Source organism: Mustela putorius, unplaced genomic scaffold, assembly GCF_011764305.1.
Source record: "Mustela putorius furo isolate JIRA1106 unplaced genomic scaffold, ASM1176430v1.1 tig00000508_pilon_pilon_pilon, whole genome shotgun sequence".
NCBI classification, from domain to species: Eukaryota; Metazoa; Chordata; class Mammalia; order Carnivora; family Mustelidae; genus Mustela; species Mustela putorius.
The window spans coordinates 17947908-18014865 of record NW_025421402.1 but is presented as its reverse complement, the minus strand read 5'-3'; the positions used below and the strand labels follow the sequence as shown (position 1 = coordinate 18014865).

Below are 66958 nucleotides of genomic sequence, written 5' to 3'. Positions count from 1 at the left end.
ATATTTTTGGTTTAGATTTCTGGACCACTTCCAACCTGACAATGGTGTGCCTTTTATCACAAAACAAGTCAACAATGGGCTGAAAGGTAAGTAGTTGATGGACTTTTCACATTCCCTGCAATTCACTGGGATCTGGTCTTCCTGAGCATTGGGACCTTCTCAAGAACTGACTCAAAAATGTCTGGCTCTACTTCTGTCACTTTCGTCCAGTCCACACACCTTAGTAAGGCAGTTTGGTCGATGAATGCAACAGTCCTCAAAAAGGGATAATCTCTTCTCTGCTGTCTTCTGAATTAGAGTAAAATGAAAGTGTTGGGAGATTGTATAGAACAGTTTTGAAAATTCAGGATTCCTCCTGATCATTCCCGAGTATGATTCATTCTTCTTCTTTTCCCTAAAGACAACCTGAGGTTGACTTGTTTGGTCCAGTCTCTGGGAGGCTGCTTAAACAAAAGGAGGCAAGGGATTCAAATGGATTTTGGCTCACAGGAATTTATTTGTTGCATTGATATGGTCTTAGATCAAAAAGATAATCACTAACTCTTTGAGTACAAGGGCTGACCAAGCCTTGCTACAGTGGTCCATGTGGGGCCAAATTGGGGGTCTCTGTAAGTTTTATAAAAACGCCCTTGTCCTTTTTGTACCCAGCTCTTCCAGATGAAAGATCTGGGTATAAGGAGGGAACAACTGGCAAGTAGTGGAATTACAGCTACTGGAATAGGACATAGTTACATGTAAATGGAGGGAAAACAGCAATTCTGGAAACTGGTAATACCTGACTCCAGAAGCTTCTGGGGCAAAAACGATTTTGAGCACTGTCCTTCAGAACGGCTGGAGCTTTCCTGAAGATGGAGAACAAACTGTTACAAGCACCTTAAAATTTAACTGACTGCTGGGCCTGCCATTTCTCAACAGAGGACTCAAAATTTGATTGCCATTCTTCTTAACATTACTAAGACGACTCTGGAAACAGTAAAGGATGGCCTGGGTTCTAAATCTTTCCCTTACAAAAAAAAAGAAACCTCTATCAACACACCTTTCTTATTTCCCACACCCATTCCCATAGCTGTCTATGGTGTGGACAAATGCCACCAAGCTGGTGAGGTGCACAAACAGCACAGAGTGACTGCCCCCTGGGCATGCTCTATAAAGGCAAAAACTAGACTCAGTTATTGAACAGAACTTGAAACTGTAAGGCTAGACAGCTAGACAGGAATTCACATTGGAGACACTGTCGCCTGTGCCCTTGACTGATGGAGGTCCCATTTTAGGAGGGCTAACAATTGTAAAGGAGGTGTTAACTCTTCTCTCTGGAACACATAAGTGACTTTCATCCATGTAAGACATTTTCAAGTGTTTTCATGAGTAGCTCATACAGATCCCACATGACTGTAGAGATTGCTCCAAAATGAAGTTACCCCTGTTATTCGTGAAAGCTTTCTAGAGAGGATAACCAAGTTTCTATTTATGTATAGCCTAAGGGATCTAATCTCTACAATGGGATCTACTCATCTAATTAAAAAATTTGGCAAGAAATTTGTTCCTGTCTTTAGCTACAATGCTCAAACATTGTTTCGGGAAACATTCAACGCCAATTCAAATCATGGCTATGGGGTTGTAGAGGACACGCTGTCCTAGATGATCTCCTTGTAGACCAAGATGGAGTCCGTGTAATTTTGCTCCTATATCCTGTGACGCCTGGATTAATGCTAATGACAAGTGGGAAGGGCAATATAGAAACTTAAGGAGAAGGACAGCTGGCCTCCCAAGTAAAACTCTAAATGGTCATGAGATTTGTTCAATTGGATGAGACCAGAACCTGGTGGGCACAGCTGAGGTCAGTGCTACAGGGGGGCCTCATTCAAGTTTGTAGAGTCCTGTTCATAGCAGTCTTAATTCAGTGTTGTACGGAACAAATTTGGTTACAGCCAAATGGCAGAATTTAACAAATATGACAAGAGACAGCTCATGCATGTTACCCTCAGTGTAGGAATATGCTAAGCTTACTTCAGAAGAGTTTACACACGTACACCCACAGAAACCTATTTTAAAGGAGCAAACTGGGACGGAAAATTAAAATATGTATGACAGCACATTTCTTCGCTGTAAATACAGTTCTAACTTTTCATGTGTTGAAATTACTCCAAGTCAGTCTTAGGAACTAACTGACTTTATGTACCATATAATCTGAATTTTCTTGAAATATCTGCATGCTTTTGGTATTGAAATGTTTGCATGGCTTTGGTAATTCAGTCCTCCTATCAAGAAATCCCTTTTATATGATAAAGACTTTTTGCCTAAATACATTCTGGCTAAACGATATCTGGACATTCTTTTTTACGTATCAAAGTACCACACATTATCCACAGCCAAACTGTCATTCTGCTTTATATTTTGCTCTCAGTTCATTTTTTTATACTTCAATTGAAATACTCAACTTCCTATAAAAAATACATTTAAGCTCCTTACCCCTGATGATGATCTTTCTTATTCCAATTTCAGTTGAGAAAAAATACTACCAATAAACATTCGGCTTCACTTACAGATCATAAAAGTAATAAAGCACACTACAAAAATTCAAACAGAAGAAAGAGTAAAAAGTGCACGCTTCCCTTCACTCGTATCCTAGCTTTCTCTCTCCTTCCTTGCAAAATTCCAGTCTCCCCAACATGAAGGTCTATGATTTAATGTGACGCTGATTTACATTTTCTTCTTCTGGCCATTTTTCTTCTCCCATCTAAGAAAGGACCACAGCTATTTCAATTCCTTTGTGGGTAACACAACAGCAAGGTTTGGGAGGGGACAGGAAAGGAATGACTGAGTGGTTTCTTTAGGAGGACACCGTAAACCCTGGTGTTTCCAGCCTTAGCGTATTTTTCTCAGGCTCAAAAACCGGGCTTTAAGAGACCACTTGGATATGGACAACAGGGATCTCAAGATTAGTGAGTGAGAACTGGAGCCTGGAGGACCTCCCCTGAACATACTGCTCAGGATAACACAATGGGTATCTTACTGGCCCAATGGGGAGGGGGCCAGAATTGGACTGAAAGTTATAGCCACATAAAATTTTAGGTATATCCTCCATGCATGGATCTATTTGTGGAGCTGCATTTATAACCATACTAACCAGTACTAGTAATGCCTTGAATTTAATATATATTATATTTAATATATATTTAATATAATTTATATAACATATAAATTATATATATATATGTGTGTGTATATATATATATACACACACACATATATATATATATAAAATATCATTTAGCCAGAATGTGTTTAGGCAAAAAGTCTTTATCATATAAAAGGGATTTCTTGATATGAGGACAGAATTACCAAAGTCATGTAAACATTTCAATTCCAAAAGCATGCAGGTATTTCAATAAAAAAAAATATAGCATAAAATATATTATATTTAATATAATATAATTTAATATATATGTACATAATATATATATAATTTTATTTATTTTAATCTTATTTAATTTATTATAATTTTATTTATTTGACAGAAAGAGACCCAGCAAGAGAGAGTACACAAACAGTGGGAGAGGGAGGGGGGAAAAGCAGGCTTTCCAATGAGCAGGACCCTGCGATCATGACCTGAGCTGAAGGCACACACTTAACCGACTGAGCCACCCAGGCACCTCTGTTTAACTTATATTAAAGACTTTTACATAGACTATATAGCTTGATCTTCAGGCAATAATCTCAAAGAAGAGTATATTGTGGCAGAGGCTGAGGTTTATGCCAGAGTACATGATTAGTAAGTAACAGTCTAAGTATTTTAAAAAAAAAAGAAAATCTGGATTTCTTTCCTTGCACTCTATCTGGGATGTATACACTTGACACCTTTCTTTATGCCAGGTGTATGTGGTACTCCCATGGTAAACGCAGCCATAAGGGGTTTATGTGTGAGTCATACTGTGTATATTCAAGCTGAGGCATTTAGAAGTTCAAGGAGTGAAGGTCATTAAAAGCATGGGATAATTAAAAGCCTGCACAGTCTTCTGTAAAGGGAGTTTGGATTTTATTAAATTTTATCAGTCTCTTTCTCTCGCCCACCCTCCCTCTTCACATTTAGAGTTGATAACTTTAACACAAGAGGAGTAAAGGGACTTTCTGCTTATGACCAAGCTGGAGATATACAAGGACCAGATTTATTCTTCAACCTGAAACAGCTCAACAGCTAAACCACGTGTAGGCTTCCAGATCCCGGACACTGGCAGCACAGGACGGTTCTCAGGAAGCACAGGTGAGGTGAGGTCTACAGATGCTCAGCTTACTGTGCGCAGGGAGCTTCTGGGCTGCAGTGGGAGGAGGGAGACCCGGAGGGAGCCAGGAGAGCCCGGAGCTTAGAGTTCACAGAGCAGAGTGTGAGAGAGCCACAGATCTGCAGAGGTTCAGCCCAACTCCAGCACTAACCATCAGAGAGAGAGGTGTGGGAGGGGAGGGCGACCCACTGGGAACACAGGAAACAAGCCCTGGGGCTCAGGAGGCCTGGGACATGTGTGTTCTACGAACCACGCTGTGAAACCTCACAGTCCAGCAAGGGTCAGCTGGAGTACCCACAATGCACTGCTTGAAGAGTGGGGCAAAGTGGGTCCTGGAAAAACAGGGCTCTGGAACCTTCTAAGAAAGCTTGAAGCCTGAAAGGATAAAACTGTTTCTAAGTACTTCCCAGGTAATTTAATTGCACTTAGTGACAATGCTCCTATTTATAGAAATGCAAATAGCCCACTGCTTAATGAGGCAGAACTTACAATGCTTGGGATCTAATAAAAAATCATGAGGCCTAGGAAGGAGGCAAGAAAATATCATCCTTAGTGGAAAAAGACATCAATCAATAGAAACAAACTAACAAATGACTGAGATGACAGACTCAATAAAGAATAGAACCATTGCTATTTATATCCCATATATTCTAGGAGAATAAAGATATTAAATAGAAAATGCAACAAATTAAACACAGAATTTCTCTTTTTTTTAAATCTCAGATGCACAGCACCTTGGATAAAAAATAAAGTAGGTAGCATTAATGATAAATTAAACATTGCAGAAGATCAATGAACTTGCTACACAGTGATAGAAACTATCCAAAATGAAATGCAGAGTGGAAGACCAAAAAAAAAAAAAAAAAACCCAAGGAAAAAGGGGGGGGGGGGAGGAATAAGTACCAAAGCCTGAAATCCCCTAAAAAAAAGAGAAGAGGAAGAGGCAGACAAATATTAGAAAATGCAGTGGCCAAAATGTCTCTAAATTTGATGAAAACTATAAATCCAAATTTCAAAAGCAGAAACTCAACAAACACCTGGCACAAAAAAAAAAAAAAAAGAAGGAGAAAACAAGACCAAAGCATATCATAACCAAATTGCTTAAAACTAAAGACAGAAAAAATTGTAAATAGTCATAGAAGGAAAAAAAAAACAGAAAATTGCAAACTAGAAGATGATAATGTAAGATCTTTATAGTAATGAAAGGAAAAAATACCCTGTGAACCTAGAATTCTATATATCGTTAAAAAATGAAGGCAAAATAAGACTTTTTCAGACATACAAAAGTTGAAAGAATTTAATAGCTGCGGACCTGCATTATCATAAATGTTAAAGTATTTCAGGCAGAAGGAAAATGGTATCATATGGAAATCTGGCACTACCTTAAGGAATGAAGAGCCCTGGAAAAAGCAGATATAAAATAATGTTAAAATATTAAACTTTAAAGGATAATTTAGTGTCGCTTCCAGCCATTGATGTAACATAGGAAATGAATCTATTCTTTCATCCGAAAGAACAACAACAAAAAAAGGCAAAATACTGAAAACAAAGTTTTTCAAAGTCCTGGACATCGGCCAGTGAAGGACAGTGGTCTCTGATGGAAGGAGCAGGGAACAAGGCGAGGCCTCTGCCCCAGCTTACTGCCTTCAGAGACCTCCTCGGCCACAGAGCGGAGAGAAAACACTTCATGCAGAGCTCGGAGGACCATATTTATTACTCAGAAGGTCTCCAATCGGAGGGGGAGATGGACCTTGAGAGACTGTGGACTCTGAGGAACTAACTGAGGGTTTTGGAGGGGTGGCCGTGGGGCATGGAGCACTGGGTGTGGTGCATAAACAATGAACTCTGGAACACTGAAAAGAAATCAAAAAAATAAATAAAAATTTTTTTTAAAAGTCTCCAATTATTTACAAATGTATCTGAAAAACAATCCACAGATGTTTGTCTAAATTAATGTTTGCCATTGATAAGATGATGCTACTCTCTGTAGCTAAGCATTTCAGTGACTAGTAAATAAATCAGTACACGTGATATTTATTAATACTTTAATTATCATTTATCAAACTGTAATTTGGCAGTAAAAACCACTCTTCATGGAGACATGACATGTAGATGAGCAAATCTCTCCTGACTCATTCACTTTGCCTTTCCACTTCTCCCGGAAGCTTTGTAAGAATCCATGACTTCAGTTTCTCGAGCTCGGCTCTGCTTAGCTCATGGTAAACACCCGGGAAACTGTGAAACTTCGCGTTCACTCCGAGGGACCTTAACATCGAGTTTGTCTCCTCACCCCAAGAATGAAGAACTAACTCGTCTGCGGCCCCGTGGCACTGAAATAATTCAGGGGGCACACCGTCGCTGTCCCGAAGAGCCTGAGAGCGGATACGGAAACGGAAATGTTGAAGAAATTCCCTAAAGGACATGATTCTGCGAAATCAGACGAGCAGACAAAGGGCCGCTCTACCCAAGCTTCACTATTCCAAGGGAGAAAAGAGGCGGGCGTGGTGCCGTCTGGGGCATCCAGCTGGCCGCAGGTACCACGGGAGCTACCGGTAGTCTGATGTGACCAGCAGTGACCCCACAGAGGACTGTCTCAAACGTGGGCAGAGTATTTCCTGAAGAAACCGTGGGACTCGAGCAGACACACAGGGTGGCAGGACGGAGGAAGACAGGGACAATTAAGGGAAAAACTACATTGTAGGTTTCATTCCTGTATCCTACCTGTTTCTAGAGTAGGTATGAAGTTACAGCGCTATGTACTGCATTCCTGCATTAGCCTGTTGCTATGAAACCGGCATCGGGAATGTGAGAGATTCTGTTTTGATTACATTCATGACCTAAACAAACCTCGCTATAATCACCCATATTTTTATCATGGTGTAAGGGATACATAGGTATCATACCTACGTACAGATTCTTTTTATTCTTTCGCCTTTGACGCTGAGCTTAACAATAGTCTTTCTATGGCATTTCCTGAACATTAATGACCAGCTGGAATTACTATTTAATATAACTATATTAAATAATATAATCGGGGATGGAGTCCCAACAGTGCTTTGTGCACTGATGGTTACTGCCTAATTATCAATTTCGTTTTAGTTTCAACATGTGAATATTTCATGCTTGTTTGTTTTTTTTTTGTTTTTAAAATCTGGAACTTACCTGGTAAACAGCAGATGTTTTATTCAGAAAACTAGAAAGAGCAAATACTCCTGCCACATCTTGATGATTTCTATATGCTAAGTGCATTGCCATGCACCCTCCCATAGAAAATCCTCCTAAAGGAAGCAAAAAATTCACTTATCAGAAGAAGTTGAATAAATGCGACAATAATTTAAAACAAGATACATCTGTGTCAGGCTTCCATGCATATTGTAAAATATTTGGAGACCTTTACAGAGATACAGTGCTAAAAAGAAGTATAGTCTACTTTCGAGCTCATTAAAAAAATACTTATAATGAGTAACACTGGTTCATCTAGGTCATCACTGGTAAAGAGACTTGTTAAAAGAGTTGGGGGGCACCTGGATGGCTCAGTGAGTTAAAGCCTCTGCCTTTGGCTCAGATCATGATCTCAGGGTCCTGGGATCGAGCCCCGCATAGGGCTCTCTGCTCAGCGGGGAGCCTGCTTCCTTTCCTCTCTCTCTACCCACCTCTCTGCCTACTTGTGATCTCTGTCTGTCAAATAAATAAATAAAATCTTAAAAAAGAAAGAGTTGGAATTAAACAAAGAGATCATGCTCATTGACTGAACAATTTATCATAATTCAAAATACGAGTCAGCACAAGTGTTAAACTTCTAATGTCCACTTACGTTTTGCTTATACTTGTATTATAGGAGTCCTCCCACTGCCACCAGAATTAATAACATGCACCTCTCTTACTTGCCAAGCTCCAAGCACCATGAAGAGTTACATTTCTCGTGCCTGCCTTATAAGAGATGTTTAGGTATCTTTTAGGGAAGATAATCAAAAATTTGGTGAGGGGTGCCTCACATATTATTTTGGACCCAGGATACAACGTATGAATGAAGATTACTAAGGCTTGTGAAGTTTGGATTTTTAAGAAGTATATAATATGTAAATAATGACAATGTACGATAAATATTACATCTGTGGTTTTCAACATACCAGAAAGAAAGAATAGGGCCTCAACAGCGGAAGTTCACCATGGATGAGAACCACCTGAAAGGCTCAGTGTGTTAAAGCCTCTGCCTTTGGCTTGGGTCATGATCCCAGGGTCCTGGGATCAAGCTATGCCTCGGGCTCTCTGCTCAGCACAGAGCCTGCCTCCCCCTCTCTCTCTGCCTTATGATCTCTGTCTAAAAAATAAATAAAGTCTTAAAAAAAAATTCGGTGAGCTAGTTAAAATATCTCTGATTTACAATATTGTTTTGGAAACTGACTTATGATGGTATAATTAAAACATGTACCTATACAAACTTTTTCAAAAGATTAAAAAAAATTATTCATTTAACAAACTGTTATTGTCTTTCATGTGTCTGAACACTGTGCTAGCCACCGAAGACAGGCAGACTAAAATACACAGTCCCGTGCTCCCCTCGGCAGCACACGTACTAAATACACAGACCCTTGTCCTCGCTGAGGCACCAGGGACATCACAGAATACGGAGGTAAGTGTAAGATGTGGGGGCCCAACTTCAGGCTCGAGACCTGGAATGCTACTCCCCTGCTCGAGTGAGAGCTAAAAGATGTCTTATTTACATTTTGTGAGAAATAAATATAGTAAGTAAATCACACAGCCACACACTTACGGAAATATAAAAATATACACTGGTGTGGAATCCAGATCTCCTCATTTCCAGCCTCCTGCTTTATTTCACTTAACAAAGGGTAAAGCTGAATGCTTAGAGAGACTATAAATTTAAATTTACTACAATCTCTTTTTACGGACGAAGTGAACCGAGGCCCAAGATTGGGCGACATGTTTAAGGATGGCGTCCCTAATTCTGGCTGTTAAGCTAGGACTTTTGGAATCCAGATTGTTTGTAAGAGACCTTAATGTACTCTCCACTGTCCTCTAGTATTTACTCAAATAGAACTGCTTTTAAATTTTGTTTTTATATTTTATTTATTTAATAACGTCTAATAATATTATCGGGCAGGGCAATAATATTATTTTGGACCCAGGATACAACGTATGAGTGAAGATTACTAAGGCTTGTGAAGTTTGGATTTTTAAGAAGTATATCATATGTAAATAATGACAATGTACGATAAATATTACATCTGTGGTTTTCAACATACCAGAAAGAAAGAATAGGGCCTCAACAGCAGAAGTTCACCATGATGAGAACCACCTGAAAGGCTCTTTCAAAATAACCCCCCACTCCAGCCACAGATGCAGATACGCCTGAGAGATCATGATGGGCTTGGCAGGGGACAAGGCAGCACACACACCTTAGAATTGAGTGTGAAAGTTGCATATATGCATCAGATTCCCAAAAAGGTTAAAAACCACTGGACTGCATTACCTGTGCATGTATTTATTTGAGAGAGAGAGAGAGAGAGAGAGAATGAAAGAACAAGAGAGAGCAACAGCGAGCACAATTTGGGGGGGAGGGAGAGGCAGAGGGAGAAGCAGACACCCCACTGCGCAGAGAGCCTGATGCGGGGCTCAATCCAAGGACCCTGGGATCATGACCTGAGCCGAAGGCAGAGGCTTAACCCACTGAGCCACCCAGGGGCCCCAGGGTTTCCACAAAGTTTTTTAAACCTATTATATACAAATGCTTAACAATCACTTGTCAACGTCAAACAGCAAGGACTTTCAAAGTTTAGAGCTATTGCAAAGATAGAAGTCTACTTTCAGTTTAAGGTGAAGAATCCGTATCTCCCAGGATATGGCCGCCGACTGCCCTCAAGCTCACAGAACCAATCCTAGCAAACGATTACCTCCTTCATCGCTTCAGATCTCCCCTCTTTTTCCAAGTTACTTACACAATGAATTCCAGGTTGCTTATAAGCAAACACACTGTTCACAATAAAACTACAGCTTTAACACGAGGGGGAAAATGGGAGGGAGGGAGAGATGGGGTTCCTGGTAGAATGAGAGGTAAAGACCGAAGGAGAGAGAGACATAACATGGAGAGGCAGCAGCGATGATGGGTGCTTCTGGTCTTCCAACTGCTTCCTTGGAGCAAGGCCACATGCTTTAACAGAAGGAATCATGCCAAATCCTACTAGAAACTTCTACTGGCATTGAATTCCTGGGTGGAATTTATCAAGGAGATCTTTATTAAACATCAAACTCAAAATCAGACATCGTACAGACCGCCTCTTCTGCTCCGGACTTTTATGTAAGTCTGGGACATAAAGCCTTAGCATTTAGTAGTCTACAAGGTTCATGGGAAGAGGGATTTTTGTCTTAGTCACTGATGTCCCCTCCCTATGCTTAGAACAAGTGCCTGGCACATAGCAGGCATCTAGTAAGTATCTCATCAAATAAATGAATAAATATAAGTTGTGGTTCTATAAAATTATATCTAAAAGGGGGCAAATTTGTATCATCAGGGAATGTGGCTCTTTGGCGATCTGACTGGCAAAAAAGTAAAGCTTAGAAAAAAGCAGGAGTGAATGGTTATTGTCCCCCAGCCCGATTTCTAAATCTGGCTCCTTAAAATTAAAGGTTCTTAGACTCAGCGCCAGACCCTCTAACACAATCTCAAAGTACAAAAGCTCTTCTACCTACACATCAAACGTAGGAGAATCAGAGTCTTAGAAAAATACCAATGGCTGCAAGGCAGACGATTCAGGATTAGGTATAATGGGGAAGAACAGAAAGTGAAAATATGGTCAAGATTTAAAAGAAACCATATGTTATAGATTCTAAGGCTATAGGAACCAAGGTTTTATTTTTTGGAGAAATTCAAGAGCTTGAATTATATTTTTGCCAAATGTACCTAAGGAATATATTAACTATGACCAGTGTGACTAAGGAACTACATGTTTAATTTTATTTAATTTCAGTGAGTTCAAATTTAAGCCTAAATAGTCACATGTGCTAAGGACTATCATAGCGGACGATGAAGTTTCAGGTAATCTAAGCTGCATCAATGATTGAAAAAAACTTCACAAATCATAATTGGAGCAAAAAGAAAACATTTCATAAAGAGATGTTGAGAGTAGGATCATTAAATGTGATCTTTTAATATGACAGATATTTAAAAATCATAAGATAAAAGGTGTATGAAACAGATGAGTAAGCAAAAACAACTTACAGTTATTTTAAAATCATCCATACTGGGAAAATTTTACAGATTAAATTTCCCCCTCCACCATTTCATTCTTACTGACCAGGGTAACCTAATCACTTTGTGTGGTTTCAGAGCCCCTTGAATGAAACCAGTCTAACAAGAACAAGACCAAAGGTAAGAAAACATTTCCCACATTTGAGACGTCATTATGAACAGATATGAGTGCGTCCTGCAGATACTGAACCTCAGGTTCGATACTCATAATTCACAGTGAAAATAAATGTACTCACTAAATCTTATTATTTAAAGATTTACTCTAAGCCCCTTATCCAATTATAATCTTGTGAGGTAATCTGCTATTTCTCACCAGTCATCTTTGACAATTCAATCACCTTTAGCATCACAACTTATTATGAAAAGGGACTTTGTGTATTTTTTTCTAATAGAAGGAAATTTAACACAAAAGACTAGTTATTTGAATTCAATTTCCATCTAAATGTCTAAAATGCAATATAAAATATACTGTTCAATAAGTAAATACCAAATAGTAAACTCATTGTAGGTAATGGTTACAATGTATATTTATAGTTGCTGGCAAAGTATTAAAACGTCAAGAGTTAACATTTCAACATACATTTAAGATTAACAAGCTGAATAAAACATGTTAAAAAATAATAAACCTAGTTTTTATGAACTCTTTAAATAAAATAAAACAGAAACAATGTATTTAAAAAAAAAAAAAACTATCCTGGGAAAACTAATCTATCTGAAAACAAAATCCAGAGGAAAAAAAATACTTACAAATTCAAGTTTACCATCAATTAAACAGAACTTTTAGCATGTAATAAAATCTACCCTCCCTTCAAATTTCAACAATTCTTCCATTTAACTTATATATTATAGTTATTCAGACTAAACTGTGTGAAAGTCTCAAAAGGTTTGGGAATATCTATTTGTCTATTTTCTCTGCTATTTACAGGGTAAACAAAATACTTATCATCTTCCAAAAAAAGCTGTTGAAACAGGACTTCCAAGACCTTAAAGTTCTAATTGTTGTTAAAGAAACACAAGTTGTTTAATGAAGATATATATACATATATATATATATGAAAAGAAAGTAGGAGTCTGCTATCATTTCTCAAGTTTTAGCTCAAGAAAGAGCTAAAAGTTTCAAAAGAAACTTGTGTAAGGTCAGGACGAAGGGAGACGGGAAATTTTGGTGCTCATCTTCATCTTGGTCATTGCAATTGTCCCTTCATCTTTATTTTAAATATTATAAAATTAATACACTGATATATATCCAGTGTATAAAGTGTTTACACCATACAGGCAGAAATAAATGAGTCATCCAAAATTGCACTACTCATACATAATTCTGACATATTTTTAAAGTTAATTTTAATAGTTAAACACTCAATATATAATTTTTATACCTTACTTTTTCTTTCATATTATACTGACTTAAGTCTTTCAACAGAATTAAAAAAAAAACATAACTTTATTCCTTGAACACACACTCATAATGTTCATTCTATGTGTACATAAGGTATTTAATAATTACATAATATTCAATTGTATTAATAGACCATAATTCCCTTAACCATTTCTCTCATGATGGGTATTTAGAACATCCACATAAATTACTCAGGTGTTAATTCCAGGATTACTTGATTCTCCCTGCTTCAAAATTCTGACAGTATGTTCATATTATCAAAATTCTTGTAATCTGGTTATTTCATTAGTCAGATTCCAGATGTCCTAGATCAAAGTTAAACCCTAAATTTTATCAGCTTTGTCTTAACAAATTGTCACCACCTAGTGGCCAAAAAGGGAATCCCATCCTGGTACAAGGGTGATGAAGTCAAAGGATCTGGGTTCTAGTCCCAACTAGATTTTATGTTAGCTAGAATCTCTTTGGATTTTAGGTTTTTTTTTGTTGTTGTTGTTTTGTTTTGTTTTTAAATATCAGAAATGAGAATAATAATTTCCTGTTTTACCTGTCACAAGGCTCAAAAGAGATACTGTGCATGAAAACAACCTTATAATTTAAACACTATCTGAAAATAAAACAATGTGTATAATAATGGCAAATTAAAAACTGTCAAGTGTAAAATAAATGTGAACTATTTTAGTACTATTACTACTATATGTACTTTTAAAGCACAGCAGTACACATGGGAAAAATTATACACCTTTCTTCATTTTGATTTCTCACATTATACAGAAACATCCAAGAAGGAAAGGAGTTTCAGCGCTGATATTAACGGAGAGGCAGAATGTAGTACCATGAATTTGCTTACATTCTGCACAATGGACACTCCCCACGTTAATAAAACAAGAAGACAGAATAAAATAACATTATTAATAATTTTCTCAGGCTACAAGATTTGAACCAACTGATTTATTATAATAACTATATTAGCAACAATCAGAAACCGATTTAAAGGCACTATTTTACTGCTCATTTCCCCTAACTTTTATCACATCCTCTGTAGAATCATGAGTGGTACAAATACATAAAATTAAATCAATAAGCTTTCTTATGCCCGATAGTCTTAATGTACAGAGTGAGGATTCACTAATGTCTCCAAGAACACATTGGTGTTCCTGGACCATCTCCTCTCTCTGACCCCAGCACTAGGACAGTTAGTAAACTTTTTGTCTAGTTCTTCCTATTTAGCCAAAGTTAATTTATTTTTTCCATTAAGAAAGCAATAGAGTTCCACTGATGACTAGAAAATCAATATTTGTTCTCACAGGTAATGCCTGCAGTGGACTATCCTGTCCTTCAGTAAAAACCTTATTCTTCTTTGTGTTCCCTAAATCTGCAAACAGTGGGTGTGTTAATCACTGTCATTCTCTTGGACCTACTGCATTTGCCTCCTAGCTATGCTCCAGGCTTCAGACCGGCCTGCCCACCACCACACCACCACGTTGCCAGCATAAGCTTTCTGAAATGCACATTCCATCACAGCGTTCTCTGCATCTAATTCAATAATCCTTGGGGACTGGAGTGCATACTAAACTAGTATATCCTGAGAGATTCTAACATGCCCGTGCCCTTCCTTTCTTCCATGAATGTGCTTCCCTCTTTGTTTACCAGTCGTATTCTTATGCATTCTTTAAAACTCAGCTCTTGAGTCCTCTCTTCTAAGAAACAGTCCCTAACTCTCCCAAAGATCATCTGTTTTTCCTGACTGCTCACAATGCACCTTGTAACACACTTTCACAATACATCGCATTAGAACACTTTACTTCTGCATCTCCCTCATTAGGGCTGTACAATTTTTGAAGTTTTCTTGGTATTCCAAGACTTAACATTTTTATTAACAATTTGGAGATCAAATTTAGTATGAGAAGTACCATCTTTGACCTGATCAAGCCAGGTACACTATCCAAAAGCAGTTTGGCAAACATAAATTATTAAAACAACTGTTTTTAAAACTAAGTTTTAAAATAAAAAGAAAAAAACACTCATCAAAATAAAACCACAGACAATGGATAGGCTCCCACCTACTCAAATATAGAGAATAGTGTTGCTTTACAAAGCTACATCGGTTGCAGATATAATCTTAAAGTTAAGGGTTCCATGAGCATATACTGTATGATATTAAACCAGAAATTTTATCCCATAGTAAACAAAATCAATAAGGATAACAATTTTTGTACCTATTATCTCCATGTTTTTCCTTTCTGATCCTAAAATTCTCTAGTTTTTCCTTTTACAATTTTTTTTAAAATTTTATTTATATATTTGACAAAGATCACAAGTAGGCAGAGAGGCAGGCAGAGAGAGAGGAGGAAGCAGGGTCCTTACTGAGCAGAGAGCCCGATGCGGGACTTGATCCCAAGACCCCGGGATCATGACCTGAGCCGAAGGCAGAGGCTTTAACCCACTGAGCCACCCAGGCGCCCCTCCTTTTACAATTTTTTAAAAAACCCAACATTACTGTGGTGCATATGTGTGTGTGTAATAAAAATTGTTCAGAATCTCAAGCGCATTTTTCTTTGACTTCCCATTGAATCCCTCCTTCATTAACATGTCACGAATAGCACTTAAATCTTACTTCACTTAAAATGTACCATAATAGACACATAAAAGTATAAAAACCAGTAGAAAAATATTAAGCAGTAACTTCTGTTTAAGTAATCTATGAAAAAGAAAGGGAAACACAGCATGTCCACCACTGAGCAAAATGAAGACAGCTGGTGAGGAAGGAGCAGTGAGCTCCCTGAGTCTCCCGGGGGCAGACCTAACCCAGTAGGGCCTTTCCGCTGTTTGGAGTGACCCTGGCATAAGGGTAAAAAGATTATTTAATTACAGCAAGAAACGTGTCTCAACATTATGTGCCAGACACGTTTCTAAGATGGTAGGAGTTGACTAGTTCAATCATCACAACTCTGTAAGAGAACTACTATTATTGTCATCCAAGCACAGAGGCTAAGGGGATTCTGTACCTACAAAGTCCTGAGTCTAGGGTTGCAAACCTGCAGGCCGAGTCCAGAGCCCAAGCTCTTGCTCGTGGTATACCGCCATCAGCGGCAATTATGATTCACACAACGCGGGGATGCACATACACACACTTGGACACAGCAGTGACACCGCTTCTTGTGCCCCATTTTCAAATAGATGGGTAGTTCGGTTAGGTCCATAAGACAAGCAAATAACAACCACAGCAAAAAGATCTCCATAGGATTAGAATGGTACTTCCTCTCTGCATTAAGAGTTAACCCACGTGGGGCGCCTGGGTGGCTCAATGGTTTAAAGCCTCTGCCTTCGGCTCAGGTCAGGATCCCAGGGTCCTGGGATCAAGCCCCGCATCGGGCTCTCTGCTCAGCAGGGAGCCTGCTTCCCCCCCACCCAATCCCTGCCTCTCTGCCTACTTGTGATCTCTGTCTGTCAAATAAGTAAATAAAATCTTAAAAAAAAAAAGAGTTAACACACATAAAGAATCCTAGACACAAAAAATGAGTTAATAACCAATATAAACATGTTATATATATATATATATATATATAGTTATGATAATATATGATAATATACCATAAGTTTTATATAGATAACTATATGTGATATATAGTTATATTAATAACTAATATAAACATAACTAATGTTTTGTCATAGTGTAAGAGGTCAAGGGTCATGTGAATTTGGGGGACGTGTTTAATGCTATGCAACCATTCCTGAAGATTTATGTTGACTAGTGAAATGACGAACAATACAGGGAACAAGAACAAACTGTCTTGCATCTGCACATTTGTGTCTCTTTCACATCTCAAAGTAGGAAAGAGGCTTTTTTATAAAAGGTAATCAGCTCAACTCACAAATTAAAAAAAAATAAAATATCTTTTTTTCTTTCCCAGCTTTTTATAAAATAAAAATAAAATGTGTAATATTCACAAAATAATGTGTAAATATTTCAATATGGCTTTACCATAAATTTCAAGTTTTATCATTTTATAATGTAATCATCTACAAAGCTTTCAAAAATAAATATTGTTGTTATAAAGTCAATGGAGTTCTGAGAAAATACTGACTATATTACTGATCGCTTTATAAACAAGACTATTTTCTAATAAAGTTCTCTTGGTACTTGAGAAAATAACTAATAGTTCCATGACATGGTAAAAAGAAAGCAAAATAAATTCCAGATGAATCAAAGAATTACATGTACAAAAAAATCACATTATAGAAAACCAGGAGAAAATTTGAGTATTTACCAAGTTCTAGAGATTTTCTTAAACTGAGACCTTACTTGGAAAAGAAAAATCTTAAGAGCAAAGAATAACAGACAACTAAGAAAAACTTTCCTGTGTAAAAATATAACAAACAAAATTAGAAGGAAAATAACAAAGTAATCACAAATTAATTGCCTTATTTTTAGCAAATTTTTTTTCAAGACAATATTATCAATGAGGATATAATAAGACGGACATTCTAATAGGGGTGGGAGAAGTATCAATACGTACAATTTTTTCGTGAAAGGAATTTGACAACATGTATTAGAAGTTTTATACTGCCTCTCAACTCAATGACTAGTTTAGTACTTCAGTAATTTACAAAGGAAGTTTAATAATTTACCCAAATCTTGTCTATACAGGATCCCAATGTGCTTTTAATGTTATTTAGAATATGACAGAGATAGCTAATTTGCTTTATATTTTCATCACTAAATACAACTTGCTATAAATTGAATAGTTATATTTGAAAATAAAACTCCTTCATCAAAATATGTCCTGTACCATCTACATCCTATCCAACTAATCTCATTTTCCTATGTATTACAGAAATAGAGATTTAAATAGCTTAAGTATTTAGTATTTTATTTTATATTTGTATTTATTATAAAATATTTGTATTTTAATATTTCTTTTACCGAAAAAGTAAAGGGCATTAAGTAGAATAAACAATTTATGTAAAGGTACTTTATATCTCCTTGGAAACAGAAATTGCTGAAGGTATTGTTTTGTTTTGTTTTGTTTTTAAAGATTTTATTTTTTTATTTATTTGACAGACAGAGATCACAAGTAGGCAGAGAGGCAGGCAGAGAGAGAGGAAAGGAAGCAGGCTCCCTACTGAGCAGAGAGCCCGATGCGATGCCAGGCTGGATCCCAGGACCCTGGGATCATGACCAGAGCGGAAGGCAGAGGCTTAAACCCACTGAGCCACCCGGGCGCCCCTGCAGGTATGTTTAACAGGAATTTACAAACACCCTACTCCTCTGATACTAACCCTGAAGAGTTTACTTTTCATGAATTTGATATTTTGACAGCATATGCTACCTTAATCATGGCAATAGTTTAAACATATTTATAAAACTTAAGCTAACTAAAATATTTTGAAAACCAAAATGAATAATCTCTTAATTGAAAATTAAGCATGGAATTCTCAAATTATGCTATTATCAGAAAGAAAATAAAGTTTCATGAGCTGTCGTTTAATATTTTTGAAACCCTTACTATGTAAACTCTATTTGAAACTATAAACAGGTCAAATGATATACAAGTGTCTCTAAATAATATTTCAAGTAAAGTTTAATGTATAAGAATAGAGCAAATTGAAAGAAATTTAAATCACCAACATTTAGCGGTCTTACCTACTAATATTCTACTCTTCTTGATGCCACTTTTTACTTCATCATCGATCAAATCTGTAAGCACTTGACACATTACATTGATTGACTCAAGGTGTTCTGGGCAGTCATTAGATATTTTAAATCTGTCAAACCATACATTGGAGATTCCTCCTTTCATAGGAGTATATGGCCTGTTTAAAACCAAAACGAACAAAATAAAAAAAGGAGAAGAAAATGAAGGGAAAGGGGATGTTATTAAAATGAATGTTTCAATTTCTAAAACACTGATGCGTTGAATAATTTCAATCTCCTCCAAGTTCTATCAGTTAAAGAGTTCATACTGAAAGCAGCCTCTTGCACACTGAATTAACTTGCCTGTACTTACACAGATCCCATTACCATTTCCTACTGCCGACTCAGAATCCTTCCCTATTCACCCCATCTTTTCGGATTCATAAATTCTCCAGAGAATTTCCACGAAAAAAGGAATTATAGATGTAACATATAATTATAATTATATAATTAATATATATAGGGTGCATGTGTTTTATTTATTTTTTTTTTCCTGCTCGATTTGATCAGGTCTACCTTTTTTTTTTTTTTAAATTTGTTTTGATTTTTTTAGCCCCTTCACCCTCTTTAATGTAAGATCAATATTTTAGTATTCATAACTAACTGAATAATGTTTAATATCTCAAGAGTGGGAAAAAATGATTCACCACGATGTTTTTAAAAGGTGGTTAATTTGTAGCACTTAAGTATGGAAATATGAGTTGATAATTTAAGAGCTTTCTTAATCACATCCAGATCATCCTTAGAATGAGGCCTCAATTTTTTTTCTTAAGAACTTTTTTTTTTTTTTTTTTTTGGTCTTCTTAGGAACCTTCCAATTTTAGCATATGTGCTGCCGAAGCGAGCACTCTTCTTAGGAACCTTCAAATGAGAATTTAATGGGGTACAAATAATCTTTGGAAGCACTCATCAAACAGCTCTTCCATACTGTTTGCATCACTGGGGTCTCAAACTGGGTGCCTTATTAGACTTAGATTTTATGTGATCAGATGCTCTGAACTGGGTGCTCTGTTGAACAAGACTGATCTTACAAGATGCTTTATATCTACGTATGAGGTGAAATGGTTATAGTATCAGTGACTCTTAACCCATTCGTTGCCTGTTCCTACTCTGGAAAGCTCTGATAGTAAGTATGTGTCTGTGGCAAGGTATTCAAAATGTTCTGTTTTAACCAATTATAATGGGCTTAAGCGTTCCTGTGTTTATACCCTATGTCAGTAAAGGTAAATGAAGGGGAACAAAAACAATCTTAGACTTTCCCATAAGCAAACACAGAAGTACAGCAAGACACAGAAGATAAACATGGAGAACAAAGGTTTTCCAAAGATGAGGGAGAGGAGGGTTCAATCAAAGAAACTGTTTTCCACGTGGCAAAGTGTGTTTTCCCCTTATGTGACAGTGAAAACAGGATTACGTCCAATGCAAAAAAGACCTAGAAAACACAACCAGTGCTAAAAGCACCTATCATAATTTCAAAGAAATCTAAACCAATGATGACCACAGATGCAGAATACCTCCTGTATTTCCTACTCTGACCAAATCAGAGCTGGATGTATTCTCTCACCATCCAAAGTCAGTGAAATAGGAGTACGAAATGTACAGATAGAAGGGGGAAAAAAGGGCTGAAAAACATCAAGTGAGATCTCAGAGTGCCTCCCTATACATGCTCTAGTGAGAAACATGTTTCCTGGGGAAAGACTAAGTGGAACTTCTGCAAACCCAAAGAGCTAGAAGTAGTCAATTCCTACTTTCTCAACCACTGTTATCAAAGGGGACTCCACATTCTGTGCAGATCTGCCCTTGAGCAGCATCCACTCTAGGGGACCAAATGGGTAGTACAGGAGAGAGCGGAACTAATTTTTCCGTATTGATCATACCACTCCAAAATAAATGGACTTTTTGTGCCTGGAAATCAACAGGATTATATTTGGACAGTTTCTTGGAGAAACTGAAAGCAGAGCTCATGTACAGAGGATCTTGTTTATTTACTAAAATAGAAGAATGTTATCAATATTAATTTGCAGCACCTTTCTAAAATTGGAATGCATATTTGAATAGCCCCTATAAAATAGCACATAAAAACAAATTTTCTTCTGGCTTATGAAGATCTATGGTATTTCGCAAAGACGGGACATTCTATGTGTGTGCTGTCGTGATGTTTTCCGGGGAATGTGATTCTGCGCACCACTCCTCTCCATTGCTCCTCTCTTCTCCTACTGCTCCCCCCATCCTGCCTTTCACACTAGGTAAACCATGTTTACCATCTGGAATATATCCTTGCATTTTTTTTTTTGCATATACATTAGAACATGCATCTTTATAGGATTTTTTTTTTTTTTAGAGCACTATTTCCTTTTCAAAAATGAGATCGCCTATTTGCTTCCCCTTTGTGCATCATGCTTTTCCCCCTTCATGCTAACTTATGGGTGTCCTTCCTGATAGTTTGAACCCATCCTTTTAAATGACTATATAATACCATAAGATAAATATGTTCCACAGTTTCATCAGCCATTCCCCAAATAATGGGCATTTATTTGGTACACAGGTTTGAACCACTAAGAACAGTTCTGCGTTAAACATATTTGCATACATGTTTTTATGTACTGGGACTTTGAGTCCTATGAACAGTCCAAGAAACAGGACTACTGGATTGAAAGATATTAATTTTTATCTTAGCAGATGTGTTAAAGTTGTTACCATTAAGATTATAAAAAAATCACTTTTGTGCAAGAAAAGAGAACATCCTTTTGTCCACAGCCCTTAGAGCAATAGGTGCTAACATCCCTTAAAATACTAGCATTTAGGGGTAGCTGGGTGGCTCAGTGGGTTAAAGCCTCTGCCTTTGGCTCGGGTCATGATCCCAGGGTCCTGGGATCGAGCCCCACATCAGGTTCTATGCTCAATGGGGAGCCTGCTTCCTCCTCTCTCTGCCGGCCTCTCTGCCTACTTGTGATCTCTGTCTATCAAATAAATAAATAAAATCTTAAAAAAAAATACTAGCATTTCAGGGTATCAACTATAGTTTTAAGTCAACTTTCTGGAAGTATAATTTACACACATAAAAGTAAACACTTAACTATATCAGTCCAAGATCTGACAATATAATCATCTCCACAATGATACGGAATATTACCTTTACTTCACAAAATTCCATCCTGCCCCTTTGCCAGCAATTCCCATGTACTGCCCCAGGCAACCATAGAGTGATTCCTATCACTCCAGATGAGTGTTTCCTGTTCTAGAACTCTACATAAATGGAATTACCTATTTGTATCATTTGTTATTTTTGTCTATTGTGGTTTTGCTTTTCCTATTAGTTTAGGAGAGCTCTTGGTCTATAACTGACACTTAAATAGTTGTCATTTGTATTTCAAGTATTTTTTAACATCATTTTTACATACTGACATTACATATTTACGGTGTCTTTTGAAAAAAAAAAACAGATTAAAGACACCGCATTTGATAGAATCTTTCCTTAAAAAGCAACTAAAATTTCTAGGTCTCCTGATTTAAGAGGCTCTTCCTAATCCATTCATTTTCACACATGGAGCTCAAAAATTTCTAAGATTTTTGTTTTCATTTTTAGATTAAAGTTGTGAAATTCCCTGGAATTTATTCCATACATGAAGTGTCATAGGGTTCAACTTTTTTCTCCCATATGGATATTCAATTGTGTCCATACTATTACTACTAAAAGGAAAAAAAAATATTCCACATAGGTGAAATTCCATCTTTGCCGTATATTTAATTTCATAGTTCTGAATTATCTAGTTTCTCTCAACCTAGATTCTGTGAAATAATGAAGCCCTGATGCCCAACACATACACTACTTACAATAAATGCACTTCTTTCCAGTGCCTCTAGAATGGTACTCATTCTATGTTATCCTTGTGGAAATCAAGAAAACAGTAAGTGAAATCACATCCTGAGCTGTGCTTCATTTTCAGGTGAAGAACTCTGGTTGAGAAAGGTTCTATTTTGTTCTACTGAAGTATTTCTCTATCCTTGTGTTAGGATCATACAGACTGTATTGAAGTAGCTTCAGAGTGTACTGTTAGGTTGAGTAATGTTAGTTTCTTTCTCCCGACCGTCATCAAGACCAGTGTCTTTTTTTGACTCGTCCTGCCTATTCTTAAGCATCCACTCATTTTTATCTAAGAAATTAACTGCATATTTAAAAATAATTTCGAAAAATTCTCCTTATAAGTCCTTGTGGAGTTTTAACTAATATTGACTAATTTAACTAATAAATAATTAAGAAATTAAATAAATAATAATTTAAATAATAATTAACTAATAAATAATTGTCTGGAAATTAACATTTTATGACAAAAAATTGTAAGGAGGAGAGATTTTTGCAGACTGAGCTCTTCCTAAGATCTGTCACATTATCTTTTGGGGCTTCTCTTGTATTATTTTCCAGGCTTTCAAGGAGTGCAGAGATGATAAAATTCTGCATCAGATTTCTACCAGGACTCCACAGAACCCACTTTCTCCCTCATTCCTGCAGGCCTTCTGACCTCAGAAGCTGCTTGGCTCAAGAGAGGTAAATAAATTGGAATCAGAAGGGGAGAGAACACAGAGAGCATTCAAGCCACCCATCTCCCAGAATCCCTTTCTCAGGATTAACTTTCTTAAAGTACTCTGAAAATGAAAGCAGGTGCTTTCCACTAGTATTAATGTCAGTGTCAGACAAAATGAAATCCGAAAGTACATTCAATTGGTCATTGGAATCACAATGTTCTGAATGAAAACTGCATATATAACACTCACTTTAAAGCCTGAATTAGACTGTTACTTTTTTTAATTATTTCTACTTTCCTCTTGATTTTATTTTGCTATTTCTCTAAGTATTTATTTGTCTGTCTAAACACTTAAGTAAGGATGATATCATAGGCTAAAATCTGAATCATTCTGGGAACTCAGCCATTAATAGAAAAAAATGACACTCACTTAACTTTTTGTCTTTGACAGTGCCTTACTTAATCAGACACTTACGCTCTGATGCACTCCCGATGTAAATTTCACGAATATGAGTTTTTTGTTCTCTCAATCTTCTAAGAGAATTACATTTTGTTCAAAAGAGATAGTTGGGAAAATTTAATAAGACAAAGAAAATTAGAACTTTTGTGTTAAGAAAATATAATCAAGAATGCAGAATTCTCTTAATACGTTAGAATAACCTTTAAAGAAGGCATAAAAATAAGGCTGTTTTTTAAAACAGCTAAACAAACTGGCCCATATGTTATACTCATTCACCTTTTCCCTCAAATAAATCACTTTATTAGCTAGTATAAAACAGCTCAGACATTACCACAATAAATAAATATGCTTGGCAAAGAACATCTGTGTGGCTCCTAAGTCAATCAATCAATCAAACACACTGGTAAAATATTAAGCTGGAATAAAATGTCCGAAGCTAAAAAACAAAAAAAAAGAGTTGACATTCAGTTTGATACCAAGTTCTGTTTTGATCTGTGTTCTTTAAAAGTTGTAAAATCAAAAGGTCATTCATAACCTTTACGATAGCATCACATGGCTTCAATCTTCCTCTGTGTCACTTCATAGAACTTCCCCAGCAATCACCAGGTCCAGGCACATTTCCCTCTTGTTTTCCTTCAAACAGGATGGTCTCATTATTGATCTAGGGGGTTTGCATCTGATACCCTCTCTATCTGGAATGCTCTGTGCCACACTTCTGCATGGTAGGGCTTGCACGGATCATTTAGGTCTCAGCTCAAATAGGGTAACAGAATATCCTATTTAAGTGTGTGTGTGTGTGTGTGTGTGTGTGGAGGGGAAATACACTTTAAATTGTTGGTTCAAAGAAGTGTATTCCATTATCCTATTTACCTGCTGTAACAATTTATTACTATTTGAAATGAATATATTAGTTGCTCTTATATTTTCCACTTATCTTTTCCACAGCAATACACTCAGTGCCAAGAGAAAGTATTTGTTGAATGATCAATGTCAATAATCATTTGTGTCACTGGGAGTAATTTGGGTCAGCTGGAAATTAGAGAATATCTAATATTGGTCTATTTTGCTCTGATTATCTTTTGACTTTGTATAAAATCCATATTGTGATTTCTAGGAAAAGGTCAAATTTTTCTTTTGTTGCTTAAAAAAATATATTTATAAGTTCTTACACACTAATAGGCATTTAAGTGTGCTCTTTAAAATAAATACCAAAGAAGTAAAACTATTTCTTCAAAAGAGCTGTTTCTAATAGATTCCTTACCAGTGAAGTGTACTTAAAATACAGATCTACTGGTATCAGGAAAGCGATCTCCCAATATTGTGCTTCAGATAGAACTCAAATTTCAAGTGACAGAGCAAAAATGAATCCATTATTATCTGCACCTAAATCAAAAATACCTAACCCTGTTCTGGAATACATTTAATAAAAAATATAAACATACACTTCACTGGAAAAATAGTAATAAAAAAGTAGAGGAACTATGCAAATCTTATTACTGTTAAATCTTTCAAAACACCAAGAGCAATTTATATCATCATATAAGTTATTAATTGGCTTGTTAAAAAATTGCTATTATTTTTAAAATGGAAATTCTAATAGTAAGTCCAAACCAAGAAAACCTCTAATTACAAATACAACTAAAGTATGCTTTAGAAACAGAAATTTTTATTGAGCACTTCAATTAAATAGTCCAAATTAACAATGAAAAAAATGAGGCAATATTTTCCATTTAAATCAACACGGCAAGTTTATTGCTGACTTTTACTTAATATGCCCCAACTTAGCTGATTAAAAACATCTATTAAATAGGGTTGAGGAAAAGGAATACCTTATAGTCAAATGGCAATTTACAATTTAATCAAAACATACTGACATGCTGTAATAGACCACAACTTGGTAAATATAATAGACTACTGTTCTCCTTTTAAGTTCTTTAAAATATGTATGACTACTGAAAACAAAAATCATAACTGTGTCTTGATAGAGTTTTCAATGTATGTAAATGAAATACATATGACAAGCATAATGGATTGGGGAGGAGATAAAGGAACCTATATGGTTGTATGTTTCCTACATTTCATGTCAAGTAAAAATCTAACTAGGTGAAAGGTTTGATATGGATCTTGTAATCCCTAGAACTAGAAGAAAAAAAAATAGATAGGTGAATGGAATATTAACAAAATCCAAATTATCCATAAAGAAGATGGCACAGGGAGAAAGAGGAACAAAAAGCTGTAGACTTAAAGTTAAACAACATCACTAATTACATTAAATGTAAATGGTCTAAACAAAACACTTAAAAGAAACTAACACATCAGTTAAAGTGAAAAAAACAAAGCTCAGATACATGATGTCTGTAAGAAACCCACTTTAAATATGACATAGATTGGCTAAAAGTAAAAAGATAAAAAAAAGACATACTATACTACTATTTGTTGTATGTAAGAATGCATTTAATTTTAGTATCTTGTTCTTGCATTCTGCTATCTTCCTAAAGTCACTTATTTCTAGTAGTTATTTAGTAGATTCCTTATTTTCTTTGTGTAAACAGTCATATCATCTGGGACTAATGGCACTGTTACTTTCTCCTCTTCAACGTTATTCTCTTTATTTCATTGTCTAGCCTTATTGCACTTGTCTGAACTTCCATACATTGTTGAACAGAATCAAGGACCTCTTTCTGCCCCAGGATATGGGCTCCCTGCTCAGCAGGGAGTCTGGTTCTCTCTTTGACCCTCACCCCACTTGAGCTGTCTCTCAAATTAAAAAAAAAAAAACCCACAAAAAAAGTTTTTTTTATTTTTTAAAAGATCTCCTTCTGTGTAATCTTTGAGGGGAAGCATTGAATATTTCACCATTAAATATGGTGTTAGTTACAAGTTTCTAGCTATGCACCTTTTATTATGTTGAAGAAATATCACACTTTACCTAATTAGCTGAGTTTGATGAACTAGTTAAATGCTTTTTCTGTATCCTTTGAAATAAACATATTTTTTAATCTTTTGTTTTGTTAACACAGTGATTACACTGATGGACTTTCAAATGTTAAGCTAACTTTTCATTCCTGGAATAAACCCATCTGGTCATAATGTATTATCCATTTTATATGTAGCTGGATTTGATTTGCTAGTGTTTTGTTAAGGAATTTACATATATGGTCATGAGGGTATTGATTTGTAATTTTCTTGAATGTATTCGAAATTTGTCATTATCAGGGTTATACTGGTCTCTTAATATGTGTTAGAAAATACTCCTGTTTCCGGAATTGTGTTAATCCTTACTTCCATGTTCAGTAAAATTTACTAGTGGAATTGGCTGGACATGAAAGTTTCTTGTGTGAAGGTTCTGATAATGAATTCAATTTCTTTCATAATAATGTAGGTATTCTGATTTTTATTTTACTTTTATGTCAGTTTTGTCATTTGTGTTTCTCACGGAATTTGTATCTTTTCTCTAATTGTTCAACTTTATTAGCATAGGCTGTTCATGCGCATGCGAGTTCCCTTTATTGCCTTTAGGATTTGTGTTGATATCCTTTATTTAATTTCATATTTAGAAATATGTTGTTAATTTCCAAATATTTGGGAGCATTCCAGATATCTTATTGCTGTTGATTTCCAATTTCATTCCATTCTTGTCACAGAAAATATTCTGTACAATCTCAGTCTTCTGCTACTCATTGGTACTTATATTACAGTCTTCCTTCGATATACTCTCTTGGTGACTGTCCTACAAGCTTTTTCAGTAGAGTTCTATAAATGATAATGTTCAAGGTAGTTTTAGTACAATTACTTATCAAATTTTATATCTGCCTAGCTATTCTTTTTCTAAATTGTTCTATTAGATCCTGAAGAATGAGTATTAAAAGCTTCAATTATGATTGTATATTAGTCCACTTCTCTCTTTAGTTCTGACAGTTTTCTTTGCATGTGTTTATAAGCAATATAATTAAGTACATGCCTATGAAGGATTATTGTCTTCCTCCTTAATATTTACTTTTAGCTTACAAATGTTCACTTTTATCTCTGGTAAGACCTTGAAGTATACCTTATTTAATAAAAATACAGTAGGTCAGCTATCCTATGTTTACTGTTTATACAGCATATCTTTTCCTTTCCTTTTGCTTTGTTTTGATTAGTCTTTTTCCAAACTTAAAATTAGTATCTCAAATAATCTCAAGAATTTAATAATAAAGACATTTAGAAAGTTGTTTCCAATAATACATTATATATTAACTGAATTTAAATAAAAGCAAATTTAAAAAATAAAAAGTTTCTCTCGCAAAAATGTTTTTTAAAATTCTACTTTAAATTAACCTTAATTTTCCAAAGTAAGAGCTCTCAAATTTTGATGCAGAGTAACTACACAGGTAGGCAGATGACATCCAAACCTGCTTCAGTTTTCAGAGGTAGGAAGGAAATTCTGTAATTTTTAAAATATAACTATGCTGGTATACTTGAGTACAAAAGGTTGGTAGACACTATAATCTACTTACATTAGAGGTGGTGCTCCTTAAATTGCAAATTATGAGCTCCATCTCATACCTGGTCAGTCAGAATCTAGGAGATTGTAACCTAAAAAATCCAGATTTTAATAATATCCCAGATAATTTTTTCTGGGAACAGTATATTTTAAAAACAATTATCTTCCAGTTTAAAATTTCAATTTCCCATTAACTGTAAAGCTTAAAAAAAAAAAAATCCTTCCAATTGGGTACTGACTCATGAACACTGGGGCCAGTATGCTAAGTTTAAAATGCCCCAAATAAAACACATAGCATGTTCAATATTCTCATAGATTCCTACCTTAACATCACACCGCCTTCTCCTTTTCCCAGATTTTCCATTTTTCCCAGCCTATGCTGTGTGAATCTCTCTTGAATTGAATGCTTGTGTTACATTTCCACCACAGTGACCTAGTTCAGACTTTAATGATTGCTACAGCAGTGGATCTCACCTCTGGCTGCATACAAGAATCAGAAATGAAGCTTTTAAAAATCTTTCTGCCTTGGCTACATCTCAAGCCAATTAAATCAAACTCTCTGGGGGTAACAACCAGATGGAATCGCAGATAAAATACAGGACACCAGTTAAATTTTAATTTCAGATAAACAATAAATACTTTTTATTTTATAAAAAATATACTATTTTTAATATTTATATTTTATATTTATATTTATACTATTATAGTAAGTATGTCCAGATATTATTTATTTGCTAAATAAAGCTGGCAACCCTATACTCTAGCATCTGTAATACTTCAATCACTGAAATGTATGTACATGATCAGCAACCCATATATATATAACCCATTGTGAGTTGTAGTTTAACAATTCTGAAAGCTACTGCCTTAGAAGGGTCAGCAAACTTTTCCTGGAAAAGCCAGAGTAAATATTTTAGGCTCTGTGAACCATACAGTCTCTTCGGTGACTACCGAAATCCCTTTTGTAGCACAAAAGCAACCACAGATAATATGCGAATGAGAGAGTGTGGTTGTATTCCAGTAAAACTTTATTTATAAGAATAGGTGATTGGCCATATTTAACCCACAGGCTGTAGTTTGCTGACCCTATTCTAGACTATCAGATCATTTCAGATTTCCATTTTGTTATTTAATATATTCATTATTTTTCTCAGCTTTACAACTGCTAGACCAAATATTCCTTGAAAATACAACCCACACACATAGGCTTGGAAAATTTCTTCAAGGATTATCAGCAATTAATTCTTTGGATAATATTTCTACATCCTGTCCACAAGGATATCACAGATTACTATTAATAACTAACATTTATTTGATACTTATTTTATGTCAGACATCATGCTAAGGATTTACACATATATTCAGTAACATCACATATTCTCAGGACAACTCTTTGAGGTGGATACAATTATTAGTTCCATTTTGCACTTCAAGAAAATGGGACACCAATAAGGGTAAAATACCTTGTTCTCAGGATCTTATAGCACTTGAGAGAAATCCAGATGGAAGCCAGAGCCTGCTTAATCCAATCATATTTTTAACCACTGTACCATGATAATTCTATGTATCTTCAACAGTCTACTGAACGATATTATATCTCGAATATTTCCCTTACCTATTGGTCTAACACTGTGGCAAAAATGAGGAGTATTACAGTACTGGTTCTTACTTACAGTGCATAAAATCTGAAGGGACCTAAAATTCAAAAAGTTAATGACTAAAGGATTTTGGATATCTAGTCCAAATTGTTCATTTTAGACATGTGAAAATTAAGATCCAGAACTGATAAATTTTTCATTAACAGCCTTCACAATTTTATTTAAAGTAAGAATTAGATGACATATTTCTAAAAGTCTTCACTTTTCCTCCTTAACTGAAGTACTCTCCAAGACTCGACATTGTATAGCATGTATCAGATTGCTGATTCAAAGTAATAAGAAGAATCACAAGTGATTCATTGCTCATATCAACTATATTGTCACTCTGGATATGTATCACATAACTTTTGCTAATATATAAAAAATATATATTTTATATATAGAATTTTATCTATATATAAATATATAAAATACTTAAATATAAATGGATATAAATATATAAAATACTTAAATATAAATAGAATGAAATGAATAAAATATAAATGTAACTATACATATTTATAAACCTTATATCCATTCACTAAGCTTAGAAATAATCAACAAATTAGTACTCTGTTCCTGTTTTAATACTTCTATGTATTTTTCTTCTCAGTCTGTTATATCTTAGAGGTTGTCAAATTATAAAGTAGATATCATTGTAAAAGCAGCAATTTTGTGATTAAGAAAAAATACTTAAAATATTTTGAGTGTACAAAGAAAAAAATCACATATCTATCTATATATATTTTTACCTAAATACATCAGAAACTGCTAAGCTGAATTAGTGATACTGAAAGCAGTTTATTTGATAACTAATAGATAACCCTTAGAAAGCCTCAGCAATAAAATTAGAAACTGTTTTTAAAATAAATTAATGCTACTAAGTGTTTGGTGAAATGGGTATCCTGATACACTACTGGTAATAATGCAAACTGTCTGTTCTTGGAAAACAATTTAGAAGAGTTAATCCCCTGGAAAAAAAGAAACTGACTGTAAGTCCTCTGAGTACTTTCTAGGAATTTTTCCTGAAGGAAAATCAGAAATAGGATAAACAGACATACATAGTGGTAAACTGAGGATAAAAACTAAAACAGTCTACAACAGAATAAATTTTAAAGAATATTCTGTAGCTATTAAACAGTTTTCTGTATTTCAATACAAAATCATCATAGGAAGAAATCATCAAATACAGCATTAGGTGAAAAAAAGGAAGAATTTATAATTGTATGTTTAGTATGAACTCACATTTGCAAAACTAAATAAGCCAGACATTACAGATATTAAAGAGAGGATGAGAGTCTTAACAGTAGCCATGTACTTTTTATAATACTTGTAGTTTACTCAAGTTTTTACTTTTAGTTAGGAAAATGTAAAAGGTTTCCAAAATGTTGTTCCTCTAGGATAAATTTTTATTAACTATATTTATATAAAATCACCACTAACAGTTCTAAAACCTGAGGGCATTAGGGCTGGACTGATTGAATAGCCTGGAAAAGGAATACCGAAAAGAGGCCAGATGGTGAACAAGAGTCATAATACCTACCCACCAAACATAATTTAATGGGAAAAAAAAACTAAGAAACGACCATCTGTGGGACAGAAAATTAGGCCTAAAAATATGAAAACCCTTAAAATGTATGACATTTAATTCACAATGAAATTATGGAAACATCGTCACCAATTTCAATAGGACAAGAGAATAAAACATTATTGAACGGTAAACACTATCTAGTGTCTTTACTCCTTCAAGGCTGCTAACGCTCCTGTATTTAAGTAAAAAATAATCTGGAAATACATTAAAACAGCAAGGAAATAGCATATGCCAAAAGTACAATGAGATGTAAGATGAACTAAAACTGAAAAATCCTCAGTCACCAAAGATATGGTTCAAATTTGAAAATGAAAATAGTTCAAATCTTGTAATTTTAAATTACATATTAAATACAGTTTCTAATTGCTCTGAGAGTCTGAAACATCTGGAAGCAAGACTTGCTGATTTCTGCACTATTCATAGGACAAAAGAAAAATGATTTCACAGTAATGTTGAATTAGATTTTCTAATATAATAAAATACTGAACCAGTTCTTGCTTGTTATACTTGCCTGTTGTAAGATCCCTCCTGACATTTGGAAGATCATAAAATCGAAAGGTCTAGAGCCATTGGTAATCCTTGATCAGTACCATTTGATTTCCAATGTGTGAAAGGACCAAAGAAATACAGCAGAGCTACAGAATGTACAATTTACTAAATATCTGACACAAAATAACTTTGCCAGGTCGATTGAGGGTTCTGGTATTTACGTTTGAAAACAATAAACATTTACAAACTCACTTGATTTGTATATTGACAGCAAATTAACTGGCATTACTACCCTTATTCACATGTGTTTCATTAGGGGCCCCTGGGTGGCTCAGTGGGTTAAGTCTCTGCCTTCGGCTCAGGCCCTGATCTCAGGGTCCTGGGATCGAGCCCCGTATCGGGCTCTCTGCTCAGCTGGGAGCCTGCTTCCCCCTCTCTCTCTGCCTGCCTCTCTGCCTCCTTGTGATCTCTGTCAAATAAATAAATAAAAATCTTTAAAATTAAAAAAAAAAGTCATATGTGTTCCATTTCACTCTCTTATTTGATGCCTCTAATCAAGGATAGAGGTCTGAGATGTAATATTCCATGATGCAGATCTTACTTATAGTAAAAACATATATATACACTCTTTCTGAAAATTTTTGAAAAGTTCTTGAATTCCTGAATGGGAAACTGCAAAGTTTATTCAATTGTGAGGTTTTTATTTCTTCATTTTAGGAATCTTAGAGCCAGTGAAAACAGGGAAGCAAAGCTTCACAATCCCATGCTCTCAAGAGTAAATTCTGAAGGCAAGTGGAATTTTGTATTTAATGTTTCTGACCTCAAGTAATTAAATCTAAAAATAAAGAAAGCCTAGTACATAAAGACCTGTTCTTTGGTGCAATCTCAACTTCTTTTTGTATTGATTCGAAGACAATGATGCCATTCATACTTTAATTACCTCAGATATTTGTTTTTCTAAAATATAAACAGCTGACCACACTGCAACCTCCCCCCAACATCCGCCCCTAATGGAGAACCAAGATACTAATCACCTGGTATGTGCAGGAATAGATGTGTAATTTATTTATTTTTTATTTTTTAAGGTTTACTTATTTATTTGACAGACAGAGATTACAAGTAGGCAGAGAGAGAGGGGGAAGCAGGCTCCCCGCCGAGCAGAGACCCTGATGCAGGGCTCGATCCCAGGACCCTGGGATCATGACCCGAGCTGAAGGCAGAGGCTTCAACCCACTGAGCCACCGAGGTGCCCCTAGATGTGTAATTTAAAGCAGGGTTTCTCAGCCTGGGCACCACTGTGATTTGGGGCTGGAGAACTGTCTGTTGTGGGGGCTGTCCCATGCGGTATAGGACATTTAGCGTCATTTAGCCGGTAGATGCCCGGAGCCTGTCAGGCTGCCTCTCCTGCCAGCCGTGACAACCAAAATGTCTCTGAAACACAGCAGATGTGCAAATGTTCTGAGGGAGAATCATCCTTGCTTGAAAACTACAATTTAAATCATCTCATCATTTAAAAAAAAGGAAATCTTACAAGTTCAAGCACTATTTGATCTAGGAGAGTCTCCCTCACACATTATAAATGTATGGGACCTCCTTTTTTTAAAAGTCTGAAATTACATTGCCCAAAATGGTAACTCCTAGTCACATGGAGCTATAAAGCATTGCAACCTGTAGCTAGTTTAACCAGTTACTGAACTTTTACTTTTATATTATGTAATTTTTTAATTGAAGTATAAGTAACATAGAGTGTTCTATTAGTTTCAGGTATACAACATGCTTCAACAATTCTATACATTACTCAGAGCTCACCCGATATATGTAGTCGCCACCTGTCAAATGTTATCACATTACTGACTATATTCCTTATTCATCTCTGTGACTTATTTATTTTATAATTGGAAATTTGTACCTCTTAATCCCATTTACCTGCTTCACCTATCCCCCACCCACTTCCCCTCTGGCAACCATCAGTTTGTTCTCTGTATTTAATAATCTGTTTTGGGGGGTGCCTGGGTGGCTCAGTCATTTGGGTGTCTGCCTTTGGCTTAGGCCATGATCCTGGGATGGAGCCCTGCTGCGGGCTCCCTGCTCAGCGGGGAGCCTGCTTCTCCCTTCCTCCCCACTTGTGCTCTCTCTCGCTATCTCTGTCTCTCTCTCTCAAATAAGTTAAAAAAATCTTAAAAAAAAAAAAAAAAAAAAGAATGTTTTTTGGTTTGTTTCTTTGTTTGCTGGTTTTATTATATTCCATATATAAGTGAGATCACGTGGTATTTGTCTTTCTCTGACTTATTTCACTTAGCATAATACCTCTAGTTCCATCCATCTTGTTGCAAATGGCAAGATTTCATTCTTTTTTATGGCCGAGTAATATTCCAGTGTGTGCGAGTATACACACATACACGCACCACATCTTTATCTGTTCATTTATTGATGGCACGTGGGTTGCTTCCATATCTTGGCTACTGTAAATAATGCTGCAATAATAAACACAGGAGTGCATCTATCTTTTCAAATTAAGAGTTTCTGCTTTCTTTAAGAAGTAATTATTTATTTAATATAAATTTAATTGCTCGACCAGCATCCAAATGGAGAAGTGTTGCAAAGGTAAAATATATACCAGATTTCAAAGATTTAGAATGAATAAAAGAATGTAATTTATCACTTTAATAATTTTATATTGACTACATGTTGAAATGAAAATATTTGGGATATAATTGGTTAAGTAACACATATTTTAAAATGAATTTACTTGTTAGTTTTTCCTTTTTTTAATGCAGTGTCAGAACACTTAACTTTACATGTTAGCTCATATTACATTGCATTGGTACGCATGGTCCAAAATGTTTCATGGTCTGTTCAAATACATACTGATGATGAAAATATATAATACCCCAAAGTTACCATGAATTCAGTAAAATATTTCAGTGTTTTTATATTTTACTTAAACACAACAGCACCCATAGATGATACTGAGTATCCATGGAGATTTTTGGATTCTCAGAAATATTTTGGACCTAAAGTTTGAAATCCACTGGTCTGGAACACATATCAATACTGCTGATAATATAAAATTCATAAGCTGAAAGCATTAATTCTAGAATCTGTTTCCAATGATCTTCCATTCAATTTAGACAATTATGTTTATATTCAGGCTGAAATGAACTTCTCTCTCCCATCTCCATAGGAATACCACTGTCCTTCTCCTTCCAAACTTCACTAAAATGAATAGCAAATGACAAGCTCTTTTGACATTTCAAAGGCATTCAACTGAAACAATACCCCTTGGTCAGTAGGTCTTTTATTTGCACCACCAAACTACTAAACTCCTTTAAAATTATATTAACTTTTTTTAAAATCTTAAATTTTATGACATTATTTTATTTATTGTTCTACCTCTTTCAATTCTATCAACTAAGTAAGTAAAATCTTAATTGCACATTAAAAAGGTCCTTGAAGGGGCGCCTGGGTGGCTCAGTGGGTTAAAGCCTCTGCCTTTAGCTCAGGTCATGATCCCAGGGTCCTGGGATTGATCCTCGCATCGGGCTCTCTGCTCAGCAGGGAGCCTGCTTCCTCCTTTCTCTCTGCTTACTTGTGATCTCTGTCTGTCAAATAAATAAATAAAATCTTTAAAAAAAAAAAAAAAAAGGTCCTTGAAGTTCTGGTTCTGATTCTCCTTAACACTAAGTTAACAGAAAAATAAGAACAAAATGCTTGTGTATAAGCACACAGAATAATTAATAAGGATAAATCAAGAACAGATAATGGGAAATCAGAGGGGGATGCAGAACTCAGTATATAATTTTGGTTACCCAAAAAAGGATTTGCAAACCCCAGTTTAAAGTATATGCTCAGGATAAAAGCCTATGCAGATGCTAACTTAATAACTATAAAAAACAGTATGACTTCAAAACTATACCAATCTCATGACTGTGCATTTTATTAAACACATTTATGGGTTATATAATCTAAATATTTATTAAGCAGTCAATTCCATATTCCTATTATGGCTTACAGATTCAAAAAACTTAACATTGTTTTTAAATCTTTTTAAGTGTAGAAAGAATGCCCCAAAACCCTTTGCCTGAAATTATGAACTCTGGCATAACTAAATTATTAGAAAGCTTATACTTGTTGGGAGCTATTAGTTTCTTTTTGGGGTAAACAAAGGGAAAAAAAGAGAATTTGAAAGATGAGCAATGTGCAGGGCCAGAGTGCTTAGGACAAAGTTTCAGAGCTTCAGGGAATGTTTTACAAAGAGGAAAGAAATGACTTGTCTCACAAAACTTGGCCCCACTGTGGAACTGGGGAGAAAAAAAAAAGTTCTAGAAAAAAAGGTACCGCAATTCAAAATACTTTAAATACAGAATGAAGTCTCAAGAACATTTAGCTGTTGTATCTGTTTATATACATTCTATGCCACAGTTATGCTGAGCAGTGAGAGAAATTACTACATACCTGGGAGGGGCTGTTGGATAAATAATTTTTATGTGTTGGAATGTTAACTCTTGATTTAAAACCTGCTGGATCCATTTTCTCAATCTTTGTCCAGAATCACCTGATGGATCACAAAATATCGATTAAGACAAAACATTTTGACAACACAGTGTATTTAAAAGCATTCTATAACTTTCATATCACACAGAGGCTGGAACACGGAATACAAAAAAATCTCCATATGTAAAAATAACTCCACAGAAGCCAGTTTATCAACATGAATTAATTGATCAGGCATTAATAACCAAAATTATTTAGAAAGTTTTACTCCTAACTTCACCACTGATCACTTTAAAGACCTTGTTCAAGTTTGAGTTTCAAGTTTCCTTGTTTGTTTAAATGGTAAAACAGGCACAAATATGAAGTAAATTATTTTCCTAAAAAAATTCTGTGTCTGATTTTAAACACTGTCATTTCTTATCTTACCTGTAAAAATAGTAAATTTCTGAAGCAAATATAAACTTTTGTAGATGGAAAGATCTAAAACAATTTTCCTGGTTAAAATAACAAGATCTTTCAAAAGGGGTATTTAGCAAACTTTATTTTTAACTTGAAGAAATCTAAATTTAATTTTGATAACACATTTATGTGATGTAAAATAACAATTATACATCCCAAGGCTAAAAAATAACCAAAATCCATGCAAGAATTAATGTCTGGATATTTCCATTAAAAAATGGAAGGAAATTAGGTCCATGTTATATAGTCCTGAAGAGAAAATTTTAAAGGTAACAACTTTTCATTTTTTTGGATCAGCTCATTAGACATCAACTCAGAGTCTATCTACTGAATACCTGTCACTGAGTCAGGCACTGTGCTCACTGTTAGAGAGGCGGTGATGGCAAGGAAGAAAGAGTCCCTCCTCTCACGGAGGACACAGTTTACTGTGAGAAACACACACAAGTCAAACAATCACACATGAACATGAGAGACAAACAGAACCACTGCGAAGATGAGACACTGGGTGCTGCCACGTTTTACTACATTCAGAACTGACCCAGCTAAGGAGTTCGGGGATAACATCAGAAGATCAGCTCTGCAAAGCAAAGTTCAGTTTGTATTTTAGCCACTGAGCTAGTTGTTTATTTAATGCGTAGATCACACATGACACAAACTGACCCAGTTTTCAAGACCTACCGGATGGTGAAAAGTTGAGGCGAACGAGAAAAGACCATTTTGGACAGAATATGGCAAACGCTAAGATCCTTTCCAGGATGGAGGAGGAGGACATCTAAGACTGAGGGCAAGAGCAGTGAGCACAAGACGAGGCTGGAGAAACAGTAGGGAAGTGGCAAATCCTAACAGCAGGAAGTTCCTTTTTGGCAGAAAGGTGGCTGTCTTCTAGGGGTCACTCTGGCAACTGTGTGATGACAGAAGGGACAAGAGGAGGTGTGGGGAGATCAGTTAGGAGGTGACTGTCCAGAGGACATGCTTCAGTTAGGGGTCTAGCAATGGCATGCACGGGAATAGGTGCGAGGATCCTTAGGGGAGAAAATAAATAGGTATTGGTAATAGATTGGTTATAAGGGCAATAGTGGATGACAGCGAGGTGTCTGGCCAGGATAACTGAATGAACAATGCAACTACACACGGAGACAGGAAACACATGGATCAGCAGGTCTACACTCGCTACCCTGCCTACAAGGTCCTCTACCTGGGGTTGAGCAAACTATAGCCAGCTGGAAGGCAAAAGCCCAAAGCCGTACGCTATGAATGGTGTTTACATTTTTAAACAGTTGCTAAAAAAATAAAGAAAAAGGAAAAAAAGGAAGGGAGGCAGAAAAGAAAAAGGTGGAAGAAACCATATCTGGTTCGCAACATCTGAAACGGTTGCTACCTGACCCTTTACAGGAAGTTTGCTGACCCCTGCCTCCTATCACCTCCGCCAGGATCCTCTGGATATCCTGGCCTACTCCTCTCCCACCAGGGAAAACGCCTGAATTGTTGTTCCCGTGAAGGTCAGGGAACCTGCCTCAGGGCCTCCGTCCTGCCTTCTCCCTTGTCTGCAACAGTCTAACCCAACACCCACATGATTCACTCACGCAGGTCTAGCTGCTGAAGTACCACCTTCAGAGTGAGGCCTACTCTGACCACCTTAGCTAAACTATCACCCCCAATACCTCCCCTCCTCCATCCCCCTTGTCTTGCTTTCTCTTTTTTCCACAGAACTCACTACTATCCACTATACAGTATTTCCTCCAATGGAATGTAAGGTCCACAAGAGCCAGAACTTTTCGTTTGTTTCGTTCATTAATATATGCCTGGAGTCTGGAACAGTGAGTCACTGCACAGTGGCCATATAATAGATATTTCCGGAATGAATGGATTAATAAATGAACGACTATGAGGCAGTTGGATAAACATGTCCAGAACTCAAAGGAAAATTAAAATGGAGACACAAATGTATGTTACTATATAGAGGAAAACATAGAATCCTAGGCCATACGTGCACATTAGCCTGCAGAGAAAAATGCAAAATGAAAAGAGACCACAGAACCAAATTCTGAGAAGCCCCAACATTAACAGACAGAACAGGATGAGACTGGAAAATCAATTATATGGAGAAAACAGGTTAGTAAGTACCAAGAAAGTCTTTCAAGAACATCGAATGTTGGACAGAATATGGCAAACGCTAAGATCCTTTCCAGGATGCCATATTCTGTCCAACAGAATGTTGCAGATGGTTCAAATAAGAAGATGACTGAAAAATGTTCCCCACATTTAGCAACACAGCGGTTACTAGTAAAGTTACTAGTAACTTCACTAAGCGCCAACTCAGTTCGCTTTGATTTACTGCATGAGGAAAAAGCAAGATATGCATAATTTGGGTCTGTGTGAACCTTATAGCGAAGTTTGGGAATTAAGAATTAATTCTGGGAATTACAAATAATGGATACCATTAAAAGAAGTGCCGTAATGTTCCAAAGGAACATACAACAGAGTGAATTAATCTAAGCTGGGAAGCTGAACGAAGCTAATTAAACTATTACTTGCTTTTATCATTCTGAAAGAAGGTACCTGTTTGGTATTTTAGGTGTAGGAATGGCTCAAATTAAGTTGGCTATGTATTACTCACATTCCCATACCTTCTTCTATGACTATCATAGCCTAGGAGAGAACTTCAGCCTTTTAGGATGAAAAAACAACAAAAAAAGCAACAAAAAAAACCTGCCTCTGAATATACTTTTCCAACCTTGAAAAGCAAAACTTAATGCTACAAAGTAACACCCACTCATCCATTCATAAGGCCCACTTTTTAAAAAAGCCTGCACTTTATTCTAAGAGCATGTAACAACTATTAAAACGGGTTGCCTGTATTTAGATTAAGCAGAACCCAAACACCTATAATATAACCACATATAGTAAGTCTAACGTAAAATTATACTCCTCGTACAGATTTTAATTTACTACAATGGAGCTCTAACTATGTGGAAATTGCATTTTATTTGCATAATTAGCAGAAGAATTCTTTGGATAAACTCTGTTCCAAAGTATAAAAGGAAAAATATATATTTAGGGTTTACAATTTATAAAAATGTAAGTAATTTGAAATTGAAGAGTAAAGATGGTACTTGAAGCAAAGTGGCCCACGGGAAAAAAGAAAAGTCTAGGAGTATTTCCTAACAATATTACAAAACACTTATTTATTACAAAGGCTACAGTATCTGGGAATTTCTGGATGCTTATAAATGAACCCCCATGGAGCCCCAAATAGTACCAGGAACAGTCTCTTAGTTGTAAGGCTTTGGTGTCCTCCTAGACACCTCACTTCACCACTCTAAATATATTTCATTAGCGAAGTCCTTCCCGTTAAACATCTTTGACCCATTTCTTGCCTATTTCCAAAATGAAACAGCCTAGCTCAGAGTTTTTCCACCTTACCCTTCCGGAGTCAGGGAGATCTGGGTGCGAATCCTAACTCCACTACCACTCACGGCAACAGCCAAGTGACCTTGAGCAAGCTGTTCAACTTATCAGGGCTAACTGCCCATTTCCAGGTCTCCACCTTGTACCTTTCCAATCTCCTCCACTACCCAACTACAAGTCTCAGCTCAAAGTCCATGTTCTTAAGTCAAATCGGTAAAATCTCAGCTCTTCATCTTCCAAATGCCTTAATATGCCTAACCACAGTTTTTTTCCTTACAATTCTCTTGGCAGTAAATCATGTACCATCTTGTGATCTCCCATCCACTGCTGACTCAAACTAATTGAATTGTTTTTGTTTTTAACTTTAGGTAGGCGCTCTGAGGACACCGGCTGCATCTCATTTCTTTAAAAAAATATTTCCCAAGAACTTACCCTAGGCCAAGCACTAGGGATGCAGAGATTAAAATAAGGGTCCTTCCTCTTGAGGAAGGGAAAGTGAAGGGGGAAAGACAGGCTTAAGTCATCACAGAGGAGTGTAAGGAAAGCTATACAGAATGCAGCACACACACCACTAAGGGCGGGCAGGGGAAGGAAGGTGTCTGCCCTGGGGACTGAGAGTGGACTCTGTGCTAGTATCTCGGGGGCTTCAGGACAGGAACGGGAAAGAGAAAGAAGAAGGAAGGAGTAGCAAGAAAGAGAGGAAAGGGAGACAGTACTCCAGGCCTGGCACAGCGCCTCGCGGAAAGGACATAAATATTAAGTTAACTGTCTCAACTGTCCACAGTGGTACGAGAGACTGGAAAAATAAAGTGGCAAATTATCTAAGGCGGTTGAAAATCCCGATCACTAACAGCTGACGCTGGAAAGTACTAAATCCTTGGTGTCTAGTAGACAACTTACCTTACTAACTTACTTCTTAAACTCGAGGGAGAACAGGGAGGGGGAGGGGCGGTAGCAAGGGTTGCAAATGGAGAGTGTTGCGGATGGAGGGATGGCCCAGTGGTGGGACGCAAGGGCCATCAGGGAGCACGATGGGCCCATGATCGAAAAAGGGAATACACGGTGAAGGCCCGGTGTCCGCAGCCGCGGGGTGAGCGAGGCGAGGGTCGCCCTCCCCGAGTCCACGGAGCCCTATCGAGGCCCAGCGACTCCTCCACTAGGGCAACACTAGGGGACCCCAGGGGAGGACGATTCCCAAGCAGAAAACTAGGATGTAAAACTGTAATCCACCTGAGCCGTGCAGGAAGATCAGAGAGGCGCTGTGCCTCCCAGCCGGCGACACGATGCAACGCTGCAACCGCACTGAGCCCGACACAGACGCCATCGCGGCGGCCCGAGGAGTTTCGTGGGCCCCGCCCCTCCGCCGCCCCGCGGGCCCCGCCCCTCCGCCGCCCCGCGGGCCCCGCCCCTCCGCCGCCCCGCGGGCCCGCGCACGTCGGCACGCAGGGGGCGCGCCTGGAGACGCGCATGCGCGACGGGGCTGGTACGGTCCTGCCTTTGGGTCAGGTCTGAGCTATTTCTTGCTTCCCTGAGAGTCTGGTTTTGCAGAGGGTTGTTTTGTGCAGGTGACAGCTTCGATAAGGCTAGTGGGTACATTTATTTGCTGCAGGATTTTTAACTGCCACCGTGAAATTCAGGATTGCCTTTTTATTTGGAGAAATATTGGTGTTATGTTCACAGGTTAACAGATAAAATCCTTCCACTTCGGGCCTTGAACAGGATGTTTGTAGCTTTTTATATGCAAAATAAGACTATATAATATAACTATATTATGTGACTATATAATAACTGTAGTTTTAGAAAATAGTTTACACAGCAGATCTAAGGAGGTACCGTTTCACACCCATTAAGTTGATTGTTATTACAAAAACAAAATAAATGTTGGTGATGATGTGGAGAAATTGGAACCCCTGTGCATTGCTGATGGGAATGAAAAATAGGGCAGCAGCTGTGGAAACAGCTTAGTTGTTCCTCAGAAAGTCAGATGATTACCATATGATTTAGCAGTTCTACTTTCAGTTATGTATGAAGAAATGAAAGCAGGAACTCGGACAGACATTTGTACGGCAGTGTTCACTATTCACAAGAGCCAAAAGGTAGAAGCAGCCCAACCAGCCACCAATGGATGGATGGAAAACAAATGTAAACACGTACAATGGAGTATTATTCAGCCTCAAAAAGGAATGAAATGCTGATACATTTCATACACAGATGAACCTTGAAAACAGTATGCCAAGTGGAATAAACCAGACACAGAAGGATAGATATTGTATGATTCCACTTACATGAGATACCTAGGATAGACATATTCCTAAAGACGGAGAGTAAAGTTAGCAATTATCAAAAGTAAACGAAGGGGAAATGAGGAGATGTTTCGCGGGCATAGGGTTTCTGTTTGGGGTAACAAAAAATTTCTGGAAATAGTGATGATGATTGTACAACATTGCGAATGTACTTAGTGTTACTGAACTCTACACTAGAAACTTGTTAAAATGGTACATTTTATGTTATGCAAAATTTATCACAATTTTTAAACTACCAAAAATGAATGGAATTACCTTCTACATAAAGACCTCACCATAGACATCTTTTAATGGGAAGGACTGTAGACCCAGGAGATGGCTCTTTCCTCATGTAAAATTTATCAGACAACCAAGGAGAACTTTAAGTGCCATTAAACACCAGTCTTCTGTTCATTGTAGTATGCATCATGTTTAAGCAATTCCAACTTATCTTTTCTTTGTTGATGGTACTCACCCTACTCCCAAGTGACTAAGTTGCTTAACATCATGGCTCAGTTGCCAAGATAAGGTCTATTCTATCACAGTGTTGGACCAATGCTGTCTATGGGAATGGTCCTACACCCTGTTAGTTCACCAGATCCAAAAAGAGCTCTGAGTCATTTCACTAAAGCCTCTAGATCTTCAGCTGAGAGTGCTGACAATGAAGTCATTCTAGAGGACAGACTGGGGAGGACTGACCTCTGATAAGCAATTCTTTAAAAATACTTCTATCTGTAGGCCTGTCTTCCACACATGAATTCTGGATCACTTATAAGAGCCAGGTGAGAAGAGGGCAGTGTCATACTAGGAGAAACCACTTGGAGCTATGCCAGGTAAGGCTTGAAGTTCTGCTCTTAGAACTCCATTACTGCCAGAGAACCTGGCAGCGCATCATCTCATGCTTTGAAAAACAGCAGAAAATCAGATACATAACTATTTGCTAATATACTATACCTAATACATACTGTTAATACTGATACTACATAGCTGAAAATCATTGGGACTTAATAAGTGCCAAGTGTTGTCATAAGTAAGTTTCCATAAAATTCTGTACTATCGGTTTCTGTTCTTGCCAGTGAAGCTCAAAAGGGTAAGGAACTTGGCCCAAGAGCATCCTGCCAGTCATTTGTGGAACCTGGGCTCACATATTAGGCCTGACTCCGAAGTCCAGGTCCCTAACTGTTACACATTTACATGTGAGCTCACAAAAATAAGACAGGGCGTGCCCCAACTATTTCATTTCAAAAGCAAAACAACAACAACAATAAAACCCAAACCCCCAAATACTTCTGGGATTTGGACTGTAGCCCTTTAGAGTCTCTACTGATTAGGAGTTCTTACGTTACTTGAGATATCCCCCAAGTCTCCTGGTATTAGTTCCTGGTTTATTTCTCTACCTGAATGAAAACCATTTTGGGCAGACAGAAGAGCAGTCCTGGAAGTCTGGGATTCTGAGTTTCACCTAGAACTTGAGTCTTCCCAGATTCAGGATCCTTATTAGTATAAACCAGATTTTCCCAAACCTAATCAAAGTGCTCTTTTATTTCCAGTGATTTAAATGCTTAGCTATTATTGCTGTTCCTTTCATCTTTATTTATAGAACAAACAGAAGGTTTTAGATTACTATATTTAGAAGTGCCATCTGGTAGGCAAACTATTGAACAAAAATGTTTTGTTCCTTTCATGTAACTACATTACTTTGAAATGTAATTAAGTTTCAGAATGGTTGTTTGCTTCTTTTATAGTGGATCTTTTGCCCTATTGAAATGGGGGAAATTCTTCCTGGTAGATTTTTATTCATGCATTCTTTTACTCTTTGTGTATCTCTTAATATTTTTGTTGTTACTCATTTGCTTTTTAGACAGTCATTTGCCCATCATTGATGTACTCCACTTTTGGTAACTTCAGTGCCTAAGAAAAGCTAGCAAACAAAAGAAAAGTTTAAAAAAACCTCCCATTTTGTAGGGTTTTAATATCTACTGGAATCTAAAGATACAAAGACAAGATCAGAATCTAGTTTGCTCTTCCACTCTGTGTTTAGAAACTCTTTAGGGCACACTTGTTGACTTAAAAAAAAAAAAAAAAAGATTGAAAGACCAGTCATTGACAATAGTAGTATGTTTGGTACTTTCAAATGATTTCAGTTAAGTGAAGTTTCATTTATCATACAGACAATGCACAGTTACGCATCTTGTTTTCCTGGTTCTTGAGCGTCAAACAGTATCCTTTCCATTGGTTGGTTTTTATCTGTTGAATTACTTAAAAATACAGAGAAACACATGGATAGAAATAACAGGTGCACGTTAGACACAATGTCTCAGCATTAGATAATTTAAAAAAATTTTATAAATTAACAAAGAAAGGTCCTTTGTATCTTCCCTTTACCCATTTATGAAAGAAAAACTAGGAAAAAACTGAAAAGGTCCTGAATTCTTACAAAACAGTAAAACTCAACTCTTTAGAAAGGAACAGTTGTATGAGTTTATAAACTTTAATATAGCCATTGCTTAAACTTGTATTTGTTATTCTAGGCACAGCCCTTCTAGGTACAGATAAGAGGAGTCCCCCTACTTCTACTAGATATTCAAGGCATAGTTGGGGTCTTTTTAGAGCAGATAGGTTACCTGGGACATTGTGAGCTGGACTAAGGCAGCACTGGGGAGGTGGGCACTCGAGACTCAGATAATGACCACATACAGTTTTGGAGCCTGGGTATTTATCATTCCTGCTGCACTGTTAACAAAGGGATTCACACCAGTACAGTGTGCAGGCCCTGGATGAAGACTGCAGAAGTTCCTTCTTTGAGCATAGGCTGGGTGGTCAGCATCAATACGGGGACGCCTGCCTGTGCTCTCCACATTGTCACATGACTTTTCTATAGGAAAAGGATTGTCTCCCTATTGAGCATTTCCCATGACCAGTTCTTATATCCCCAAGCTACTCTTTTATTCTCTTTTCTCTAAGTCCTTGTAGTCATCTTGGGGTCCATCTAGAGACCTTAATATTGCCTGGGTACTCTACAATCCATTCCTTGCTCTTCTACCCTAGGCCTTGTTGGAGTGCTCTTCAAAGTCTCGCAGCAACTATTGGCAACTCCTACCCAGATCCTGTTTCCTTGAGGGCAGTGAAGGTGACATCTTCAAATCCTCCCATTTGCTGAGGGGACTCTGTTGCATTCCATACATCTGTTACAAAGAAAAGGAAGAAAAGCAAAAAGAGTAATTTCCCTATCAATATAGTCTGAGCATCTATATCTTGCTACGTGCAGTGAAGAGGAGATGAAATATATACTTTATCATAATAGTATGTAATAAGAAGAATTTTGAAATGATACTAGGGAGTTCCTGTTCCAACTTCAGGAATTAGAGGCTGGCGTTAGACCGGCCATTGGTCTCTTGAATGTGTTTCTTCAACTGTGAAATAAGGGGGTAGGGCTTGATAAGCTTACAGGTTCCAGGTCTGATGATTCTAGGATCCACGAAAGTCTAAATATGGAAACTTGGTATTTTTGTAAATGTACCTCTGATATTTAACTTTCCTCATAAAATTATGGCTCAGCACTGTTAATTGTTCTTCACAAACTCCATTTGGTAGTCCAGCAAGAGCAGCCGGTGTGACTGTGCTCCTTCCTTGTGTGACCGCCTCCAGCATGCTCACTCTCTCTTCTCACTCTTTCCCGGTCGTTGAGTCAAAGCCAGTGGCTGCAAAAGAGTTGAAAAGGCTCTTTAAAAAGATAACTAGATAATAGAAATCAGTCTCTGCAATTTAAAAAGTAAGTGTAATTTATTCCAAAGTGGATTCTTTGTACGTGTAAACACAAGTGTGTATATCTGTCTGTCTCTTTATCTATATCATTGACCAACAGTGGATTTTCTATTGTCATATCTGTACTTTATTAAGAAAATAAAAGAGCTTTGTAAAATTCTCCTTAATTTACATTCTAAAAGCAAATAGCATTCCTTTGTATTATTATACTTTCTGAGAATTTACTTTCTTATAAAATGCTGGCAAAATGTCAGGTTTTAAGAGCAAATTTTCATTATATAGGTTAAAAATAGATGCAAGTGTATATATACAAAATAATTGAAAGCAGGGTCTTGAAGAGAGATTTGTACATCCCTGTTTATAGTAGTGTTATTTACAATAGCCAAGTGATAGAAGCAACCCAAATTCCATCAAGAGATGAGTGGACAGATAGACAAAGTATGGTATATACATACAATGGAATATTATCCAGCTTTAAAAAGCGGGGAGGGGCGCCTGGGTGGCTCAATGGGCTAAAGCCTCTGCCTTCTCCTCAGGTCATGATCCCAGGGTCCTGGGATCGAGCCCTGCATTGAGTTCTCTGCTCAGCAGGGAGCCTGCCTCCCCACCCCCCCACCTGCTTCTCTGCCTACTTGTGATCTCTGTCAAATAAATAAAATCTTAAAAAAAAAAAAAAAAAAGGCAGGGAAATTTAGTCACATGCTAGAACATGAATGAACCTTGAGACCATTATGCCAAGTAAAATAAGCCAGTCATAAAAGGACAGATACTGTATGATATATCTACAGTATGATATATCTACAGTAGTCAAGTTTATAGAAAGAGAAAGCAGAAGAGTGGTTACCAGGGGAAAGGGGAGGAATTATTTAATGGGTGCAGGGTTTCAGATAGAGTTTCATATTTAAGAGATGAAAAGGTTCTGTTTTACAACAACCGGACTATACTTAACCCTGGAATGGTACACTCATGATGGATGGTAAATTCTGTTGTTAAATGCTTTCTATCCCAGCAGATAAATGGATGAAAGTGACAAAATAAGAGTTTCAAACAGTCGATTACTCAGAACGTTAATTTAGTGTTCTTTGTACATTTTCATTTGTATACATTTGTTTCATTTGCCTTTACAGAGGTAAAAGAGTAAAGGAATGTGAGTGAGAATAAGGATATTTATTAAACTGTGTTGAAAGCCTGAAATCCCACAAACAATACTGAACTAATTATAGACAAAATGGTCAGTGTTCTGGGAGGACAGGTGCAGTGGATTGGAGACAGGGAACCTAAGTGTGAATCCTTATTCTGCTGGTCCTGTGATCTCATAAGTTGCACTTTCTTAAGGGCAAGAACTATTTTATTTATCTCTGTAATCTCTTGAAATACCTACAACAGAATTATAACCATTACTTGTTGGAAATTAAAGTATGCTTTTAATTAGTTATATCTTGAAGAAAGAGAGTGTATGAAGAGTGAAACTCTGCACTCTTTCAGGCACCTGCTTGTTATTGGCTATATTGGCAGGAGCTAGAGGTAGGCAGGCCGAGACTCGGAGAAAACCAGACAGGGCCAGGGTCAGGATCACAGTATTGGGACTAGATGCCATCTTTATTTGGGAAGCAGAATTCTTTGTAAAACACAGAGCCCATTATCAAGAAATCTTGTGGTGGGAATCAGACAAAACTAGGACATGATGCTGAGTGAAAAGAACTAGGTCAAAAAGGACAAGGAAAAGAAAGAGCCTTAATCCAGGAAGATCAGTTGCTTAAAATGTGACGTGTGTGATGGGAGCACTGAAGTCAAGCAGCCCATGAGGAGAGGCTGTTGTTCTATAGCAAGTCTATTGATTTGACGGTAGTGAGGGTGGTGAGGGCATGTTTGTGGTGCGCTTTAAGATTCAGCTTAAAGTTATGGACCACCTTAAAAGAAAGGGACAGATATCAGCACATAGACACACACACACACACACACACACACACACACACACACACACAAGCGCACTTTAAAGGTATCCTGAACCCACCAAAGGACTCTCTGGAAATGTGTAAATCTCAGGCATGACCCTGCTTCAGGCTTCTATATTTTTGAAACCAACAACACATACAGTTACTGGCACAGGTTCATTCCAATTCCCAACAAGCAAGGCTTTTAAAGGCCCCTTGTCTTAAACCCTCAACCAAACCAAAGCAAGGCCATTTAGCTGGTTTAGCTACTATGTGTCATCCCATTTAGCTGGTAGAAGAAAAATAATTAACTTCTGTAGCGATTGTCTCCAAAATTTTTCCACTAGATGCCTCATCTGTCAAACATTTCTACCAGATTTCTTATATGTGCCTATTTATTTGTTTGTAAGTTTTATGAATGTCCTATTTAGTGATATATTCTGTACATACAAAACAAATAAAAGTAGAAGTTTAAAAGCATGGGATAAAAATAAGATAACAACAAGTTTTAATATTTTCTTTCCACATTCCAGAGGATTGTCTTATCTTACACACTCTTGAGGTAAAGTTAACCTATTTAGAAAACACTGTTCTTTAGTTTTAGTTCTTTAGTTTTGTTCTTGCAAATCCACACATGGGAACAAGGAGCAAATGGGATTATTTTTATAGTAGTGCCTCATTTTAAGAAAGTATGATATACATGTCAAAATCTAAATTTACAAGATCAACTAAATATGATATAATTTCTATTTCACCGAGTGTCTATTTCTTTGAACTTCTTGAAGGCTAACTGGATTTTTTTCATCTTTATATTCCCTGTACCTAGACTATATAAAAGGATTCTTCACAGAGTTGGTTTTTTTTTAAAGATTTTTTTGTAATCAAAGGCTTGATCTTACAAAACTAGTTTAAAAAAAAAAAAAAAAAAAAAAACTCTTAAGTTTCCTATTTCCAGAGACAGCCAGTCTCCTATTCTGTTCTCTTTTTGGGGGCGGAAGGGGGCTTTAAAAACATTTTTTTTAATTGAAGTATAATAAACATATAGTGTTATATTAGTTTTAGGTATATGATATAATGATTCAACAATTCTAGACTTTTTCAGTGTTCATCAAGACAGGGCATTCTCAATCCCCTGTCTCTCTTTCACCCATTGCCCCCTGGCAACCACGAGCCTGTTTTTCTGTATTTAAGAGTCTGGTTTTTAAGGTTTGTTTCTGTGTTTGTTTGTTTGTTAGTCCTATTCTATTCTTTCATCATGTTGAACTTGAAGGATTCTTCAGATCAGTGGTGCTGCCTCTTGCCCCTGTGCCTTTGGCCATTCTGATCTCTTGGCAAGGAGCAGCTCTCCCGTGTGCTTTTTCTTGGCTACTTGTCTTTCAAAACTGAAGGCCAAGTAGCCAAGTTACCACTATCTTCACTTCCTTTGACTGTCTTCATTGAACGCAAGTGCCCTTTATCCCAGCTCCTAGAGTAAGCTCAGCCACCACTAACCCAGCATTTGCACATATGACCCTTTTCTTTTCTATTTTGCCAACTTCCCACTCCTAAACTGTGGCCCTAAAAAATAGTATTAACAAAAATAAAGAGCTTCCATTTAACGTTGCCACTAGGCTACTTTCCTTGCCCTTGAAGGCTGGCTGTAGTGATGCGTGTGTGTGTGTGTGTGTGTGTGTGTGTGTGTGTGTAGAAAGAGTTTTCACTTAATTTTCCCCCATATTCTCTACAAGTTTATATTTATGTGGTTATTATAGAATGCATAGTAGAGGATGTTCACAAATCTCATTAACTACAGCTGTGTTAATAGGGAACCTATGGGATGAATGAGCAATCTACTCAATTTATATTAAAAAAAACCATTAAATTAAACATTAGCTTTCAAAACTTTTAAAATGACAATCTCAACTTTTGCTTCAGTTTGCACCAGTGATGTTCTTTGAAAAACTGTTTATCAGGGTAGTTTACTTCTCTCTTCTAGCAATTTGTATATTCTTCTTACTAGCATTGAAGTCTAAATGGAAAAACATTAATAATATTTTGTTTATGAAGACAAGTGGGTTGACTCTAATAAAAATATTGATTCATGTCTTGCTTCTCAGTGAGAAACGCCACCCATGAAGCCTGCTGGCACTTGCTTCTAATAACAATATAATTTCAAGAAAGCCAGAAAAAGTACATACTTCACATGCAAAAGTGTGAATTATTTATTTTTCTTCAGCCAAAAGAAATGTAAAGTGCATCAGTGTTCAAATTTAGCTGAGAACAATTTAACAGCAAATTTTTACTTAGAAGTTTATAAAACATGAAAAGGGCTTGCTGTAGCTTAACGGACTGTAAGAATGTATATCCCTTTCTATAAAGCATGAAAATCTAAAACAAAAAAAGAGTAAAGCGTTAAAAAATAATAATTAGCTTTCATTTAGTCAGCTATTTTTTCTTTTAAAAAATGAGTAGATGTACGTGTGCTATACAGATTTAAATCTTCCTCTTCCCCACAAAAATAGTATCCTATTTATGTAGGTTTTTTACATCATTCAGGTGAAGCTTATAGACAAAAAAACAAAAGTGTTTCATTGTTAGTAAAATCATTGCATAGACCAAGGTTCCCTGTCTTGCCAGTCTCCACAGAAAGGAACTCTGTCTAGTCACATGCTTAACATCTGGAAGCCAATCAGGGTAACAGCTACCTCCAATCTGTTGCCTATTCAGAGAAGGCATACGAGCAATGCAGGCAGAGAAGGCAAATCCCATGTTTCCTTTGACACACACAACGTAGACTCTAATCTCGTTGTCTGAAGCCATTCAGTAGACCAAGGTGAAGACAGAAGTATCAATAAATCTGTTTTTTTGTCTTAAAGCAAACTTCCAGAAAACATAAAAATGCACAGCAAGGGGCACCTGGGTGGCTCAGTGGGTTAAAGCCTCTGACTTTGGCTTGGGTCATGATCCCAGGGTCCTGGAATCGAACCCCACATCAGGCTCTCTGCTCTGTGGGGAGCCTGCTTCCTCCCCTTGCCTGCCTCTCTGCCTACTTGTGATCTCTCTGTCAAATAAATAAATAAAATCTTTAAAAAAATGCACAGCAGATGAAATTTCTTGATTATTTCAATTCATGCAGGACACGATTTTGATTTTGACCTGACGTCCCAGCCGTAAACACAGGATACACGAGTTTTTTTCGATTGTATTTTTTGGATAACAGCAAGTTTCTCTCATTAAAGGGACTTATTTAGGGACACCTGGATGGCTCAGTCAGTTAAGTGTCACCCTTTAGCTCAGGCCATGATCCCAGAGTCCTGCTCCATGAGGAGTCTGCTTCCCCCTCTTTCCCTCTCTCTCTATTCCTGCTCATGCGCTCTCTCTCTTCCTTTCATTTGCTCGTTCTCTCTCAAATAAATAAGTAAAATCTTCAAAAGGGAGGAGATTTATTCATTTTTGAGTAAGGAGAATGTAAAATGTGATAGTAGAAGTTCAACCAGACTCTTTGTACTCAACAACAACCATTTCTTAACTGTGTTCTGCAGATCTCTGGGATATTTCCAGTAGGGTCAATAGAAGAAACTTCTCCAAGGACTTCATTTAAAAGATTCATATGAGCTCCAAAAAAACCTCCCAAAACACAAGGTAAAACCCAAAAGACAGGACAGAAATACTGTAGAGAACAAAATACTTTTTTCTTTTAAATTATATCACAAGTTAGAAAAAAAGAACATTCTTTACTTTCAAAGTTATGCTAATCATGGCAATTATTTGGGGATCTGAAGCTTAAAATGAAGCCCTTTGAAGAAAGAACTTTAATTTGTGGCTATGGCTGTTGTTCTCAGAGGTTGTCATTGTTTATAATTATTGTCTTTTGGGACCTGTGGTTGACTAAATTTTTTCCTCGAAAGATGTCCCCACGTTCCACATTACTACATTCCAACTTGTTCTGCGGACGTTTCCCACCTCCACATTATTTGAAGAAGTGCTTTATTGCCTCTCTCAGAGTGTTTCTCTCAGGACCTGCTATTTGTGGTTGACTCACTTTACCCTCATGTAAGCCTTTTGGGTATTTTGTGCCTAGCCCAGTAACATTGTATCGTGATGACTATCATTTGAATTCAAGTGGATGAAAAAAATATCATTGTAAGTGATACAAAATGGGTGATTACTCACATATCCACGTATCTCAGATTAATGTAAATTGTCCAAAATTCACCACTTTCCAAATTTGAACAGTCCGAATCTTTAAAAAAATAAAAATAAAAAGCAAACCAAAGTGTAATAATCCTCTCTTCCAGAATGAAATGAGAAACCAGTGCCACCTTCCTAGATATGTGATATGGTGATATGGTGAAGTGTCTTCTCATTTTTAGTCATCCTGTAAGTTTGACCGGATACCAAAACTTTAGTAACTATTACCCAAGGATTGGTAGTAGAAACTTTCCTTAAACTTAACCAGATTAGGTAAAATGTTAATAGTACTGATAGATTGACAAATCCGTAGTCTTAAAGACCATATATTTTCCTTTTGTATCTCAGATTATATAGCAGCAAGATAATGAGAAAAAAAAAGATACATATTATGGCCATTTGCTTAATTGTTAGAACCTATTATAATCAACAAAAATCCTTCTTGTTCTTACCATTTTGGTAATTGTAAACCATTGTAATTACCATTTATGTAATTGTAAACCGAGCAGTAGCTCAATAGTAATAATGACAGGGTAATAGATTCATTCTTGAAAACCATCTGCCATTTGCAGAATTTGCCTTTGTTTGTGAGGAAAATACTCCAGTGATGCCTTTTACTGAATTATGGAACATAAAAATGGTAAAATGACTCAGCTCATGTAATTGTAGGTTTTGATTTACCCTATAAAATATACTCAAATATTTTGGGGAGTTTGAAGGTCACTTTTCAGTGCCTTCTTCATGTAATTACACATTTTAAAAGCTGTAATCAGAATTTTCTCATTTCATCCTATTATTTATTAATCAGCATATGATTTAGACTATTCAAATGGTACTTTTCCAAATGTTAGGTATGCTTTTTAGTTTTCTCCATTAGCACTTTTCATCTTTACCTGGGACCACAGTAAGTATTATCTGATGCTATGAGTATTTGATTATATAGAATATCCATAATGCACTATGCTAAATGCTGTTGATGAGCAACAGATACGTAAGATGTCCTACCCTTCAGAAGTTTACATTTAGTAGAGAGACAGAAGGTGAATATATTTATAAGATAAATACTAATAACTACTATAAAAAAGTTGAGGGTAAAATTTTAGCAAGATCAGAGGGGAAGAATATGTTTCTAGGTGTGGAAAATCAGGAAGGCATAGGTGGAATAGGCAACCACAGTTCTCTAAATATTATAATCAGAAATTCCCAGGCACTGGACTCTTAGCAACATGTAGAAGCCTGAGCATAGGGCCTGGAGCTACCTTCTCCTCCCTTTTTCACTGAAGTTCAGTCTACGTCTTTATAAGGAAGGAATGTTCCTGACAAGGTACCCTCTTGCCTCTCTTTTTTTTTGCTTACTTTGTTCCAATTCTATCAGGGGGATTTCTAGTCCTCGAATAAAGGAATTTCTTCTCATGATAAATTTGGGATATCTGTTGTAATGACAGAGTTCTCGTGATTTAGTGGGCCTATATGACTTGGAAATGGTAAATGTACAATAGGTATTTGCTGACTAAGTACCACATGGATGGCTAATGAGTGACGAGTGAGTAGGTGAATGGCCATCAGCTAGGAAACAAACCAGCCCAAGAAAAACAACTTGATCCTGGTAAATTTATTTAATGTAAATGACACAAGAGCAGTTAGCCTCACTCTCTGAACTTTATTATAGTTACTCAATAAATATTTGTTGAATGTGATGGTCTACAAAATGCTCATTTTGTGCATTCATATTATGGTATTTATACTGTTGGGGAGAGCTCAGTCTCCTTGTAGGAGGGATAATCCTGTTTCACTACTGGGTAAATAGATCATTATGCAGTGTTTCCAACAGCTTTCCTAGAAATGACCCCTTTGAGGTTCAAAAAGGAACAAAAAGTGATTAGGTTTTATAAATGTTATGCCACTTCTTATTACATATAGTATTCAATAAAAAGAAAATCCCACAAGACAACTCTGTTTGCCCCATGGGTCTAATACCATAAACTCTCATTCTTACAGCATCTACATTTTGGCATTTGTTTGTCGAAAATGGGGTGGAGGTAAAAGTAATCTTTTTGCCAGTTTATGTGATGCCATAAAGCAGCATTTTTCATTTTTCAACACTTATTAGCTCAGCTCCCCAGCTGTGTAGCACCACGCCCTGGTGTGAAATTGAGAGGGAGAACTCTGACAAGTTTATATTGGCCTAAATTTATAGCTTTTCTTTAACTTGGGGGAAGGGTGTCTTTTTTTTTTTTTTTAAGAGGACATTATAGTTGTAAGATTTTGTATCCCAAAACTTCTATAACATGGAAAAATGTCTTATGAAAATGATGATCAGTATAAAATTTGGCTTTCTTAAACAAATGTTGACAGCTATGTAGTTAGAGGACAAGTGAAACAGAAAGGTAACTAAAAGTTAACCAATTAGTTAATGAATTGATTGCTTTTATAGCCTGCAAAATATAGATAGCTCAGGGCCTTCCTGAAATTTTGAGTCAATAGAGAAATATACAAGCCCAGACTCTACTTAAATAGTGGGATTTTGATGTAATTATTAATATAAGCACTTCAAATCTTTATTTCTTTTGTTTTCTAGAAAAGTTTCAAAAAGACAAAGTAAGTTGATTTCACAGAAAGTCTGCAATGACTGGGGCAAATGGGTTAAAATAATTACTGTGGTATGATGTAGCACATTAAAACGAAATGATTGACTACAAGCTAAAAATTTGAAGATAAACAACCTTAATCCTTGGCTGCTTTTTTCCTGCTCTCACACACACCCTAACACATGACAAACCAGGGGGAGATTCTTAAAGCATTTTTAAGATCCATCTTGAGTTAGACAGTACAAGTAAACTCAGATAAAGTTCTCGGTATTTATGTTGTGCGAAAGGCTTAGACATCAACACAAAATCAGGCTTTCAGTCTGCTATGAAGTAGGGCTTTACATTAAGAAGGTAGAGTGGAAGAACGGCCTTTACACATCTTAAACAAGGTTTGAAAACAGATCCTCAAGGTCTCCCAGCTATGGTGGGAGGGGAGAGCCATGTGTTAAGACTTGCAGGATGCCCAGACTGGCAGGGACAGTGAATAAGCACCTTCATGTGCTGTCATTGTAAACTGGAAGCAGCTTTAATTGGCTTGATGGTTTTGTTTGCACATGTAAAATGCAAAGTAACAATTGTAAATCTTTGAAAGTAAGCCTGAAAATCCAGGCTCATCTTCAGTTAGGTGAGTTCCTTTAATCCTTCTCATCTTATTATTCCAGTTGGAAAGCCAGGACACTAGACACTGCAGCAGACATTGTAAAAGTGACATTAATTTTATAGACAAGTGAAAATACTTTTGCCGTAGATGTAAACATGACATCTTTAAGAGAGCTCACTGAAGCCCAAATGCCATCTTTTAACCATGACCATGAGATACAACTGAACTGCCACATTAGGCAAATGAAGCAGGTATGTAACCACTGATGAGGAGAGACCTTTTTGGAGTAGAGGGAATTGCATCTGGAAAGAGGAAGAAATGGTTTCAAGATGGCACCTGGTACTTTGAACAATGGCAAAAAATAGGAACCAGCTCTCAAATAAAAACCACATGGGCAAACGTTATACACTGGTCTTCTCAACAAACCTTTATGTATAAACCTTATTTTACCTTGGGAAGATAAAAGACAGGGTGGCCTTTAGAAATGTATTTCAGATCAGAGTTGATTTTCTTAAATAAAAAAGTGACATGGTCATGTATGTAACAAGGTAGCTCTAGCAACATGAAAAACTTTAGGGCTGCTATATTGGGTAGATTGAAAAAGGGAGGCATGCTTTTGAAGGAGGGACTCATTAGATGTCTTTTTCAGTAGACTGGGGAGAAGCAAGAATTACCTGAATTTAGGTTTTCAGGATGGGAGTGAGGGAACATTGGAAAGGTAGAGTGGGTTAAGACTTGGTTACCTACTGGACTTGGAGGTGTGGGATAGGAAATAGTCTCAAATGACTATCTCTAAATATTCTGGAGAAGCTATTATCAAACATAAAGAATACAGAGGACCAAGCAAGTGTCAAGTGAAAACAATGAGTTCAACTTCCCGTAAGCTATGTGAGATGTCAGCAGAAATTCTTTCACTTAGCATAATGCCCTCAGGGTCTATCCATTTTGTTGCAAATAGCAGAATTTCTTTCCTTTTGTATGGCTTAATAGCATTCCTCTGTGTATATATGCATGTTTTTGAGAGTAGTTTCAGTAAAACAATAGGGTAGGAGTCAGATTGCTGTGGCTCAGATTGGGAATCAAGAGTAAAAAACTGACCATGGTTATTCCTCCAACAAGCTTACTTGTAAAGCCAAGAAGGCCATGGGGACATTTTAAAATAAGGGAATGCTAGGGTGCCTGGGTGGCGCAGCCAGTTAAGTGTTGGATTCTTGATTTCAGCTTAGGTCATGATCTAATGGGTCATGAGATTGAACTCCATGTAAGGCTCCATGCTCCGCGAGGAATCTGCTTGAGATTCTCTCTCTCCCCCTACCCCTCTCCCCACTCATGCTTGTGCGTGCTCTCTCTCTCTCTCTAAAATAAATAAATAAATACATCTTTAAAAAACATAAAATATGGGATGTTTTGAACATGTAATAAATTGACAAAAGAAGCCAAAGGAGAGAGTGAAGTAGAACAGTGGAACCTGAAGAAGATGGAAGGGGAACAGAGTGATAGCCGTGGGGAGTAGGGGTGCTTGTCCTTGAAGACTAGGAAGAAATATAGGCAAATCTGAATGTAATGATAGTGACACTGAACAAGATTATACCTTCTGATGGCCATTTGTTAAGAATGAAAGGAAAAGGGAACAGGTTAGGCTCTTAAGAATCCCTATAAAGGCTTAAAAGAAACGGAAGATGAGTAAGAGTAGAGAAGATTTGCTAAGATTAGCTAAATAGGAATGCATATGGAAAAACTAAAGGAGCTAAACTACATTGTCATCAAACTTGTACTAGTAGCTACTGAAAAGAAACAGAAGAAATAAACAATTTATTAATCAGTATTGGAGATAGCAAAGCTGAAGGTCAAGGTGAGGTGAGACTATAGATTAGATTGATGAGAATGGGATACTGTATAGGCTGAACAAGGAAAGAATTAAGCCAAGAAAGGGCAGATAAACTGGGAAAATAATAAAAGGATCAAGCCTACAGGTCTTCACCTGGGTGTCTGAGCCAATTTAGTTGAGCGTGAGGGAATGTGAGAGATGGAAGGCCAGGAAGATATATATATTATAAGTACTTATAATATATATAATATAAATACAATATATAATGTAATATATAATATATAATATGTAATATGTAATATATAATATATAATGTAATATATAATACATAAATATATATAATATATTTATAAAATACATGTATATAAAGGGCAGGGGTTAATTATTTCAGAGGTGGAAAATGATTGTGTAGAGTAGTGTGAGAAGACTCCCCGAGGAAGCAGGACTGAGCAGGGACTTTAAAAGTAAGAGGACGTTAAGAGGTAAGAGAAAGGACATTCTCTGCCCAAAGTCGAAGAGGAACCTGGGATTGAATGGAAAAGTAATCATGAGGCCTGGAGAAGGAAGAGGTACAGCTAGAAAGGAAGTCGTGTGGACACTGATCTGTCTGGAGCAGTATCTGTGTTGGTGTTTACAAGAAAAAGAGAGATGAGCACATAAATTGAGCAGCATTGTAGCAGGATCTGAAAACCCATTGTGGGATTAGTGCTTTCATCTAGTGGAGAATGGGGAACCAGAACAAAATATTAAGCAGGGGAATGCCACAAAGAAGGTAATGTTTTAGGCATATTTGCCTGTGGGAGGGATTCCAGTGGGGAGGAGTCTGCCTGCCCCAGGGTGTCATGGAGAAGATTCAGGTGACAGGAAATAGGAGATCTGAGACCTGGAGCCGTGACCCAAATGGGCACTGCTTCAGTTAAGGGACGTTTTGACGACAAATTAGATACAGGGAACACACTGAAGGAAGCACAAAAATGGTTTTGAAGTTTTCAGGCCAGGACACCCGTTCCTAGTCCTACTACTGAGGGACGTGGAGAGATGAGAAAGGAGGAACAGAGTGGGGAAGGGAGAGGTGTGTGTGCAGAGGAGAAAGCTCTGCCCCAGTGCTTCCTGTTGGTGCTGTGAAAATGAAATTTCTTATGGAGCCACAGGATGTCAAAAACTTATAAACAGGGTTATTTTTATGTTATTTCCTTTATTAAAACTGACATGGGTACACTATTGAGAGATGTCAGTAGCAGGCACCAGCCTGGCAAGAAGAAATCAGAAGTTGGGTGGCTCCTTTTGTCACTTGGAGCAAAGACTTCTGGTGAACAGACTCTGTTAATGATGGCTGTGTTCCAATTAAAAAACCTTTAAGGGAGAATAATATGAAAAAAAACGTTTAATCACACCTTGATTTTTTTCATTCACAGCTGCACACGGGTAGCAGGCACCATGCTGGGAGTACTACCTTTGATTGCAAAGCATAAAATTTTTACAGGCTTTTTTTCCCTAATAAGTGAAAATTTGGGGTCTCGTCTATGATTCATTTGGGTAATAATCCAGGACAAAATAGTCCAAAATGCATAAATGGACTCAGTCAAAATATGTTTAAAAAAATCATCTTTGATGGTTCTTAGTTGTTTAGGTTGTGGGAAAATGTGGATTAGTGAATATTTTAAATGAACTTTACTGTGTAATAGATTTAAAACCGGGCTAGATAGACCGGTAGTAACAAAAAGTAATGAAAATATGTCTTGAAATTGCTGTTTGATGGCAGAAATATGAGTGTTTTATTATATTCTTGGAATTAACTTTTTTCTAAAGTATTTCCTTTAAGTTTATTTTTGTAGGACATGTTTTTAAAGCTCATGCTATATTATAATTATGTAGAAGTATGCTACACAAGGGAAAAAAGTCTCTTGACTGTAAATAGATTTTGTTCTCATTATTGGACCATCAAAAGTGGAAATAAATGTTGCCAATAATGGCTTGTGTTTTCTGTATGTGAAATATGATTAACATAATTTTTTTCCCCAGGCAGAGTATGATTTACAGAATTTTAAACTGAGTCCAGTATTTAGAATCTCTGATTCTTTGGTGAACTCTAAAGTCTTTGACATACCTTGTGTAATTCTTTATAGAAAAAGCAGTTGGGGGTCGCCTGGGTGGCTCAGTGGGGTTAAAGCCTCTGCCTTCGGCTCAGGTCATGATCCCAGGATCCTGGGATCGAGCCCCATATAAGGCTCTCTTCTCTGCAGGGAGCCTGCTTCCTCCTCTCTCTCTCTCTGCCTGCCTCTCTACCTACTTGTGATCTCTGTCTGTCAAATAAATAAATAAAATCTTAAAAAAAAAAAAAGCAGTAGGAAGGGTACATTAATTCCTCAGGACTGCTGTACAAATTACCACAAACTGCGTTGCTTAAAAAGACAGTTTATTCTTCACAGATTTGAAGGCCAGAAGTCTGAAACCCAAGTGGGTGCCATCTCCCTCCCAAGGCCCTAGGGAAGCATTCTTCCCAGATTCTTCCAGCTCCTGGCAATCCTTAGTGTTTCTTGGTTTGTTCTGCAACACTCCAACCTCTGCCTCCATCTTCCCATGGCATTCTTCCCTACATCTCGATCTCCTCTGTGCCTGGGTATCTCTGTGCCCAAATCTCCCTGTCCTTTCTTTGATAAGGACCCCTGTCTTCAGGTTTCATGTTAAGCCTAAATCCAGGATAACTTTATCTCAAAATTTTTAATAAATATCATCTGTACATCATGATAATGTCTCAGGCTTGCATTATTCATGCCTTAAAAGTTGTCAGCCAGACAAGTGGTAGAGGGGAGGTCCTACGTAGGTCCTATCTAGGGTGATTGGCTAAAAATGTGGAGACCTCAGAATCTGAAACAGGAAGTGGTTTGGCAGTGGAGCCATTCCTTGGACTTTGTATGACATGGCAGAATCATTGGATGGACCCATAACAGTCTTATGGCCTTGCATATCTTGCAGCATCTCCTGACTCTCATAGGCATGGGAACAGAATCAGCAAATTCTACCTCGATATCAAAACCAAATCACCACCTGCTAGACTAGACCACAGAAGGGGTAAAGCAAGAGTGGGAAGACCAGTCTAGTTGTTACTTTGAGGCATTTGTTTCTTAACAGATACCATTAATAGCCCATTGCACCTGTACAAAATGGGTTTTCTTTTTTCTTTTTTTTTTTAAAGATTTTTTAATGTATTTATTTGACAGAGAGAAATCACAAGCAGATGGAGAGGCAGGCAGAGAGAGAGAGAGGGAAGCAGGCTCCCCGCTGAGCAGAGAGCCCGATGTGGGACTCGATCCCAGGACCCCGAGATCATGACCCGAGCCGAAGGCAGTGGCCCAACCCACTGAGCCACCCAGGCGCCCCAAAATGGGTTTTCTGACTGACCCTCACACACATCATTGAGGTCGGTGGACGAAGTGGGATTCAGAGACATGTGAAAGAACATGCTGCTCATCATTGAGTTTGACTATGAGTCATGAATTCATGTTTGGTGTTCTTGGCTCTGGCTAGGAGGTCCCTGAAACCAGAAACAGAGTGAAGGTTTGCTCACTACTGGTCCAGTTCTAGTAACTATATCATACGCCTTATGAAATAGTGACCCTGTCCCTCTATTGGCCTCTCTGAGCTTCAGACATTTGTAATAGAATGGGAATAATAATAGCAACTCTTTCATAGGTTTATGATAAAGAATAAATCAGGTTACACAAGTTTAGAACAGTGCCTGATATTTCAGTTGATAAGTATGTAAATAATCTTTAACCTCAGGAAGATGATTTTTATTATTATTAATACTAACATACTTGTGTGGTACTTGTAACTTTTGAGAATCTTCATACAATCCTTTCAAAACCCCTTCAATCTAATGAATACAGTTAGGCTAGGAAAAAATGGATGTAAGAGAACTTAGGGGACTTACTTGGGTACACAGAAGTAATGGCAGAGTCGTGCACTGAAATCTAGTTTACTTGGCCTATAGGCTACACCTTATATATTAAAAGAGTGGGGGGAAGTTGGTAGATAGTAGCTTTATACCAGGCTTTAGTGATGTGAGAAACTGAGCTGAGAAGCATCCTGTGTAATAGAAAATAGACTGATTTAAAAGTCAAAAACCTGTGTTTTAGCCTCTTCTCTGCCATTTGAGCTGGAAAATGTCCATGCTTCTGCGAAGTGTACTGACTCTTAATGACATGAATCCTAACTCCTCAAATCCATGTGATGTATTTCAAGTGATAAAGTGCTGAGTTGTAACATGCAAATCCCTTCTTCATTTGCTGAGTTTGCACTACAGTCTGGCTAGCGGAGCAAATGTGTTTGTATAATGCATTGGTTGCCATGTGTCCAGGAGATGTTCCCATGTGCTGTTGTTGATGTAGTGGGAATGGGGCTTTTAAATGTTGATACTATGAAAATGGGACTGGACTTGGACAGGTGCCTGAACCAGACCACCCATCATATTTATTTTGCTACCAAACAGGTCAAACACATTCAGTTGGAGGGCTTTGAACTTTCTTGATAGTGAAAAATTCACATTTCATTTTGAATGCATTGCTGAGTTATATTGAAATATTTATGCTGACAGCGTATCTTTTCAAAGACCTTTCCCCTGTGTCAAGTTTGTGTTTAGTATTTGCTTTTAAAAAAAAAATCATCCCACCTTGTTGAGGGAAAGAGAATACAACTTTTCTTCTCTCTCTCTTTAAAATCTTACCATGGGAATTTAATCTGGGCAACGGCAACCCTCAGAAGAGTGATCTACTTTATGTGCTTTCCTGTGTTTGTTCACCAGAACTAGTGACCAGAATCTGGGTTATTCCCATTACTTCTGGTCCTATTAGATACTTTTTTATGTGATTTGCAGGAAACTCTCCCACTGGAAAATTTCATTATTTGCCATAGAGCAGGCATTCAGAAAACTTGATGACAGAAGTATGTGTCCATCTCAATGCCACACGTAATTCTGGGTCTTAGTTGTCTTCTAAACCTGTTCCCCTTGACTACTGAGGTCAAGATTCCTCATATATTATTGAAAGTAAGCAAAACAGCAAGAAGCTGCCTCAGAAGGACATACTTGACATTATATCCCTCTTGTTGATGACAGTTGGGTATCACAACTAGACAGAGAAGAAAGTGAATGGATCTCAACCCTTCATATTCAGAGAGGACTGATGTGTGTAGTGCCTATCAGCGCCACCTCTTGCTGTACAACTACCCTAAGCCAAGTCAGTGACTTTTCCCAACCCCAGGAAACTGCATTCTGTCTAAGCTGGTGAGAATGACTTGGTCTGGAGTCAAATTTTCCATACTCCTTTCATTTTGATAAATCTCAATAATGTGGACCAGCACCAAGGCTTGTAATAAGTTCTTTTCTCCCACTTTGTAATGTGTCCATAGTGAAGAATATATTATGTTTTTCTAAAATTACATTTTTATTTATGCTCTATAAGAATCTTTAATTCCACTTAGATATCTCATCTTTTGTCTAAACTTCCTGTAACTCCTGAACTTTCTCCCACACTATGAACCCACATCCCTTGGGTGACAGCTCATACTAATATCAGCCAGAACCATCAACTCCAAGAATGACATATGTTGACAGGGGTGTAGTGGCTGTATGAGGAGCTAAACAACTGCTGTTCAGGCAAAGGCTATCAAATCATATCTGCACAATAGCATTTAATAGCTCACAGTCACCAAAGAACATCACTAGTTTTTTCTCAATGAGAAGGCTTTTTTTTTTTTTTTTTTTTTTTTTTTTTTTTTAATGGCAGAACAGTGATCTCTTTCTCCCTTAAACTCCTTAGAACTTTTTTCTTTCCCCACCTTCTCCTGTCAGGCAGTTAAACCTAGTGGTTAAGTGTGTGGACCTTAGAACCACATTGCCTGGGTTTGAAGCTGGACTTTATCATTTATTATGTGACCATGGGCAAATTACTTACCATTTTTTGTGCCTCTGTTTTCTTAAAATGGACTTACTAACAGTACTTTATAAATAGGGGTCAATATGAAGATTAAATAAATTAATCTATATAAAACATGCTTACAACAAAGCCTGGCATGTCATAAATAATCATTGCAACCGTTATTACAATTTACTTTTAATTGGCTCCATACCCCTGCACCATTAGAATAAGATCCCTACTCTTAGATTACCACATTAACATTGCTTTTGGTCAGTGGTTTCCAAATGTTTCATGCCCAGAATCTTTTGGTGAGCTTATTACTGAGAGACTCAATAGGTTTGACGTGGAGCCCAGTCAAGTACATTTGCACAAGGTCTCAAAAGGGGGAATGATTCAGATGGTCCATAGAGTACATTTTTGGGAAAGCTCTTCTAGATTTTGGAAAGATACTGCTCTCATCTTACACATTCATTCACTTATTCAATATATGTGTTGAGTGCCTGCTCTGTGAAAAATCTCATGCTTGGTACTTTGGAGGATCCAAAGCAAATTAAAACACTGACTTTTCTTTTCAAGAAATCAAAGATATAATGAGGGAAATATGTCACATACTACATTATCTTTGAATTTTAAAAAGAAATGAGTGAAATGTGCTTCATGTGATGCATAGTTGATCAGTGTAATTTAGAGGGTAGAACTTGATTAGCTGAGTGAACATGACCACTGACTTTCTGAACTCACAAGGGATACATCCAAGAACCTCAGTTTAAGAACATGAATTGTAAGAATTTAAGAAAATGGCTTTGAATAAACCATACAATCCAAAAAACTCTCTATAATAAAAATATGAGGGCACAGTTGAGGTGAAGGTCAAGTGAAGTCAAGAATACTTGACAGTTGAAGGTGAAGGTCAAGTGAAGGTCAAGAATACTTAATCAAAGCTGGCTCTAAATTTTGTTACCTATTTTCTTTATTCATCTTTAACAGGTGAGCCTTCCTTTTCTCCCAATCTACGACCATTAAGAGCTTTCCCTATGCTATGTGGATACGCTATGCCCATAAGCTCACCACCAGGAAACTCCTGGGATAGAGACCTTGTTGTATCTAACATGCGACCATCTAGTACAGTAGAATGGAGCTGTTCCTGTGGCCTCATTACAAAGGCTACAATTGAAGATTTTTATTTTTCTGCTGCTGCTGCACTCCCGGCTCTTGTTTACCTTTACAGCCTGCTCAGTTGCAAGTCACTGTGAATTTCAAGCTACTGGTTTTAACAAGAATGTGTACACCATGTGACTGGCATTTTGCCAGTAGGGACCTTAGGCAGAATCTAATTTAAAATTGGAATTTCACACGGAGATTTGGAGAGACCAAAGTGAGTTGTCCAGGGGAAAGCAGCTAAGTGGGAGCGGGTCTGGACCTATGCTTCAGATCCAGAACGACCAGTCCAAGATTTGTCTTAATGTCAGTCCGCTCCAAACAGAATTTTGATTATGCCTCCCTCTTAGTCAAACAAAACAAAACAAAGGGCATTTTGGTCCAGTTCTTTCAATATCTGTGTACTTATCTGTAAAATGTATGTATGTACTACATAACTAGTGTATTCTTCATATTATACAGTATATTTTAAAAGAAAGTTTTAAAAGATGGAGTTAAAATATATATAAAATATATATTTAATATACATAAAATATATTAAACTCTCTCTATATTAATATATGTTCTATTAATATATATATCTCAGAGTAACTGGGATCTGACCACTCTTGGAGGAATATATACTATATATAATTTATTATATATACATATATATGTATATATAGTTTATACATATAAACTATATGTATATATATGCATACATATATATACATATATATGTATATGTATACATATATACATATATGTATACATATATATAATATGTATATGTATAATATGTATATGTATACATATATATGTATAAAGTATATATACATATATATGTATATATAATATGTAATAGTACATATTTATATATATGTACTGGGAATTTCTTCCGCTCCCTCAACTGGAAGGTGAGGCCATTTCAGACTTTTTATCTTCATAGGGCAGAATGATCTATGCAACTAGGGGAACAAAAAGTTCTTAATGATTATAGGTGATGGGCAACACACTTCCATCTAATGCTTTGTTTTCTACAATACCTTGGGACAGAAATGTTTCTAAATGCATGGCTTAGTACCCATTTGCCCACAGTTTTCTTTCACTGTATTTTTTTTCCTGATAAGTTAAGACACCCTAGTTTGATAAATGATCAGGATCTTTGCTTATGAAATTTAGAAGGTAGATTTTATGCTCCGTGTTGAAAAGCACTCTTTTTTTCTGCGAATACCACACATTTCATCTATCTCTAATTCTCTAAAGTGAGCTGATGAAAGGGAGCTGTTTTTCTCCTTCGGCATTTCCTTCGGATTATTCTGATTTCAGCATGTTAATCTTCTGTTTTTAAGTTTCTTCTACAGAAATTACACATATCTCATAGCCAGAGGTTTTTTTTTTTTTTTTTTTTTCTAATTTGCAATGAGTAGCTTAAGGAAAGAAATGCCTCTAGACCTAAGAGCCTGTTTCCCAAGGAGTCCTTAGAAGTAACAGGGAAGGTGTGGGGTTGGATAATGGAGTAGTGGGGGTGGCAGGAGGGAAAATAGACATCAGTATAAGCAGATTATCTCTAATGTTTTACAGAGTGTTAAGGTCTTTATAAATACAAACCACAGGGTAACTGGGATCTGACAGCTCTTGGAGGAATGCCCATGAAGAAGAAGGAGGAACAGGAGGTGTGGTTGCTAATTTCCAAAAAACAAGATGTCAGCCATTTTAGTGAGAAAAATAAACCCCCACGGGATGATAGACTAATGGCAGAGAGCAGCTAGCCAGAATGTTGGGACTAACCATTTTTCATTAAATACTCCTAGACCTTTTGTGTATGTTTTCCCAAGCTGGGAGAGAAAGAAGATGACTGTATCCCTATGCTTTGTCAAAGATACAGGGCTTAGTCCAGAAAACCAAGGAATAATTAGCTTGATAAAACTAGTTATTAAATAGATGATTTTATACTTGTTCCTTTGCATCCTGGAAAGAGTCAGGTAAACATTTCTGTCTCTTTCTCTCCCTACATGAACAAGCAAACTGTAGTGGGTGGGTCCTGAGAGATTACAGAATGACACTGCTGGCTACTCTTAATTTTGTACCAAGAGAGAAAACACTTCTTTTCTTCAAACTCCATTGATGAGCAGGCTCCCAGGGCACTCAGGGCACTACCTAGGCCTGCAGAAACAAACACAGCTGACGGAGTGTCATCTAGTCCTGAGCTCAGACACATTTTGCACCATCAAAGGCTTATAGTCTCTAAAATAAAAGTGACAAGAAATAGAGTAAATTATCAAAATAATTCCTCCCAGCTGCAAGATTTGGAGTGAGGCGCCGTCAAAGGCAAAGTGTGCCTGATCCAGTTAAGTACTCCGTCATTCTTTATGGAATTTGAGTATTACACGAAGCCCCAAGATTTCTGGGTTCAGATTCCAGTTGTTTACTAACGAAAATAAAAGAGCCCACAGAAACTGTTCGTGGGGCTTTGTGCTTCAAATCATTTTTACCAAACATGTTGATGAGTTAAGTATAAATGAATCAGAAACATACGGTTCACAT

General features: G+C 36.9%; 1 protein-coding gene across 1 annotated transcript; it reads right to left on the bottom strand.

Annotated features, from left to right (window-relative positions):
* Nucleotides 1-6311: 6311 nt before the first annotated feature.
* LYPLAL1 (lysophospholipase like 1) lies at nt 6312-41574 on the bottom strand. Its single transcript, XM_004751460.3, has 5 exons — nt 41419-41574; nt 36283-36382; nt 18594-18763; nt 7443-7558; nt 6312-6652 (listed from the first exon to the last, which is right to left on the bottom strand). Exons 1-5 carry the CDS (start codon nt 41510-41512, stop codon nt 6413-6415), a joined length of 720 nt encoding a protein of 239 aa, XP_004751517.1. The 5' UTR covers nt 41513-41574; the 3' UTR covers nt 6312-6412.
* Between the last annotated feature and the right edge of the window lie 25384 nt (nt 41575-66958).

What these genes read in the sequence shown, in the direction of transcription:
- LYPLAL1 (XM_004751460.3), bottom strand. Translation starts at nt 41,512, where the DNA reads ATGGCGTCTGTGTCGGGCTCAGTGCGGTTGCAGCGTTGCATCGTGTCG. An exon ending in TATCCAACAGCCCCTCCCAG is followed by an intron (nt 18,764 to 36,282) that starts GTATGTAGTAAT and finishes GGTTTTAAACAG; the next exon opens with GCCATATACTCCTATGAAAG. An exon ending in AAACATCTGCTGTTTACCAG is followed by an intron (nt 6,653 to 7,442) that starts GTAAGTTCCAGA and finishes ATCCGCTCTCAG; the next exon opens with GCTCTTCGGGACAGCGACGG.